The sequence below is a fragment of the Strix aluco genome, chromosome 3, assembly GCF_031877795.1.
Source record: "Strix aluco isolate bStrAlu1 chromosome 3, bStrAlu1.hap1, whole genome shotgun sequence".
Lineage (NCBI taxonomy): Eukaryota > Metazoa > Chordata > Aves > Strigiformes > Strigidae > Strix > Strix aluco.
Window position 1 is genome coordinate 121,233,814 of NC_133933.1, and position 72,089 is coordinate 121,305,902.

Sequence of the window (72,089 nt, forward strand, 5' to 3'; positions counted from 1 at the left end):
TATTGAACAGCGATTTGAAAAAGGGCAATGACTCTTTTTGCTGCCCATGAGGGACAGTCATGAATCATGACTTACACTATACCTTGTCTATGACTTACGGGAATTGATTTTCTTATAGTGAACTGGAGAAACATTTCATGGAAGAATTATTGACATATGCCAACATCTTTTATGGCAAGCAGTAGGTGAATAGCAGTTGTTGCCCAGCAGTAGGTGTGCCAAGTACTATATAAAGTATGTCCACTGTGAAACACTGTTTATTCCATCAGATAATACCAAGCTATGACTAGTGGTAAAGGGGATGTGTTACTTCAGGCAATTGAAGCTAACTACATTCTGGTTCAGGTCACTTTCCTTCTTTTCTTCCTGGAAATCATGAAGTCATCTCAATTTTTATTTGCTCCTGCAAGTTAATTTTCTTATAAAACTCAGTGTAGGCAAGAAAAGTGTGAGTTTGTCACAATAAAACCCCAGTATATTTTGTCATAGGAGCCTGTTCTTCCCAAAGCCTCTAATTTGAATATGCAGTATTTGTCTATAGTTCCTATATTGACCCTGAATTGGATTAGATCCTTTTCTGATCTAGCAGCAGTGTTGAAGTAGTTCTTGGTAAATTCTTTGTGGTAAGAAATATATTTAATTTATTTATCTTTTATTTTGATTATAGATGTTCCAATGACAGACTTTTAAGAAATATGTGTATTTTTCATCTGTAAAATAACTGTCAGTGTCTGGCTTTAGTTTTCAGTACTGAAAACTTAAATATTGAGTTAATGGAGGAAAGCTTCTATAGAGCTATTTTGATTTTGTAAACATACTGAAAGATCATGACTTACTGACTTACCTCATCTAATATTATGCCTCAGTGACAGCAGAAAAACACTTTTAAAGTCAATATATTCCTGGGATGAACCTCTGGAGTTGCCCAATCTCCCCATTGATTATAGAAGGGGATTAGAATAATTCTGTTTGTACCATTGTAAGTACTTAAATTTACTGGAATGAACGGGGACTAAAGTGTCTGAAACAAAATTTTATTTATACTGGAAATGCCTATGCTTACAGATATAGATATTTATAGACATACAAAACTACCACTTCAGAGAAGTGTCATCATCTTTTTAAATCACACCCAGATATTTCCATAATTTACCATGTCAGCTCATCAAAATAAAGCATTATGCTATATCGCAGGAGATGTTGTCTGGTTAGGAAACTCAGAGTCATACAAATAGTATGGTTTAGGTCTGCAAAGCATTCAGGAGTTTCTGGATAGAAATGTTCACTGTTTACCCAAAGGTTTTTTTTGCTTCATTTTGTTTTGTTGAGGGTTTTTTTTTTTCTTTTTATTTGCAGTGAAAATGCAAAAGACATTCATCAAAACTTTCTTCTGGGAATATTTTTTCCAACTATCTCTCTAAATAAATAAATAGGAGATTGGTGTTTTCCCATATTACACATTAAAATCTATCAAACATAATTAGCATGACATACCAGCACTAACTATGAACTGTAAGGTCTGTGAAGTATGAAGCCTCTTCTTACTGTGTCTGAATCACCAGTTCTCTTTGGGTAAACCTGGTTGCAACACAAAATACAATAAATTAAAATATTACAGTCGTGGCTCAATAGTCAGCTGCTGTGAGCCATTCAAGATTCAGCCATTTAAACACTCTCAGGAAAGAGACCTCATTTTAAAACCGCTTTCACTGTGACCCCTTATGACTCTGGTTGTTAAAATTCTGCAAAAATAATTACTCAGAACTTCACATTGTTCTTGTTCTTCTTTCTTTCTTTCTTTCTTTCTTTCTTTCTTTCTTTCTTTCTTTCTTTCTTTCTTTCTTTCATTGTTTTTATGTGAAGCTGGACCTCTTTACTATAGACACTATCCATTATATTCTGTCAGTGTTCAGCCTGGACACAGCCTTATGCAGCTCTGTTTCAGTTCAGAAGAGCAGAAATGCACAGCAGCCAGCTCGGTGTTCAGGCTTTCTATCTGGTCCTCATATTACATCTTTTTTTTCTGCGTCCATCTGGTAAGGTAGTTTTCTAAATTTGTCACTATTAGAGCAATGCAAACTATGAGAAAATCTCCAAAACACATGGAACTCACCTGCTTCCATGTTTCATTACAGGTCTGAAATTCAGCCCAGCTTCATCAAACATTTTACAAAGTTCACATGTCTTTCAAATACACCTGGCTGAGGTATAGTTCTGCATTTAAGTTATCTAAAGCCCAGGGTGCATATGAAGTCAAACGAACTTCTTTAGTTTTTAGGTTTTGTTTTTTAATTCAGTTTTGCTCTGTGCTAGCTCAGTCTGTTTGGACTCCAAATTCAAAATAAAACTTTTCCTTCTCCCCAAACTTTCACCCAGCTCTTTGTCTGCCAAAAATGTGATCAACAGGAATAGCTCTGAAGACCTCACCTCAGGCAAAGCTCCCATTTCTATTTTCCTCAAGGGAAGCTTGACCTGGCTAAGAGGACTGATAATGAACAAGAAATGGTAGGGGCAGCCTCAAGTATTTTTAATACCAGAATGCTACTCTTGTGTAGTTAGCAGCCTGCTGTGAAATGCATAGGCAACCTTGAAACAGTGAAAAAGATGTTCCCCAACAGAAAGTCAGTATTTGCCTGCAGTTGTTATTTACAGTTTGTTTAGCATGATGTGCTCAGCACAATATAAGGCACAAGTAAATGTAATCTCTACCCAGTAACACAGAACATGGATTAAAATAACAATATTTTTGTTTGAAAGTTTAGCATGTTCAGGTTGATCTGGCAAGGAACAGGCTTAACAAATTCAATTTTTCTGTGTCCTAAAGCACCACACTAAAATATAGACACTTTCTATTCCATTCAATTCTAGGAAGAATCTTATAATTCTTCATATCACAAAGCCTTTGTAAAGAGCATGATGTCAGTAACTAATATCTGTCATATGCAGTTTAAGTTTCTGCAGTATGAGCAGATACTCTATGCATACCATTGTATTTGGGTACCAGTTTTGGGGAGGGAGAGTGGGAGAGCTGAGTGATAAATGTGCTGCATATATCTAGCAGAAAAGTGGGTCAGAAGAAAGGCATGTGATAGACAGGACAACATCAGTTGTTGGTGGTTTTTTTTTTAATGTTTCTTTTCCTGTGAGAATTAATTCCAGAAACTTGGACCAACCTCTTGAAAAGAATGTTCTCTTCTCTGCATAGACAAGCATTACCTTCTGGGTAGAAAGGCTTGCTGTGCCTGGGGAGGGGATTTTGCATCCCAGGTTCCCACCCTGGTGCCAGAGAGATTCTTTGAAAGCCTGTCCACACTGCCAGCTGCAGACAGATTTGCTCCTCCTGCGTTAACCCCAGAACCAGAAGGGCGGTTCTGGATAAACTGCCAAATCAGGCCTGGAAGCAGAATAGTCACGTTCACACACAAAGGGCAGGGTATATTAGCTTGGGCATGGCGCCAAGTACATGCAGCTATACTGCTTCCAGATGCAAACTGGTGAGTCCACAAAGTCCTACTCTGCACTTGCATGGACTCACTAATTTGGATCTCTGGACCATGTTCTGTTTTGCTCTTAGCTATCTTGAGCCCAGGCCATCAATCATCTTGCAGGCAAGGGGAAAGACTTTAAACTTACTAAATTTTTTTTCTTCTTGGAGGAAACCAGTGGAGAGAGAGAACATTCTCAGATAGTTATATATCTTGTGTTGTTGGGTTACGCTACCACATTTAGTTGCAGATTCCTAGGAGAGATGGATTAGGGCCTAGATATATCACATTACTGAATTCCAGATGGGAGGTGAGAAAAACTTGTATAAACTCTGACCAAGATCATCATCTACTAGGAGAGGTGGGATCTCCTTGTCAGAAACCAGGAGCAGAAGAAAAGGGAAACCAGTCGTGCTGTCATCATTGCTGCATTGAACATCAGAAGTTTAGAGGATATTGGAAAAAGAAGAGAAGAGAAGAGAAGAGAAGAGAAGAGAAGAGAAGAGAAGAGAAGAGAAGAGAAGAGAAGAGAAGAGAAGAGAAGAGAAGAGAAGAGAAGAGAAGAGAAGAGAAGAGAAGAGAAGAGAAGAGAAGAGAAGAGAAGAGAAGAGAAGAGAAGAGAAGAGAAGAGAAGAGAAGAGAAGAGAAGAGAAGAGAAGAGAAGAGAAGAGAAGAGAAGAGAAGAGAAGAGAAGAGAAGAGAAGAGAAGAGAAGAGAAGAGAAGAGAAGAGAAGAGAAGAGAGAATAATGTCAGTTGGAAGGGACCTGCAACAATCATCACAGTTGATAACCCCTTCAGTGAAGACATTTTTCCTAATATCTAATGTAAACCTCCCCTGGTGCAACATGAGGCTGTTTCCTCTCATTCATTCCTTCCATTATGAAGTTGCTCAGGCCAGAGCAGTTGGGGTGCACACTGCTGAGAGCACTATATGTGCCAGTGCAACTTGGCAAGGAAGGAAAGGTAGCATAACACAAAAAAATATTAGCTATGCTATCTGGAAGAATTGATTACAGGAAGTCTTTGCTGAAAATTATTTTCAGCCAGACTAATTTCCCCAGACACAAAAAGGGGAAAATATCTTATCCAAGAGCAAGGAGTGAACAAACAGTCCTGGGTCTCATACTGGGGAAGTCTTAGAAGCTTCAGAGCAAACCACTGACTGTCTGAGCAGAATGGTTTCTTCATTCTGTCCCTTCATCCTAACATTGGGAGTTCAAGTTAATGAAAGTCAGTGTCATTTAATTCAAAACCATGTCTGTGTTCTTAATATCCAGGAAGAATCCTCGATGTCAAGGAGTAACTAAGACATGGTTTTGTAGAAACAATCAACTTTTTGTCCAAGAATGGAGCTCTCATAAGAAACTGATGAAAGACAAAACAACAGGCAAGAATTGTTTTCTATTAGAAATCTTCCAAGCTAAATAACCAAAACAAAATCTGAATCTTAAAATCTAACCACCTTTTAGAAACCAGTTTGAAAAGGGATACAACTAATCAGGAAACCACATCCCTGTCCTTCAGGCAAAATGAGATATTGAAAAGCTTTCCTTTGGAGAATTAGGGTGAAAAAGCATAACTGAAAACAATATTCAGAATGTCCCACCCCATCTGTAGAAAGAATTTATTGTTTCAATAATCTCCAAACAGTTCATTTTAATTATGTCCTAATAGTAGCTGAAATTATGAAACAAAAGTTATGCAAAACTGAGAAAGCTGATCTTTTCCATTTTGAAGTATTTAAATATAACAATTTTAAAAGTATTTTTAAAAATCTGATTTTTGTCCAGGTGTTAAAAAGTTATTGCAAGTGATCTTTCTCCATAGAAAGTTTCAAACTGAAAATGGTAACCACACCAGATTAAAATCTCTGTGAAATTCTGAATCATCTTCAGAAGGCAGTGGGAGCTAGAGATGCATAGATGAAGGTCATGATCATTTGCTTTCATCTGGAATAGGCATCATGGTAGCTACCTCCTACTAATCTTGTCTCGTCATTACAATCCCATCCATTTTCTCCTCAGGTCAATCAAATAACACCCATAAGCTTCAGTCCCCAACGATTGGCAACTCAGAAGATGGAGCTCAGGTTTCATGACACAAACATTTTTGGCTTTGTGTTGCAAATCCGCAGCTACTTTAAAGTAAATTAGAGATTAGAGGAAGGGGAAGCAGATGTGTAACAGGGCTCTACTCAGGAGAGGAAGGGGAAATCTCCTCTGCCCACAACATCCACCTGCTTATTATCCCCCTAAAGTAAAAACTCCTCCTGCTTTAATCTGCCATAACTATTAAACTATATGGTAGTTGAGGGCATTTGTCTCCACACAGGATTGGGATGTTAAAAAGTATTCATTTTGTCAACACTAAAGATAACAACAATCCTCCACTGTGTGTATTTTGTTCTTTACATTCTTGGAGTTTGCTTCTTGTTAAAGATATACCTGAATTCATATTTCTGGGATTAGAAGGAAGAAGACGGAAATTAATTAATTTCAGGTCAAGGTGACTGAAAGAAAGGAAACAGCACAAAATTAGTTTAGAAGGTAAATTGTGTAAATGACAAACTTGTATGTAATATTGTATTCCTTTTGAAAGGCACTGTTACTGAAAGCTATTGATGTTAAGAGTTTAATATGGTTCAGAAAAGGAGTACATAGTATATATATAGTTAATCATAAATATTGTCAAAGGAACTTCATTGTGTCTGAAGAAAGCAAACATACTTTTATTTGAGCGTCGTTAATTTTGTGAAATCAAAATAGGGGATAATTCTTGGGCAAAATATGGTGTCTCATCCTATAATGGTCACACACCCACTTTTCAGGTTCCATTTATTCAGTTTTCTTCTTTTTTTTTTTTTTCTCCAAACATGTAATACAGATCAAACGATACATCACTGTTTGAGACTTTACATTAAATCTGTCACATAAATTATTGATGTATAAACAGTATAGGATACTGCTTTTTCAGAAGAAAGTTTTGTCATAGAATTCAAGTAAGATTCGTCATAAAACCAGAAAATTTCTGTGGCATGCTCAGGATAACTAGGACCAAGTGGAATTTGAAGTGAATCATGATTATTTCATAAAAAGTCTGGTCCCACTCAAGGACTTGCCACAAGGACAGTATTTGTAGCACCAAGCAAAGCAGTTCTTTGTTCAGTTAGGATAGCATATTGTCAGCTTTTCACGGGAGAATGTGTTTCTTCATTGGAAAACTGAAGGGTAAGATTCTTATATATATTTGTAGGTACACAGTAATTGACATGGATTTTGGAAACAACTTTTCTGGTAAGAATTTATCTGTACTTTGGATTGAATAGTTGATTGAGAGTGAAAAACAAACAAAAAGTCCTCAAAAGCCCTTAAGATTTTCTTTTTTTCATTTTATGAAGAAAAATGTTAATCTTTTCAGGATTTTAAATTATAATGAAGCCTACTGTAATAACTTCAGTATTAACTAGTGACTTTTTTCATATTTTTCAAGGAGAAAGAAAAGATTTGGAGATAGGGGATTTTTGTTTGTTTCCTCTCTGCCCCTCAGGAGAAAGAGTAGGGGAGGTGTTTTTATGTTTTGTTTTGGTTTTTTTAAAAAAGCCCACAAACCCAAAACCCAAACAAACAAAAATACCAAAAAAAAACCCAAATTCATAGACATTTCCAAAACACTGTCCAGGAGAAACTCTGCTAATTACTTTGATTTGCTGAAGTATAGTGCACAGTATAACATCTCTGATTTGGACCTTTAATGTAGACTGACAATAATAGCAAACCAGCAAATCCTTAGAAATCATTGTGAGCACTAAAATTGTCAATGGAGGAGACTGTTGGCAGTGAGGTGTCAGCTGAAACTCGCTATGTAGCCTGCATTCATAGCTAACAAAGAGAAGTGTCTTTGAGGGAGAAATTCACCCCATCCTAAGACAGAAGCTTGAGATAGATGTGCTGAATCAGCCGGGGAGATGCCATCCCTCCACACTCCCTGAAGAGAGGTCTAGGTGTCACAGAATCACAGAATCACAGAATCATCTAGGTTGGAAAGGACCTTGAAGATCATCTAGTCCAACCATTAACGTAGCATTGGCAGTTTCCAACTACACCAGATCCCTCAGCGCCATGTCAACCCTACTCTTAAACACCTCCAGGGATGGGGACTCCACCACCTCCCTGGGCAGCCCATTCCAACATCTAACAACCCGTTCTGTAAAGAAATACTTCCTAATATCCAGTCTAAACCTTCTCTGGCGCAACTTGAGGCCTTTACCTCTTGTCTTATCACTCACTTAAAGAGGCTTATCCCCAGCTCTCTGCACCCTCCTTTCAGGTAGTTGTAGAGGGCGATGAGGTCTCCCCTCAGCCTCCTCTTCTCCAAACTAAACATCCCCAGTTCCCTCAGCCGCTCCTCGTACAACATGTGCTCCAGACCCTTCACCAGCTTCGTTGCCCTTCTCTGGACACGCTCGAGTCATTCAATGTCCTTTTTGTAGTGAGGGGCCCAAAACTGAACACAGTAATCGAGGTGCGGCCTCACCAGTGCCAAGTACAGGGGTAAGATCCCTTCCCTGTCCCTGCTGGCCACGCTATTTCTGATACAAGCCAGGATGCCGTTGGCCTTCTTGGCCACCTGGGCACACTGCTGGCTCATGTTCAGCCGGCTGTCAATCAACACCCCCAGGTCCCTCTCTGACAGGCAGCTCTCCAGCCACTCCTCCCCAAGCCTGTAGCGCTGCTGGGGGTTGTTGTGGCCCAAGTGCAACACCCGGCATTTGGCCTTATTGAAGCTCATACAGTTGGCCTTAGCCCATCGCTCCAGCCTGTCCAGATCTCTCTGCAGATCCTCCCTGCCCTCGAGCAGATCAACACTCCCACCCAACTTGGTGTCCTGTGCAAACTTACTGAGGGTGCACTCGATCCCCTCGTCTAGATCATCAATAAAGATGTTAAACAGGAGTGGCCCCAAAACCGAGCCCTGGGGGACACCACTCGTGACTGGCCGCCAGCTGGATTTAACTCCATTCACCACAACTCTCTGGGCCCGGCCATCCAGACAGTTTTTTACCCAGCAAAGCATGCGATCATCCAAGCCTCGAGCAGCCAGTTTTGCAGGAGAATGCTGTGGGAAACAGTGTCAAAGGTCTTACTGAAGTCAAGGTAAACAACATCCACAGTCTTTCCCTGACCCAATAAGCAGGTCACCCTGTCGTAGAAGGAGATCAGGTTTGTCAAGCAGGACCTGCCTTTCATAAACCCATGATGACTGGACCTCATCATCTGGTTGTCCCGCATGTGCTGTGTGATGGTACTCTGGATGAGCTGCTCCATCAGCTTCCCAGGCACCGACGTCAAGCTGACAGGCCTGTAATTTCCTGGATCATCCTTTTGACCCTTCTTATATATGGGCATCACACTGGCCAGTTTCCAATCTGTCGGGACCTCCCCGGTCTGCTGGGACTGCTGGTAAATGATGGAAAGTGGCTTGGCGAGCACCCCAGCCAGCTCCTTCAGCACCCTCGGGTGTATCCCATCAGGTCCCATAGACTTGTGTGTGTCTATGTGATGCAGTAGGTCACTGACCGTCTCCTGGATTGTGGGGGGGTCGTTCTCCCAGTCTCTGTCCTCTGGCTGAGGGGGCTGGATTCCCTCAATGCAACTAGTCTTGTTGTTAAAGACTGAGGCAAAGAAGGCATTAAGTACCTCAGCCTTCCCCTCATCACTTGTTACCATGTTTTCTCCCGCATCCAGCAGGGGATGGATACTCTCCCTGGTCTTTCTTTTGCTGTTGACATACTTATAGAAACATTTCTTGTTATCCTTGATTGCTGAAGCCAGGGTAATTTCCAGCTGGGCTTTGGACCTTCTGATTTCTGCCCTGCATAGCTTCACAGCCTCTTTGTAATCACTGTGAGTGGCTAGTCCCTTCTTCCAAAGGCTGTAAACTTTCCTTTTCTCCCTGAGTTGCAACCGAAGCTCCCTGTTCAGCCAGGGGGGTCTTCTCTGTTGCCGGCTTCTCTTACAGCACCTGGGGACTGCCTGTTCCTGAGCCATTAACACTTCCTTCTTAAAGAGTGCCCAGCATTCCTGGACCCCTATACCCTTCAAGGTCATCTCCCAAGGGATCCTGTCAAGCAGGTGCCTAAACAAGACAAAGTCAGCCCTCTGGAAGTCCAGGATGTCAGTTCTGCTGCCCCCTCTCCTGGCACCTCTAAGAATAGAGAACTCTATTATTTCATGATCGTTGTGCCCTAGTCGTCCTCCAACCGCCACATCATCCACCAGTCCTTCTCTGTTCACAAAGAGGAGATCCAGCAGGGCACCTTCTCTGGTTGGTTCTCTCACCAGTTGCGTCAGGAAGCTGTCTCCCACACATTCCAGGAGTCTCCGGTACTGGTCTCGCTCTGCTGTGCTGTATTTCCAGCAGATGTCTGGGAAGTTAAAGTCTCCCACAAGAACAAGGGCAAGCGATCGTGAAATTTCTCCTAAATACCTATAGAATATTTCATCCACCTCTCTGTCCTGGGTGGGTGGCCTATAGTAGACTCCTACTACAACATCTGCCCTCTTGGCCTTCCCCCTGATTCTAGCACAAAGACACTCCACCCTGTCTTCATTACACTTGTGCTCAAGGCAATCATAACAGTCCCTAACATACAGCGCCACCCCACCACCTCTCCTTCCTTGCTGTCCCTTCTAAAGAGCTTGTATCCATCAACAGGCGCACTCCAGTCATGGGAGACATCCCACCGTGTTTCTGTAATAGCCACAACATCATAATTTTCCTGTTTCATCATGGCTTCAAGCTCCTCCTGTTTGTTACCCATGATGTGTGCATTGGTATACATGCACTTCAGATAGGCTGATGTTTTGCCCCCTTCCCCCTTCAAATCTAGTTTAAAGCTCTGTCAATGAGCCCAGCTAACTCCTGCCCCAAGATCCTCTTCCCCTTCTGGGACAGGTGCATTCCATCTAATGCGAAAAGGTCTGGTGCCCTGTATACCAACCCATGATTGAAAGATCCAAAGCCCTGATGGTAACACCAGTCTTGGAGCCACAAGTTCATCTGTTGAGTTCTCCGGAAATCTTTTTCATCCATCCCCCCAACTGAAGGGACGGAGGAGAACACAATTTGTGCCCCCGACCCCTTAATCACTTTCCCCAAGGACCTGAAATCTCTCTTAATTGCTTTAGGACTTCTCCTGGTAATGTTATCACTACCTACCTGAAAAACCAGGAGAGGGTAGTAGTCCTTGGGTCTCTGAGGAGACAGACAGTGTCAAACTGATAGATGTGAAGCTTCTTAATGACTAATGTTAGAGTAGGATATACCACCTTCCACTATAATTATGTTCTGAACTGTGTTTTAAATTACGGCGATGACAAAGCTTGCAGATACCAGAGCTGTTGCTCAAGAAAACCAAACTAAAAACCTCAGTTTAATTTAGAAGTGTTCACATTTTAATCATTCCTAGAAAACTCTTATTTTCCCCACTTCTATTACACATTGTATAAATACATCACAAAAATATGTTTTCCATTAAGAGCTTCCATTGTAAGTAAACTATGCAAGCACAGTTTAATACCTACGACTTGTGATATTTCTGGGTGACACAGAAATTGCCTGAGCTGAAATTGTGAGAACACTTGTATGCTGAAACTGAGCTTCTCTTGAAGGGGTAAAAATGGTATGGTTTTCCATGTGTTGGTATTTAAATGGTTTTTCTTTACATACATTTTCATCTGAAACATTATGGACAAATCCACTGGCTGGGCCACACTGGTAACTTCTCGATTTGGGTGTAGATGGTAACCCCTGCATATACTTTTCTGATTCGTCCCTAATTGACACATTTCCCTACAGAGCACTCCGTGGGCTCTGCAAGAGACAGAGATGAAGATCACCCTCATGTTTTCTGCCATTACTTGTAGAGGAAGAACGATGACAACAGCTCTGGTGTTCTTATATGGCATGGCTCTCCTGTGGCCATAGCCTTGCCATGAAACACAAACGCTTCTCAAAGTGCCATCCTGAGACCCAGGAGTGGGGGTACATGCTGCACCCAAGAGTTTAGCCATGCCTTTCAATACAGAAGCACAGATGGAAAGCTGTGCTCCTCCATCTCCCATGCGTCTGGTCCCAGGGATGCTTTAAAGATCTCTGCCCTCAGCAGTTAGCAATTTCCAGGAGTTATGCCCCCTTTCTGGAACATTCATTATGGAAGAGCTATAACCTCTTCTGTCCCTGACTTCTGCTTTTATTCTAACTCTTGATTATACTGTTTATTATTCATAAAGGGAACACCATTATTTTGCTCTGTAATTTTGTAATATGGGCTGAATAGTCTGGAAAAGGATGGCAGAGAAGAGGGTGGATCTTGCTGAGAAATGAGGAAAGGCAGGCAAGGATGAGCAGAACCTAGGTCACTTATAGCAGCTAAGCAAAGAGGAGGAATGCTGCAGGAGGAAATTATTAGGATTACCAGTCTTCTGTCAGGGAAAATATATCCAATTGCCATCTCACCACCTCCATTTCACAATATTACTGAGAAGCTATTTTTTTTATGTCAAATAAAAAACAGAACAAGTGAAAGGTGCAAAAAAGAGAGCACATCCCAAGCAGATCTCGTTAAATAACTGAAAAAATGGACATACTAAAAATTAGAGCTGTATTCAAGTTTTTTAAAGTTGCAGTTTCAAGTGTTTTGACAAAATTTCAGAGAGGAACTTGGCTGATTTTCTTTAATGAAAGCCATTGTGACAAACATTGTCTAATAGTTTGGACCTCATAGAGTGTTGTTTAAAATATATTATTTCATTAATTGTTCCATAGCATCTTCTAACATCACACAGAAAAGTAACATTTAATGAAAACTACATGCTTTTTAACTATTTGTAGCTAACACATAGCACTTTAATCTTTGCATTTTGAATCTTAATCTTTGCATTTAATATGTACTGCACAGTCTGATATCAGCTTTAATTAGTACTGATTACTCTGTGACACTGGTAAAACTAACCACCAGAATATTCTGGTATTTTGCTCATAATTTGACAATCTGATCACCTAATGCAGAGGAGCTATGGTCCACTGAGAGCTAGCACAATGATAAAAGACAGAGATTTTCAAATATCAGACCAAATTTCAAATGGTGCACAGAAGTGTGAGACATTACTTTGATTCACATCGCTAGAGCTTTTGTCAGATATTAATGTGGAATATAAGCATAAGACACTGCAAAGTAATATAATTAATCAAAATTACGTTGGATTTCCATAATCATCAGACCTATACTTTACAACAATTTTTCTGACTATTACGAAACACCAAGGCAAAGGCAAAGAAATAATAAAAACATCATTGCTTGAATGTATTTGCCATGTAATTCATTATTTACCAGCTTTGGCAAAACACTGTTAATAGTGAGAATTACAGAGAGATCAAATTCCCATTGCTCCTACAGAAATGCCAGGAACACCATGTAATATGAAGTAGCTGATTATGAGGAATGGAGTGGGTGCAGGGCTCAAATGTAGGGTCAAAACTGAAAAATAAAAAAAAGAGCGAGGAGTATAGATCAAAAAAGTAAACAAGGTTTGGTATGTTCCAAAAGTTAGCTAATGATGTAATTCTCCATGTGCTCTTTTTTCCACAAGATGCTTGTTGCAGGGACACTGTGTCACATAAATGTCTGCTAAAGCATACTACGAAAAAGCCTATGTATCTTGCATAAAGATCTCAAGTTATAGATGCCAACAGCTGTTTATTTCTCAAATACCCACCTTATAATAAACCTACACTGTTTTCCAGCCCTGGAAAGATTAAAGTGTCTTGAAAAAGGCAGCATTTGGCAGCTCATAAAAGATGGAAGAAGCCTTTCATCCACTTGATCCATCCTGTGGACACTTGGCAGCCAAATCTTGCCGAGCAGCAGGCCAACTCCCTTCCTTGAGCACAGCGTACCTGGACACAGCTACACAGTGGTGCGGAGCATATGTAAACCAGATCGCAGCAAGTGGGGCAGCACAGAGTGCATGGGAGACGAGTTATGAGGGCTTTAGCAAAACTGTTTGATGCAACCATCCCTTCCATATCAGACAATCGTATAATGCAAGAACAAGACTCTCAATGAAAAGGCAGTAAATTTAGAACAATTTTTTTTCTTTTTTTGGGAGGGGTAAAATACAATAATGCCAATAGAATGCTGGAATTTACTGATAAAGAAGGCAGAGAGACAAGTGCTATGTTTAGACATAAGAATTAGGATAATTTGTTGACAGGCAATATTTGTAGATGCGCACAATGCTTAATCTTACCTTGAAATTTGTTCTTTAGGGCTTAACTGCATGCAGATGTTTGGACACACTTTTTCAAGTAATATTGTGTATGTGAGTGTCCTAAACAAGTGCAAACCCATACTGTTCCAGGAATTCAGAGGTGTTGTGACAGTTTACTACCTTTGTGGATCTGGATAAAGATTGTTATACTTACTTGTTCCTTTAATATATTTTCAAGAACAGGTTATGCAGTTATTCTATAGCAAACAAGAAATAAAGATTGGATCATTTTCAGCTTACGTAAATTTTTATAGCTTCATGATTTCAGTGTACCTTAGACAACTTGGCCAGCAAAGCTGTTAACATTCACTGAAACACCAAAAGGAAAATAAATTTTTATCAGTACCTGAAGGATGCTGCTGCTGCTCGCTCTAGTCATTCTTTCAGAGCACCAATAATAACCTGTTCCTCAAAATATTGCAGGTCTTGAGCAAAGAAGTATGACATACAACTGAAAAACCAAGGACCATGGTAGAAGGCAGACAACTCAGCTCAGTTTCAGTCCCCTTGTATTTTTCTAGTGATTCTAAAGTCCAACTGAGGATATGCTTGAGGGGGTCTTCAGTTGGTATAAAGCCAGCAAAGATGACTAAATGGCCAGCGAATGGGTGTGGGTAACTGCTATAGTGTTTCAGTGATTTCCAGCTGCCAGTGTTGCCCTTGAAGACTGATTACTACTGCTCATAATTTTTAGATTTTAGCACCTCTAGGATATGCTAAATTGTGCCAGGGCCAAGTTGGGAAGACAAAAGCATCAGTCTGTTAAGAACCCATCCTTTGTTGCACTCCTCCCACTGCATGGCTCAGCCAAACCTGAAATTTGAAAGCAGCAGTGAGTCCAAACCACAGCACATGGCAAGTTAGGATCTGGGGATGATTTGGCCCACTGTGCAGGACGGAAGGACCACCCACTCCAGTAGTGTGATTTATTCCCATAGAAGTCAGTGGGAAAACTTTAACTTGAGTGGAGTTGGATCAAGGCACTGTATTTGTTTCCAACATAACTTTTTTCTAATATTTTGAGTGAATTGTCAGAAACTTGATTTGACTCCTCTAAAGCAAAACAAAAATATTCTAGAGCTCTAGAAATCTCCATCTATATATGTGTGTGTATACATAGCAATAGTTATATTTCTCTATCAGGCTTATGAGAGCAGACTCCCTGTGAAACAGGTATATGCCAAAGAAACATATTGCTGAGGGGTTTTAATTTACTCATGCCTCCAGCAACCAGAAGGTAAGACCAGCTGTCCATTCCAACATTCATGGTGTCATGGTCTTTAACTGAAATGTCGTGACAGCAGTAAAGTTATAAGGAGTTCAGTGACATGTGTTAATCCACTGATCACTGCCAGAAGTGGATTTGACTGACCTTGCTGGGTAGGAGAATGTCCTTTTGCCTTATAGAATCAGCAAACTATAAATCTTTCAAGATTGGATAAGGCTGAAGATTAGGGGACAAAATGCTACATGTTGTAATATGAATACCAAGTCTTTTTCCTCCCTTAATAACCATTTTTGAGTATTTATTACAATGCTTTATTCAGGATGTTGCCATGTAAAGTTGTGTCATCACTTCCATTGAAAAAAAAAAAGTTTCCAGCAGTATAATGTGGTTTGAAATTTGTGTCTGCAAAGTCTATCTTTGAAAATTTATTTTTTTTTTAATTGGCACAGACACTTTTGCATTCTAAATTTAATTTACAATGAGCAATGTCTTCATTATTTTGGCTTGGCTATATTAGTCCATTTTCATAAAAATAAAAAACTAACAGTCAAGCTTAAATGAAAAAGAGAAATGAGCCTGAACCAAATCCTGTGAGAAAAGTCCAAGTAGGAAGTTTGCAATCAGGCCATCCATCTGCCTCTGAATCATGTAATAACATATAATCTTTAGAATGGGGTAAATCTATACTTCAGATCCAAATCTCTTAAATGAAGCTACTTCGGATTAAAACAATTTTGAATGCTTGAGAGGAAGTTGGGGTGAAAATGTTACATCCAAATTGTCATCACATTTTTCCTGTGTGGGCTGGATCTCCATGGATGGCAATTGAACATGACCTGCATAACACTCAACAAGCAGTCACGCAGCAAATAGGGAGCATCTCAGGTGGGGTGGCTCATGGTAGGGAGCAAAAGTCAAGAGCATTGAATTCAGTTTCTCCAGGTTGTAGTGGGGGCAGGTGCATGGTAATTGCTGGCTTCCAACTACTAAAGAAACAGTTGTTTTCTCTGTTGTAAGTGCAAGATGATCTCAACATAGTATCATTGTGAATATGGTGTCTTATCTTATAGAATATGACTTTCTGTTGACTTAGACTACCTTTTTTCTTACCTTCAAAGCAGGTATGGAAAGGGACTTGCAAGACCAACAGAGTTGTCTTGTCCTTTTCTTAAATTATGTTCAAGTTTTTTGCCTTTTATGCTCCACCTTCTTACACCACTTGGAAATAAAAGATACCAGCAACTCATCTGGCCTGTTGTTCTGCTGCGGGAGTCAAGAATGACTTCTCTGGAATGATACAAAGAATTAATTTCATCCTGTACATTTGTGGCATTATTTTCATCCCTCTCCCTGTTCTCTGTACATTGCTGCTCTGCAACTGTGAGCTGTCAGGGGTCAGGATTGCTATTTATACATTTTTTATATTTGGGAGAGCTCTTTGTACCCTCCCACACCTTCCAGGTTTTCTGGCCATCCAAAATAAAACATGTTGAAGTGCTTAAGAACTTTTATGAGGCAATTCTGGGCAGGTAATACCTACAACGGTTTCCCATAAGATCACTCCATTAACAGTTTTGAATGCGCTATTGTGGAGATTCTCAAGTACAAAAAGAACTTCAAGGTGTCCTTTATCATCACAAGGCCTTCCTTCTGTTGCATGCTCTTCCAATAAAATTTCTGGACCCCTTTAACAATACAGCTGTGATCATCCTCTTTCTTTAAATCAGATGAAATCAATCTTTTTGCTGAAAAATAAACTGGGAATAACAACTCACACTTTCTTTTTTTTTAACAAGAAAAATCCTGTTAAGTTGCTCTGTGACAAAACATGATTCAGTTGTATCTCCATTTTGCAGGAAATCTTGTTGTACCTCCACCCATCTTACACCAACTCCCTGAGTTTTTCCTCAAGGAAACAATGATCTGTAGAGACTACAAGAAAGTTGGCTAGTCATTCCACTAGATAGAGTTATGTTATGTTCAGTGTCTTGCAACTTTTTCATGATACTCCCCCATCACTGGGGTATGTAGCTGGTCCTCCCAAGATAAACTCTGGTGCCACAATTTCTTACAGATTTGATAGTTGAATGATCATCAAACTGTTGAGTTTAACTCAGTCCTTGGATCCTATCTTTCTCAAAGCCAACTTAATTTCAGGGTAGCCCTCTCATCTCTTTATCCAGTCTCAACAAGTCCTTGGCCTTTCCTTCATTTTTTGGAAGTATGGCTTCATGATGTTGTGACTGAGAGCAGAAAAATTATTAACTGGATTACAGCCAGAGTTTGTCGACAAGAAAAAAGATTGTTCCCAAAGCACACAAACCACAGACTGTGGTGCTCTAATGCTGCTTTTTGCTGCCACGTCTCCTACCACTATCTGAATATCTCAGCAACATATGCATAAGGTCTCCAGACTTCCATCATTAAGGTCACTTTACATTTTAACTCTCTGGACAGACCATTATTGCTAAAAAAAAGAGACCGTAGACTTTACAACTAACTTCTTAGACTCACCCGTTACTGATAGGAAAAGCAAGAGAATTACAAATTTACAGAACAAACACCACCATGTCAACTTTCTGCCACATCTAAAACTCTCTGGCCTTCTGTCATTTTCATTGTCCTTTCTTCCTCTGTTCAACCTTCCCATTTTTAGGATATATCCTTATTTGAATAAAGATCATGCCTATTTTTAACTATGAGTTTATAACTCTTTTTTTAGTATTTTATTATTCTGCTAGAGTTCTTCTATTTCATCAGAGAGTACCCTACTCTTATGGGGATCATCAGCTGTTGATGGTCCTTTCATTTCAGACCAGACATCAAGTTCAGTTTTCACAGAAGAGGCTATTTCTGTTAATATGGCCTTTGCACATAATCAGGGCGATAGTGCATTTTTCATTCATAAATTCAAGACTGAAGATGAAGAACAAATCAACACAGTGATTCTTATGCGTACTCTGGGTCAACATGTACTACAGGCAAAAGATAAAGTAGCAAAGAATTGCAGCAGCATGCTTCAGACCTCAGTTAGGCATGTTGCTACAGCTGAGTGAGGAGTGCATTGATATTGCAAAAGGTAAATAAACATAACAAAAATGTCCTAATGGGCTAGCTCTTCCAAATGCTTAGTGGAAGCCTGCATTGCTTTGGAGTGTTACAACTTATTTGGCTAAGGCACCATCCCCTGAAAGTTGGACTAGGATGCTCTTGTTGAACCACTGGAATTACTCACTTTGGAGTTGAGTAATGTTACATCTTATTCTTCTGGGGCCATTCATTCCAAAAGAAAAGGACCAAAAATATCTCCCTATTTCCTGCTCTTCATTAAAATCATTGACAGAGAATTACTGGTCTTGGCCCACAACAATCTGTATGAGGCCAGTATTAAAACCTGGAGGAGGGAAGAACCACCAATAATAACTCTGTTTTTTCCATACAAAGCACGCTACACCAATAATCATTAACAGAGAGAGTGGGAGGGTAAACATGCATTATAAAGTATAGCCTTTACTGTGACACTGTCAAGGCTACTTTTGTACTGATTTTCACTCATTGTCACCTCTTGGAATATCAACAGGGTGGCATTAATAGCAATCCTATGAAAAAATGTAGCTTCATGCTCGCTTTTTGCTACCTAAGGGTATAATGGACTTTACTTAAATGTGTTAGCTTTCATACACTGCCAGAAGTAAACCAGTTAAGTATGTCCCACCTCTCTCCGTTTTACCTTTTGAATGTAGTCTTTTTAAAGAGTTATCAACAGATCTCTTCTAAGACTAGAGTAACTGCTTAAAACATTATGGTTTTTTGTGACACAAGGGCCAGGACTCAACTCCCTGAACTTTCTACTTCAGTATTTACAGTGTGGATATTTCCTTAAACTCCCTTTAAAATCTGTGGGGAGAAACAGGAGCTATGAGAATGGCTATTCAGCTGGCTAGTTCTAGGTATCTAATTTAACCTGAGATAAATCAAAGCCTGAAAGTGTCCTCTTCTTGCCACTGACTACAGTGGGGGTTTATAGGGACCAGTTTAGATGTAAACATCTATATTTGGCCAGATGGAACGCATCTGGCTCTCTTTAATTATGTGTATTGTCCAGAAGGCATCTAATTTCAAATGTTAAGCAACTAACAATAGTAACAAATTCTTTACAGAGACCATAGCAGCAACAGGCTTTTGCTTGGACACAGTGATGTGTGCTGTCAGTAGTCTCTACACACAAAAAAATCCAGCCTGTATGATTTTCTGGAAAGTTAAACAAGGTTTTCCTCTTTGCATTTTCATTGATAAATAAAAACTTAGGCAGAAATAAAAATGGGGTTTTTTTCACCTACATACCACCATTTATCACATTTTTAATGGTTCAAAGAGAAAAGTTACAACTGCTCTGGCAATTAATTCCATGTAATGTGCTATTCAGGAAGAAACAGAGGATGATCACATTGGTACACAAGCTCCAAAAGCAGTCTGTGCCGACTGAGCAAAGAGTTATCCCCATTGTTTAGGACAGTATGATTTTGTTAACAAGGTCAAGGATGTAATCACAGCCCCAGTTCCATGCTTACACTGTGCAGCCAACACTGCACCTGTCACTCTCAAGTCACGCAAACTGCCCATATCTATCTTGACTCACTTGCCTGTTATGTGAATTCTTTCGAAATCTTTCTGAGACAAGTTAAATCTTTCAGCATCAAGATAGCTGCTCTTCAATGGACTGAGCCACAGTGCAACTTCTCTGGCAAAACTGATCTAACAATGGGGTTTTGTTCTGAGTGTCTTTGAGAGGTATTTATTACTTGAGGCTATACAGCCTTTTACAGGCCAGCATACACTCTCATTGTTTTATGTGAAGAAAAAAGATTACGCAATGCTGGGTTAGTGTAAGCTCCTCGGAAGCAAATAGAGAACTATTGTGTAATAACAGATGTTATTGTATAGCATTTTTCAACATTTACTATAGACCCGAAAATAAGGGCACACTTTGAATGGAGAGCATTGCATTAACTTGCCTACAAGTCAAGGCTGTGTATTCTTCAAGCTCTTCTTAATAAAAAGAAAAATGATATCAAATTTCTAACACGAAAAACCATGATAAATCCACTAAATGGTAAACTAAAATATGGGCAGTCACTGAGTGGCAATAAGGGGGGTAATATATAGCTGCTAATAATTTCTGAAATTTTCAGATAAAACAAAATAGCTTTCATTCCTTTGGCTGGTTTGGGTACTGGAATGCTATAGTTGCCTTGGGCATAGCTGTGAAGGATAATATTCCCAGGACAGGGAGACAGTGTCACTCATGAAGTGAAAGGTACAGATGCAGGAGGATATTTGAAAGGAGGTAATATATTTTTTAAAGAAATTAACAGCTAGATTATTTTCCTCCATTTACTGAACACTGGATTCAGATGCACACTCAGTTAAACTGGCTTTACAACAAGCTACAGAGAAAACCATGAGTGCTACCACTGAACTTACATTGAGACACAGGATGAACCTGTCTTCTGAGAACTGCGCTGCGTGCTTGGAACACACAGCGATGAAGGGAGGGTTGTTTAAATAAACTGAGACACAGTTTCAATGTTCATACTCTTATTAGTAACCCACACATCCTTCCCTTGTCCTGTTTCCATCTGCGTGAACTCAAATCTTAGGACATTTTTCAAAGCACCCAAAAAGAGCACAGTATAAGCTTAAATTTGATATGTCTAAAGCAGAAATCCCCACAAAACATGCCTAGTTTTGGCTTATTTTTAGTTTCTACAGAAATCATATTGGCACTATTTACTTACTGTGAAACAGCAGTCATAGCTGAGCTGGAATTTTTTCTGGACACAACATTTGTCCATGTTGAATATTTTTAAGCCTGTAGCTTCTGGTAGCACACCAATAACTCTAAATGTACTAATTAACACTGCTTCTCAGTTTACAAATAATCTGCTTCTGTCATGAATTTATTTACAGTTATTTCAGATAACTCTAAATTGTATTTCATTCTGTTCTGTAAGGTTTTTTCCCATAACCAATACACCAAGTCTGACAACTGTCAATATAAATTAGGATCTTCTAGTTTCCACTCCCTCATCATCTGTAGCTTTGATATAAATCTATCCTGTTTCACTTAAAATACTTTCAGAACAGTGTTTGCTTATTTCAGACACATCATCTTCCTCTTTTAAGCCTTCAAGTTATGGTCTTTCAGATGTTGATTCTGCTTTAGTTCTTTGTTTTTCCACACCAGCAAAATGTCATCTTCCACCTTCACCTTCATGGCAATCAGCTGACGGGGCTGAAACCTGTAACCAGTGTGGTTACCCACCCACTGTGGCCCATGCTCCAACATCAGCTGATGTGAAAGCGAAGCTGGCAATAGTGCTTTGTCCCCCAAAGAGTGCTCATTCTGTCCCAGATGATCTGCACCTAGACCATCCTTTAGTCCAATTTTACCAAAATCAAGCTGGCAATAGTGCTTTGTCCCCCAAAGAGTGCTCATTCTGTCCCAGATGATCTGCACCTAGACTATCCTTTAGTCCAATTTTACCAAAATCAGCTTGAGGTTTTATTCTTGCTACCCCTGTGTAGAAGAAGCATCCACAAAGCCATATCAGGGTCCTCCAAAAACTTCTCTTCCATAACATCTTCAAACAACATGACAGTGGTTGGCCTAACAACCAAAATTATTATTTTTATTCTGTCAGTAACAAACTCACTGCTTTCTGTGTTTGATATATTCTTCTACAGCCTCTAATACTATTCTCAAGTTTCAAGTTCTTCAGGTATGGGACTATCTTTCATTACATGTTTGTACAACACTTAACACAACTGGGCCATGTTACTGACTGCCAGCTGTGGGTAGCAGTTCAAGCAGAGCTTGAAGATCATCCAAGGAAAAAGAATATCATGTTACTCCTACAGTTACATATGCTCTGTGCAACAGTTTCTTATTTCAGCCACAACAGTATAAATCTGGAATAATTCCACTGGAAAGCTGCTCTTCTGCACCAGAACATGGTGTATTGTATCTACTGTTTGCTGTTAAACATGGGGGATGACTTTTCCATTTATACATCGTTTCTTTCAGCTTTAGCATTATTTCAGGCTTTGCATGCTAGGCTAGTGATGATTCAAAAGGCACCAAAATAAATCTCTTCCTCCTGCCTCTCTGCTTTTTTTCTCATTCAGCAGAGGAGAAGATGTGCTAATTAAGTCCCTTTTTTATTAAATACAGATGCACACTTTCAGCAGTTTACTAGAAGTGTCACTTTTTAAAAAATATGGGAAACTGGAAAAAAATCATCACTCCAAATAGGCCTGCAGGAAGCAGGGATACTTCTTATCTGCTATTCAGAAGTAATTCTGTAATACTAACAGGCAATTGCTATTGGTTTTAACCTACCCCCAGACGTACCCTATCCCCACAAGGCTCTGTCTCAATCTTACTTAAATTCATCCCAAGTCTAGGTGCATTCTTTCAAAACTTCCAGCAAACATTGGCAAGGGCTTGTGGCTGGCAGAAATAGATGCTGGTGGCCCATCCAAGTGTGAAGCACTCAGGAGGGTTGGCTTTCAGAGTGTGTGCAGCAGAAAGGAGAAGGGTGGATGTGGGTCACTACGATAAGTCTCAGCTGGCAGGGACCTGGGCAGAAAGGGCAAGGGAGGGGGCTGGAAGCAGTGCAGAGGCATCTGAGGGGGAGCTAGGAGGGTCCGTGGTAGATGTGTTGTTTTGGAGAAGGAAGGGTCACTGGGGGTTTGGGATGAGAAGGGGAAAAGTGGTGGGAGCTCAGGAACGGTAAGAAGCTTTGGTTTAGAGGCAGAGACATACAGAAACCTGCTCTCTTCTCTCTTCTTATTCCACAAGATTTGTCTTTGCTAGTAGGAAACTCCTACTGCTAATTAATTTACTAGTCAAGTAATGTCATCAGGTGGTGATAGTGCTTAGTCCTGACTGCAGCTTGAGCTGGGGCTTTTCAGAGCAGTATGTTCTTTTACAGAAAAATGTATGTGAAGTGTTGGGAGTCTTCAGGTTGTTCTGAAACTCTGAGAAGTCAGGTGCCAAAGGAGTTAATGTTAATTGAAAACCATAAAGTTCCCTAAAGTGTGCTTTATTTAATAAACTAAATTTGTCAACCATGTTAAAAGAATGAAAAATAATCAGGAATAAGACATAATGTCACTTTCTTTTTTAAGTTAATCAGATAGATAAATATCTCCTAAAATGTCACCAGTTAACTTAGATAACAAAACTAGCACCTTTTTTTGAGATTTCAAGGTACCCTGTCCAGTGGCCATCAGAGACAACAAAGAAAGGCACTTTGGTAATCCTATTTGTTTATTTCTGGTAACATCCATTTGGCAAGTCATTAAAAAAAATAACAACCAACCACAGTAATTCTTCTAAAAACAGAAGAGTAAACGATGTTTCATAGAAAACAAAATAATGCCAACAGTTTCAATGTCTAATTAGAAATTGTAACTCTTTTGATGATATTCTAACTAAGAGAGATTTTCAGAGGCAGAGAAAGCACTGAGGCTGCCAACAAAGCACTAGAAAGTGACTTCTGAAAACTTTAGGGATGTACTGGCACATGAACACATTTGTAAATGTGTCTTGAATTTCCTGGTGCCAGTTACCTTCGCTGATCTGTGCAACTTCCAGCATACAAACCACACTATACAAGCATTTTATACGTCCTATGTAACTATAAAAGTTAAAGTTTAAACCGTGTCCTCTCCAAAAAGCGTGTGGAAACCTACAGTCAGACAAAGTATTGGCTATGGTCGCATGATAGAAAGAAGCTCCTAAAATCTATAAATAAGCAAAAACTGACAGATTAGCTGAGAGGAGCAAATGCATGTCTTTGCTGACTCAAATATTCACTCCTGCTACTAAATACTGCTTTTATAAAGAAGCAATAAACTATATCCACTAACTGTCAATGTCTCTATTCTCAACTCCGTGTTATGAAGATCGCTATCTAGGAATAAACTTCCTCTAAGATAAAACAACAAGACTGCGAACTTTGGAGACAATAGCAAGATTGTCCCCCTAGATGAAGACACTAATCCTTAAGCATTTTAAAGAATATAGTGTATTCTTCAGATTGTACCTAACACAATTACACTTTGTTAAAAATTGGCTCCTGGTAATACAGGGGATGGAGGTATAGGAACAGTTCTAGCTTTTTTTCTTTTCTTTCAAAAGACCAAGTGGCCACATTTTATCCTTAGATTATGTTTGATTGTCTTTCCCAAAGCTACATGAATGTACATTAAGGGATATTTTTCCATATGGTTTTAGGAAGCTTGATACAGTTAAATGTATTTTCATTACATTAGTGACTCTGATGTAGATAGCTGGCATTAGATTATTGCAGCTTACGCAAATGAATGAAGACAATATAAATCTATGTTGTATATCAAAAATATAAAAAGAAAAAAGTTATGTTAGAATAACTACTTTTGCCAGTAATGCAGCTGGCAATACAGCTGTGACTTTCCAGAAAATAACTTTTATCTCCAGTCTTCTTATGTAGAGCAACAATTAAGTAAAATAGAACCATATGTTATTACTGATGGTAAGGGGTTCTTTGAAATACTTTTACATTAAAAAAAGAAAAAAGAAGAAATTATTTGAAAGTGTGGCTTTATATGCACTGGTTTCACTAGATCAATGTCAAAAAGTGAAGGGGACAATATAGCAGTCTGAGACTGATAAAACATAATTGGCTCTGCTCTGCCTGTGGCACGTGCAGAACTTATGCTGTTGCATAGTTTGAGCTACTTATATAATGCAACATGTCTAACTGCTTCCAGCTCCAGCTTTGTCATACCCACTGGTGCTTCCTGCTTGAGAGCTACACTCTGTACAGCACAGTGGGCACATCTATCTACTCCATAGCCACAAAGTCAAGCTGGGCTGCAGCTCTGTTGATGTTAAACTGCTTGTGGAAGGCAAGCACAGATGCTCTGGACAGAGTGACCTGCAGCTTTTGGAGGGCAGAGTGTATTCAGACTATCTGAGGCTCTCTCTGAAACCTCTTTGAAAAGGTGAATATGCTCTAAGTCAGATGCCCATGATCACTGTCAGGCAAGAGCTTTCAGCTCTTCAGGTATCTGAACACCATGGATGGTACCCCTGTGTTGCCTAAATACAGTTCTTCAGAGGGACCTTGACAGTCTTGAGAGGTGGGCCCATGCAAACCTTGTGAAATTCAATAAAGCCAAGTGCAAGGTCCTGCACATGGGTCAAGGCAATCCCATGCACAAATACAGGCTGGGTGATGAGTGGATTAAGAGCAGCCCTGCAGAGAAGGACTTGAGGGTATTAGAGGATGGAAAACTGAATATGAGCCAGCAATGTGTGCTCACAGCCCAGAAAGCCAACTGTATCCTGGGCTGCATCAAGAGAAGTGTGGCCAGCAAGTCGAGGGAGGGGATTCTCCCTCCTTCTCGTGAGACCCCATCGGCAGTGCTGTGTCCAGCTCTGGGGCCCCCAACATAAGAAGCACATGGATCTGTTGGAACAGGTCCAGAGAGGGGCCAAGAAGATGCTCAGGGAGCTGGAGCACCTCCTTTATGAGGACAGGCTGAGAGAGTTGAGGTTTTTCAGCCTAGAGAAAAGAAGGCTCCAGGGAGACCTTATAGCAGGCTTCTAGTACTTAAGCATGGCCCATGGGAAAGATGGGGAGGGACTCTTTATCGGGGATTGTAGTGATAGGATAAAAGGTAACAGTTTTAAACTGAAAAAGGGTAGATTTAGATTAGATATAAGGAAGAAATTCTTCACTGTGAGGGTGGTGATGCACTGGAACAGGTTGCCCAGAGAAGCTGTGGATGCCCCAACCCCTGAAGTGTTCAAGGTCAGGTTGGACAGGGCATTGAGCAACCTGGTCTAGTGGAAGGTGTCCCTGCCTATGGCAGGGGGGTTGGAACTGTATGATCTTTAAGGTCCTCTTCCAACACAAAACATTCTATAATTGTATGATTCTATGAAATGTGTTGGACTCCACCTTCACTCATGGCAGTCAAAAGCTGCCTGCATGACATCTGTATGTTGCATTTGTACCATGTACAGAACATCGGGTGACAGCTCACATCCACACAGCACAGACATACCTGTCGCATGAGAAAGATAGCATGGTGGAGTGTAATTTCTGAGGCATATCTAAGCCCATGGTGAAGTAAACATCTACAGCAACCCCAGTAGCCATATTCAGTGGTGAAGGGTGCTCCATTTTGGCAAACTCTTACAAAAAGTGGTTTGCATTAAAGGTAGCAGAATGCAGAAGGCAAGTGTGACTGAAAATAATGGCTGTCAGTATGAAGAAAATTTCTAAATTTTCTGAATTCTAAACTTTATAATTTATCATTCCCATATTAACAAAAATTTCAAAAAATAACTCTTCTCCATTTTTATCAAAGCCATGGTTACTTCTGCAATGGCAATTTGCGATGTTGCATATGTCAATCAATTCAACATTAGAGGACACTGATAGCAAATTTTGATGGCCTGTTCACATGCACAAGTGAGTTTGATGTAGGTCGGATACAGATATTAGCTTTCCAGGAGCAAGAGAAGCTTGTGTTGCAGTGAGAGTGTTTTGGCATAAGATGTGATTCATCCGTTTCTGCCCTCTGTAATGGTGTAACACAAATCAGCATGAAGAACAAGTAAGTGGAATAACTCTCCTCACAGCATCCATGTTGTGAAGTCGCTACAAAGCTGGCTGATGGGCTACAAGTATTTGCTCACGTAGCAGGTCTGTCAGATTTGAGAATATCATGTGGGTCTGAGACAATCATTTAAGGGCTTTGGTTCTTGTCAACTTGTGACTTACACAACCCTGTTCCCATATGTTTTGTATTATTTGAAAGAAAGCTGGATCCATTTTACTTCAGATGAATTCTAAAAAAGATAAACATGTATAAATCTGAGAAAGAAAAATAATTTGGTATTTTGTCTTGCAAGACTGGCCTCCTGGGATAGGGAGAAAGGCATCTCACCCAACAGGAGCAGTTCTGGCGTGGGCTAAACATTAAATTCTAAATGCCACCATGGTACATGAAATTGTGGTGATGCAAACCTACCCTCTCAGCGCAGTCTGGGAGTTAGGTTTTGTCTCATTTTCAATTAGGAGAAAACTCCTGGATCAGCTCTTATTTGCTGTCTTCTCTGTCTCATCCCCATCAAGGCCATTATAAGTTTTCAGCATATGGAAATATTCCCTCTTTCACCCTGACCAAAGTTTCGTGACAAATCAGGAAATGTGTAGGCCTCTTCAGAGCACAGAAAGCCAGCTTCCTGTAAAATATCCAATCTGATCTTAAATTAATGCGAAAAAATGTGTTTGCAGTGTTCTGTGAGGAAAAGCTAACCCCCAAAGTGCGTCAGAATTCAAAATTGCACTGGGATTTTTGTGGGGTTTTTTCTTTTCCAGAAGGTCTCTATAGCCAAGGAAACCAATAACATTTTGCTGGAATGAGTTTGTTTGTTTTGAACTGGGCTGACTCAAACAGTAAACTTCACAACTTTGTTTTTTCTTAATTGTGTTGCTCGTGTTTTGCCAAATGTTCTTGCTGATAATCAAAGCAGCGGTCACTCCCTGGAGTCTGCTGGGAAATGGATTTCAATTACAACTCTGTAGATTTTCAAGCAAAGTATATGATTGAGCATAAGAGAGCAAATCTGAAGCTGAAATCTTTGTCTATCAGAAGCAGGTGCCACTTCATTTCAAACAGTCTGCTTCTAACACCAATCCTCACATGTCTGGGGCCCTGCCATGAGGCAATGTGATGTAGATGAGGTCAATGGGAGCTACCCTCTCAGGATGGAAATGCAGGCATTTACCATCATATTTGAAAGATGGCTGAAACCCTTTTAGCTGCAATTGGACATTTTCTTTTTTGTTTGGTGGGAATGGAAGAGGCTGGGGAGTGATCTTGCTAGTTTGCTTTTAGTTTTACAATGAAAATTATTTCAGTATAGCTTGCTCAGACTGAAAAGGTGGAATTATTATCCGGGAACTCTTAACCATAGTGGGTCAAAAAGGAAAATTACAACAGGAAAAAAAAGGAGTCTGGTTCCAAAAAATATTTGAATATTTCACTGCTTGTTTCAGCCTGAATTCGGGATGAAAATTTGAAACACTGAAACTGTTCTCCAAGGAAAAGTCTCCAACTAGTTGTGAGTCACTAACTGATCAATATTATGCATTGATATACTTTTTTGAAAAATACATTGATATGTCTGAATCTCAATTCTTCTGTTTGGTTTATCGAACAGAGAGGTATGCCTGGTATTCAAAATCAGTTCCACATTAACTGTATCACTCCCAGAACCTTATTGAACCATGCAGCTTCATTACTTAAAAAAATCTGGTTTTTCCACATGGATCAGAATTCTTGGCCACAGTATGTTTCCTGCAATATATTACCATCTTTATCAAAGGGAAACCTTAAACATTTCATTTTAAATCTGAATGGTTTGTGTCAAGCCAACAAACCAGTAATGCCAAAATGCAGGAAAGTCTGAGTTGGGCTGATCTGAAGCAAAATTTTGAGCTTTGGTTTTCCCAATAGAAAATATTTTTTTCAGTAATGTTGAAATTTACTTATGGAAAAGTGAACAGTACACTGACAAAAATGGCTCATGAGTCTTATGTAAACCATGTGTATGAACTATCAAGGCACTAGATTTAGTGTATTAGACTGGTTATTTCCTCTGGATGTTGGGTGCATATATATATATATGTATTCATACTCATTTGTAACATATGTATATAGGAGCTCTTGTGATGCTCTTTCTAGTTATTTGAGGTTAAATCACATCAGAGATAAAAAGGCCATGTGTGTTCTTATAAGAATACAGGGGAATTAGAACCAAGACTTTCTCATTATTCTGAAATGAGAAAGTCCAACAAAATTTGGTGGATAATTTATCATGTTGACATTACCATTTCTGAAATGTTGTATTTTCATAAGAGACTTTTAAAACCAGTTTTTATCTCTCTCTTGGTAGTAAAAGACACTCTGAAACTAGTGAATGTATGTTAGAAGATGTTTACTTGAACTTTCTAAAACAAACTGTTCATCTTGGGTGTAACAGAAATGCTCTCCTTTTATATTACTGTTCCCATGTCACTCTCCAGCAACTGGCCAACCAAAACACCTACTTACAAAGATGAACTATACCATTTCAATCTCCTTGGCTACTCTACCATTGTATTTCAGTTGATAAATTTGCATTTAGCGCTTAATTTGTTCAGTATGCCTTACTAATTTGGCAATATTTATTTTGGCATGTAAAATAGAAGGCAGCTGCTTTAAATGTCCTGCTAAGTTCTTTGTTTTGTTTTGAGAGCTTTCTTTTTTTCTTTTTTTTTTTTTTTTTACCCTTTTCTTTTCCCTTCATAAAAAGATCTAAGATATGAAAAAGCTCCAGTGTCGTGGACAGGGCTGAGTTTCCTGTTTATGAGTCACCATAAATATGAAAGGTGCTGGTTGACATTTCTCAGCTGAGGGATTCAACACAACTCTGTGTTGAGAGCAAATGCCCAAGCAGGGTGGTCTTGCGTTGACTTGTCGACCTTGTACATTGTTGAACGGAATCACTTTTAAAGAACAGTAGTTAAAAGAAAAGTCAGCTTCTCTAGCAGCTCTTCTTGCTGTTACTTTATTTAGAAAAGTGTGTTATTTTATCTTTGCTGTGTAGGAGTGATTGTTGAATCGTGTTTTTTAAAGAGAGAGCAATTAGCTGCATACACTTGGATTTATTCCTCATTTGCAGAGCCCTTAATTTCCCTCATTTCCTAGTGTTTTTATGTTCTTTCTCAAAACTTAAGTAGCCAAATCATTGTGTAATTGTTGCTAAATGGGCAACCAAGTTAAACACAAGTGAAATTTTTAGTGTATTTTGTACACACATCTGTCTGGCATGTCTCTCAGCCACACCAGTGCTTTCATTACAGGGATATCTTTAGACAATTAATTGCAGGTGCAAAAATGAAAATGTCTGTATAGTTAATGTCTGTTGAAAACATGGAAGTTACATAGAGGAGGTGTATATGAAGTGTATACATGGAGGTTTGTGCTAAGATATGACTGAGTCATAAATAAGTGTAAGTAAATGAATGCATACCTGGCAAGAATGTCACTCAACCTGCCCACTCTCCAGGCTGTGTAAAATACAAATTACCTGTGAGTGTGAGTTAGTTTTCTACCCAAACTCTAGCATTCTTGAGTTTAGCCTTAAATAGCCCTGGGGCATCACGCTTTGTGGCAGCAGGATGCTGCAATTTATCAGTAATGAAATCAGCAGCAGGTATAAAACATACAAGAATATATATGGGAAGACACAAATTATGAGATACTTTCAGTAAGGTCTGAGCAATACACTGCTTCTTGTCTATTTTATTTAACACACGCACAAAAGAGAATGTTCATGTCAGTGCCCACAGCAATAAGAAAAAATACTTACAGAACTTTAACATTCCTTGGTTATATTCTACATGTTCAAGAAAAAAAAAAAAATGTAGTTTTGATCCATAATACTTTAAAGATGTGCACCTCTCAGTAAGAATATAGATTGGAGAATGGAAAATCAAGAAGGTGCAATAAGAAGGAGGAAAAGGTGGAAAGAAGTATTTCTGTAAAAGATGACAGAGATCAACAGCCAGGTGTGTGTGGAAAGCTAGATAGGAGTAATGCCTGGCAATGGCTAGCAACAGTCATAGCTAACTTTTCTAGTTTCTGAAGTCTAACTTCATTGCCTTCTTTAAAATCTGATGATGGTAAAATATACATAGATAAAAAATGTATGGCTACTGCCTGTCAGTAAAGGTGAAAGTTTTCTGCATTTAAGTATTAGTAGCTTTGGAGCAGCTACTTTTTATTTTCCTTTTCTTCTTTTTTTTCATAGATTATGTCAACTAGCATATGCAGGCAATATTCCAAAGGACCAAGGCTTTGCTTCTTAGCCAATGTCTGGCTGAACAGTTCAAGCACCAAAATGTTATAAGCTCCCTCCTGATCTTATCTTTCTTACTTGCATTTGTACTTTAGATAAACATGGTAAATTGACATTGCTGAGTACGAAACAGAAAAAAAAAATAATCTAAAATAATTTTGGGTGTTCATTCGATATGTATAGCTTTGTAAGTAAATGAATTAAGAACATGGAAATATCGAGATACTACCCGTGAAATCTGCACTGGTATCATAAATCCATTCTATTGGGTGATAACTGAATGGTTATCCAAACAGATTACAAGCTATAAGCATTCATAGGACCATTTTCTTGAAAGTAAAATTATCTTTCTGGATAAATATTCACAGCGTTGAGAGACACGATTTTAATGGTTTCTGCAGTGGGAGAAAGGAGAGAAAGTACATTGTTTTCCTCCTTTTTTTTCTTTCTTGTGTTCCTTAATATGTCAGTTCTCCTATTCACTGTTAAATATGTTTGTTTATATTGTCCTAAATTAAATGATTTTAAAAATACTGTATCAGGAATTCAGCAACATCAAGGATTCATTCCTCTTCTCATGTGACTGAAAATAAATACTCAGTGAAATGGTGCCAGGGTCAAATAGCTTGACTGCCAACATCTGCCCATGTCAAGACAAAACATCCCAAGATACTTTCATATTTTGAAAGCGGTAATCTGTTTTTCTTTCCCAGCTTTGGCACAAGTCTTTCTTTGATTTATAAGGCCTCAGTAAGTGGGTAACAGTTTTACACAAAACCCTGCAATATATTCACAGTGAAGGAGAAAACATGCTATTCAAACCAACAAAAGATTTCCAAAAGGGCATAGTTGGCCACACTCTATTTTGTGGATCTAAACTGCTGCTCACATTCTTGCTTTCCACCATAAGATACAGTATACGTAATATAGTGTAAATAAATAAGAGGAAAAAAGCTGAACCCCTTGGTTTATGAAAGCATATTATGCTGCAAAAAATATTTTATTTCTCATATTAGTTATTCTGTCTTTCATATATTCTTGGATTGTGTCCTTCTAGCTAAGGGATATAGTAAGGGATATTTTAAAGAGAAATTGTAATTAAATATTGCTGGCTTGTAACCTGAATCTAGCATTCTTCAATTTCAAGTGTCCGTTATCTAAAGATAACACATTTTGTTCCCCAGTCATTTTATACCTTATAATTAAACACTATATTAAATAATTCCACATAGGACAAAAGTCACATTCCAGTCAACCCTGAAATACCCCGTCAATAAAAATAACTCCGTATAATTTATTTACATTCTATGGTTTTTTGGCCAAATTGTGACTCTTGTGAAATAAAAGCAAAATTTCTCTTTACCTGTGGAATATTAAGAGATAAGTTCAAGTTTTTTACAATTGCTATCAACGGCTGAATTAAGCAGAAATGTATTAGGGATAGGATCCTGCAAATATCTCATGGAAATTATTCAAAATAATTACTGATAGCACAATTCTAAAGAAACAGAAAATACATTTCTTTTGATGGGCTGACAATGATAACATGTAGCTCTGAATCCCTGCATGCTCTATTGATATGACCCATAAAAGGCCCATGGTTTCATCTCTTGTTTGTATTCTTCATTTTATTATCATTCTCTCTCTAAGGTCAGCAGTACTGGTCTCACAGAGACCATTAGCATGCTTTTGCTTATTTAATTCACTAACTGCTGAAGTGCATGCTGCTTTTAGTGGCACTCATACAACTCCAAGCACTGAAAGGTTTGGTTTCATGTACTTGAACTCAAGTGACACAAATATTTCAGTGGTGAATCAATACTGGGAAAGGATGGTCAGTAAGGTAGGGAGTGTTTATAGAAGATGTTTCATCACTACTAGTAAAACATGTCTTATTGTTAGTTCAGGAGGTGATGGTATTTATCTCTTTGAAGGAGGCTTCTGACAAGCCAACAACTTTCAGCCTGCTAGTAAAATAAAATTTTAAAAGTTGCACAAGCTTAGAAATCTAGCTTTTTGAAAAATGCCTGTGGATTAACCATTTAGGAATTCTGGTTTTCATAAAAAGAGATTTCTTCTGTTCCCTCATGATAAGCAACATTGACTATATGGAAACATTGATCACAATGTACATTTGACCATTTCATTTGAACTGATTATAAATTAATATTTAATATTTCCCTACAAAAGCCATGTTGTAACATTTTTAGGAGCACCTGGAAGTTGACAGTTGTCTCACATGCTAATCCTAGCCTGTACAGGAACAACATTGCTGTTCACCTGCTCCAAAAATGGGCTCCTAATGCTACATTAACACTGAAATGCCAGTAGTTGTTAAGGCAGTTATGCTTCAGAAATGGAATTAGAGGGAATTTATTCTGCTCTACAATAGCCATTTCCCTACCACATAAAAAATTCATATAAATAATTCAAAAACAAAGACAAATCTGCTTTTTACAGCACTTCTTCAACATAAAATACCCTTTTTTATTTACTGAGAGTAGAGATAATAAGAAGGAAAACAATGCTACAAAATATTTCTGTACTTTAGTGTTGTACCTAGACTGAACGAATTAGGCTGAGAGGCAAATTAAAAGCTATTTTTGGTTTCCTGTTAACACCATGAGTGCTTCTGTGGAACTGAAGCCCTTGGAGCACACTTGTGGCTAATATTGGGTAATATAGCTGGCAGAGGGACCAGAAGAAGATTACAGTTATAAAAACACAAGGAGGTCTTTGCCAAGAAATGCAAACAAAAAGGAAATATTTTAAGAAAATAAACAAAGCTACTGAGTAAAACATACACAGAGAGGAAAAAGGAACAAAAGAACATTTGAGTCTTGATGTCTTACCATTTTGTGGCAACATATGTGATAGTCCAGCCAGAGTGTGTGAAAGAACGTTACAGCTGTGTAAGCTATGAGATATCCACACACGCCTTGAGATCAGCAAGCCATCAGGAAAGCCCACCTAGTTTGCCAGCTTTGCAGGTCTTCTCTGATTCTACTAAAAATAAAAAGTTCCATCCAATGCCATCCATGTGATTGTACAAGCTACACAGCGAGTGAAGGGGCTGTTTGCAAAGGCTGCTTTAAATAGAAACCCCTATTCTTTTTCCAAGGTGCAATGGTTTATAACAATTTCCTGAGGCTATAAAACACGTTTTTTAAAAGAAGACAATCTTCTTCTGTTCCATCTAGTCTACGCTATTCTTGTCTTATTGTGGCTATCTGCCAAGGACCAGCAAGTTGCTGTTAGAAACAGAAGGCTATCAGAAATATTCAGTCAATTGTATGGCAAGCCATGGCAGGTGAATAGTGTTATGTAGTGCACTAAGGGAAGAACGAGATCAGCAAATATTATGACCAAAAAAAATTACACTGAAGTGAGAATCCTCACATGCCAAATTCTCTATTCATCCCCATGGTTATGACTTCCAGGCCATGGCTATACCATCAGAGAGCTTGATCTGGAGCCCAGTCTCAGATCATACACATTGCCTAGACACCGCTTTATGCTGTGGCTTCTATTTAGAGCAAGCCATCTGCTCCCCTCTCCCAAACTCACTCCAATTCGTGCCCTGTGGATACAACTGCCTCCAGCTCATTGTCTTAGCCTTTGTTGGTGTAAGCTTGACCTCAGCTGCTCATGGAACTGTACAACATCCACATCACTGTCACGTAAACTTAAGGTTTGCACTTTTTTTCCAGAAACTTATAAAAAAGTCACCTGCTTTTAAAGCTGAATTAAGCTAATTAAAGATCCAGGATCAGTCTCTTAATCTTCCATTTCTCTAGGCTATATGCTGTAGGATGTCAAGACAGGATGGAAGATTGAATGAAAACAGTCTGTGGAATTAAAAGACAAAATATTCATGTAGCTGCTGTTTGCTTTAACTATATGAGTATAAGGAACATCCTAAAGGCTTCTTTTTAGTGTCTTATAAGAAGGTTTACTCTTTTTTTTTTATTATTGTTTTGTCATTTTTACAGTAATTTACAAAGAGATTCTGTTATATTCTACACAACTTCAGTTCACCATTTTTTTTAAAGTAACTCAAATATGGTTTAAGTTCCCACTTGTCCCAGACTTCAGATTTCTGAAAAATTATTTGCTGTTGCTATCCAGTGCAAAATATCTTATAGCTCTGGTGTAGTAGTGGTCCTCCAGAGTTATTAAAGGAACTTTGTTGTGGAAGCGTGTTACCAAAATCTTGGTAGTACAAACAAAGAAAATGAGACAGAGAGAAGAAAAGCAAAATTTTGCATATACAAATACTATCTTTTATTCTTTAACTCCTAAACTATAAATGAAGTTTTGTGACAAGAGTAGGAGAAAATTGGTGTCTGGAGAGGTGCTGTTGATACAGGAGTAGATCAGCACTAGTGTGTTCTTTAACTTTATGTGAACATGCCCTTAATACTCCATTTTTAAAATTTTTTCATATCAAATTTTAAATACTGAATACTCAAAACAAACCTGGCAAATAGCTAGATGAGCTAAGAATACAGAAGGGTGTAAACGATTTGGGACTTGGGAGACCTATTTCATTGTCATGCATTTCCTATATGACAGTCACAGACATCTTAAGCTATGTTAACTTTTTAGTTTGGATTTTTTTCACAAAAACATTCATTTTAGACTAACTTTATAATAAATTTACTATTATGCAAAGTTGAAGTGGGTTTTTTTGAAAAATAAAAGTTGAGGGTTTTTTTTTTTTCCTGAAAATGAGAGTAACAATCCTCCTCTGCCACACAAGGAGGATAAAAATATTGAAAGACTGTGAAACACTAAATTTAGATGACAACGAGAAGCTTAAAAATTCATATTTCAGTTTAATTTCTTCTTGTTTGTCTTTACTTTGAACTTATGCAGGAGTGAGATTCATCTGTCTAAACACAAGCAACTAGTTGCACTTAAGATGTCTGAGCTCTTTGTAGATACTCAACAAGACTTATAGATTATCTGTACCCTTCTGGAGTGGCAGCCTTGTAGGTTATCACAAGGCATCTCAAATGGTGTAAGATGCACCCACAAGCAATAACAGGCCCTTAAGCACTGAACTCATCTACAGACTCTTACATGGAGGCATCTTAGCCTCAAACTGAATCTTGTCCTGGGTAACTTTCTGAGCCCTGTGAAACTACTCCTATTCCTGACAACGGGGTCCATATGCTTAAGAATATGAAGGCCTGGAGTTTTAAAACTTCAACCTGCAGGAGAAAGGATGGTCATACCTATCCACATACATATGTACAAAATTTACACAAACTGACCTTGCTCTGTAGTTGGCATTGTAATAGAAAAGCAGTCAGTATTTTGGAAAAGAGGTTGAATTAATGCAACAGATATTAATTTATAAGTCTGTGTATTTTACAACCAAGAGGAACACTTATTAACATCTACTGCAGTGATTTCAGATTAATTTGTACTGTTGATGTGTGCAGCTACAGCAAACCTACAGAGGCCTACAAAGGTCAGTAGGTGTATTTCAAATTTCAATAAAGGCTGAGGACAAATATTTCAGCTGTGGATCTACTTAAGACTGGATGGTGTAATTTCATTTAACATTATGCATAACACAGGCCAAAAATTCAGTTCTTTTCCAGTCTGTAATTTCTATTTTAGACACAGTCCATCTTTTGAACAGATTTTTCTTAATTTGACAGATTTCAAATGAGAAGTCAATCCATCACATCTTTATGCAAATTGTACCAATTTAATGACTCTCACTGTCAAAAATGTGTGTTAGCTTTATAGTGTGAACTTAAGTTCAGCATATAAAATGTTCAAGTTGTTCATTATTAGAAAACAGAATCTTTGCAAACACTTCACACTCATAGCCCTCATTTTTCTCTACTTGTTTCAGCTGCTTCAGTGCCATCAAAAAACATGTTTTCCATACTTTGGATGTTTCTGACGTTATTTTTGCAGACTCTTTCCAGTTTGCTGACCAGCCTTTAAACTCCAGGCACTAGGAACTCAATTCATTTGCTTGTTTCTAGTACTTCTATAGAAGCTTTACCTACTACACCTGGTCTCCAGCTGCAATTCTGGAAGGAAAGAAGTCTCCTTAAATCTGGAGCTACCTCTGCTACTCCTGTATGGACATCTCAGATACACTAGGCATCAGTGGCTCAAAAGGTATTAGGTGCCTCTTTTTAGGCAACTGACCCAAGCAATATTAAAAGCTTTGCAAATACTACCTGCAGAATTAGCATAATATGCCACATCTTTATTATGTGTGTCATATGTCTGAAAACAGCCCTTGTTTCCCAGCTATAGCTGAACAAGGGCTTGACTGCCTACCTGTAATGACCACAAAGTTCTGCTTAGATAAGTACCTTCTGAAATAGACTCTCATTTTTTACAGCTAGGATTCCCATTCTGTTGTTTTGATTGCTCAACTTCAATAGGAAAATGATCTAAGATAAGACCCTTACTTGGAAGATATAAAAGATCTATCACTATTGTTTAATTACTTTTCTGCTAATATTTGTGGCACCCAAAGTTTTCAGTGTCAACAAATACAGGCTTTTTTCTCACTTATTTCTATCTTGCTTCATTTCAAGACCAATATTTCTTGCCCTGTCCAAGGCGAACAAATTATTGCCCAATTCTTTACAGCACAATTGTACATACTTGAACACTGTTATCATGTGTCCCCATAGTCTTCTCTAGACTAAACAAACCCTCTTCTCTCAATCTCTCCTCAAAGGTCATATTTCTAGACCTCTGATCTCTGTGCTGGACACTCTTTAATGGCTAAATGTTCTTGAAGTATGGATTCCCAAAGCCCATGAAAGCTTTAGAAAAGGCTTAACAGCATTGAGTAAAGGGATTACAAGTCTTACGGTGAATTTATGTGTACTCTTTATATATGATTTTTGCTTTTTTTCAGAAGACTATGACATCATCTTCCCAACATCTCCTACTGGCGACGGCCAAAAACAGACTGTAAAAGTATTTTAAGATGAAGTAAAATGCCAGCTGAGAATTTTTATTAGTATTTGGCACTAGTATACAGTTGAATCATGTACAAGGCCATGAGCATTTCTAGAACTGGAGCTGTATTTTCATGACATTCTGGTTTTTTGTCAAAAGAAAATCATCTTTAAGAAAAAAATTAAAAGCAGAAGTAGTGACAGGGTTCAGTAAGACTGAAAAAGTATTTCACATCACAACAATAATTATTCTAAGTGAAATGTCCTAAATATCAAATAAAGAGTTTTATGTTTTTTCCTGAAAGTAATTTAATAAAATAATTTCCCCATGCCAGAGGTAAGTATATTTGCATATCTCATATTGAATGTCAACAGGATTTTTGCTTTAATATAGTACTAAAACCTTGCATGTGGAAAAAGAATATGTTATTTTTATATGATATTATTTTAAAATACACTCTATCTCTGTTTGAACACATTTAGGTGATTGCAATAACTTTCATTTTGAATGAAATTAAGAAGTAAATTTATTTCTTAAATCTCAATTTTTTTCTAAAAAAAGGAAATTTTCCCATGAAGAAAGGGAAATTTCCTGTGAAATGAAAGCTGATTCATTCACCTACTCTATGTGTGTTCACAGTTATTTAGATCATTGTGCAGAAACGAAATATGGCAACATTTCTACTGGCATGTTTGTTGTAAACTTTTGTTTCTGACATGTATACTATATCATTCTCTATTCTTATGTAACTGCAGATTACTTTAGCCTTTATCTATTCACATCAAATAAATACAATAGAATTTGACTCAATACATCTTTCCACAACTATTTTAATGTGAAATGGCAAGCTTAGCCCAGCACCCCTCATCCTTGGCCTTCAGACACTGATATGTATGGCTAACTATGTCCATATGAGTGGTCACACTAACTTCAGACAGGACTTTCAGACGCTCTGAAGTCACTTAACTCAATCCTTCCCATCACTGGGAAGTATTATGAATCTGACAGGGAGGACTGAAGGCTGAACCTGCTACGAGCTGAACACTTTCTGGCCAAGCAGAAAGTAAAGGCAGGTTGTGTTTCTTGATGTGCCAGCTGAGTCTCAAACACTCAGTCAGGGGTCACTGTTCTGGGTGTAGGAATTCCAGCACCCAGCAGTCTGTATTAAAGCACAAATAAGTAACAAGAATAATATGAGCATGTGTTTTGCTTTAGCTTTTAGACACTTAATGCAAACTGTGCCATTAATAAGCAATGATTTCTTCTTTCTTAAAATCATAGCATTCATAAAATGTGTTGCTTCTTCTGAAATTACAGAAATGATGTTACATCTTGTCTCAGTTCAACACCAGGTGAACCTAAATTAAGGCATCTCTTAACACATTAAAGAGACAGTTGCAACAGCAGATAAGATACAGTCTCTGGAGCAGAAAAGACATTGGACTTTTGAGGTTCAGTCCACTTATTAGTAATTATACTTGCAAGTATGAATGGATTACAAACCACCATTCCTTTAAGTAAATTTAAACAGTACCCTTGATCTCTATCAGTAAGTCTTTTTCTGTTAACTAATAACACATTGCAGCTAAACCTTTCACTGCCATCTGTTCAAATGGAAACATGTGGTATTAGAGTTCTAATACTGTGCCCTTGGTAAAGATATACCTTAGAGAATTCTTTTGGAAAACTTCATAGTTAGCAAACAATTTGCGGGCAGTTAATTTGCTCCCTTGCTGGGGTTTGCATTCCCACGTGTGAAATGTGCTATTCTGATGGTAATGTTAAATTAAACGAATGTACACAGGATCATATTTACATAATATGGATTGTATTTACTCTGTGGGAAACTTGACTGTCCTGCAAAATACCATTATTGAACAGAACAGAGAGTATTTGAATTTATTTTTGTTGTTCTTGAGCTCTTCCTGTAGTATAAAGTTGTAGAACGAAACGTCCTCTTCTTGCATCAGTTCAAGCCTTATTACATCGTAGAAATGAAAAACACCTTTAATACATGCAAACACATGGAGCCACACACACTCATCTTGCAGTACAAATTCTCAGGGGGCTATGCTGATTGAAAAAGCATAATGTATTCACACTATAAACACATTTCCTTTTGTTTTTTCTTTTCCCTTTTTTTCCCCCTAACAATCACAAAACAAAGTCTTTTGAGAACATCTTCAAAAAGTAATGGCAGATTGTGAGACATTTATGGTGAACAGCATGTTTCCTCTTGCAGTAAAGTTCTTCTGTGAGTATGGCCATCATAATTTCATTAATTATCTTAGGAGTTGAATACATAGAGCAATACATATCTTTTGGAATCAAAGGTTATCGGGAAATCTATTCATTTTGAAATCGTACAATTTAGTGAATGTGTTTGACAAAAGAAAATGAAGATCAACTGATGAACACAAGCACTTTGCAAACACTGCTAAGTGCTTGTTTTAGCAGCAAGGAAAAATGTTGTTCTTCAAGCCTTGAGATTTATAAAATAATTCAGCAGATCACCTGACTATTGTCAAACTGGTAGTTCAAGAAATGAAGAAAATACTAAAAAGTAATTTAAAAATTTGTGGGTTAAAGCCCACAAAGTAAGTGTCACAACTACAGTTAGATTTCTAAAGTTCTTGCCTTCCAGACCTACTTCAGGTATATAAAGCTATGCAATCCTTTCTTTTATGTCAAATGTTTGGGCCAAGCCCTGCACCTACCAAAACCTGTGGTCATTCATGCTGGTCAGGTCAAGGGATACTCAAAGCAGCATCCTGCCTGCACCCCTGGGTGAAGATTATTGCTAGCAGAGAAAACTGAGGGAAGGAATATAAGAGGACCAACTTGCAGCATTATTTCTTCTATTACATCTTAATTGCATTTTCCAACACACAACTTAGAGGCTTCCAGAGATTAAGGTCTGTAACTGCATTTCCAAATCTAATTCTTCCATGATATTTAAATATTGTTTAAACCCATCTATACTTTTTATTTATCTGTACTTTTTAAATGCAGCAATGAGTTCCATGGCTTAAATACATGTTACAAGGCAAAGTGTTTGTTTGGCAGCCTTTATACTAAGTTCATTATATGAAAGCAGGACATATTCTTACTTGCCATCACTTTAACTTTCTGATAGAAAACTCCCATACATTGTGTTTTCAGAATAATATTAACAGTTTGACAAAGTCTCTCATAGCCTTCCTTTTATAATACTGCAACTCTGTGGGGTAACAGGATTTCTACCCACACAGATTAGATGGGAGTCCCTTCTCTAACAAGGCACCACTCATTACCTTGTCACTTCCTTGCAGGCTGGTTCCTGACCCCTGCTACGTTTGCCCATACAGTTGTGCTTCCTTCATGCTTTGCAGCTACACTTTCATCCATCTCCATGGAAATACTTCTTGTTTTATGTAAATTAGAAAGTGAAGAAGAAGTATAGCACCATTGGGGTGCAACCTTACATCTTAAAGATAGTGTAATGTTCACTGAAATGAAAATGTTACTGGGAACACATTTTTCTTAATATAAAGGGTGTGGTTTGGGGAATTTATATGAGAATAGACAGAGTCTTTTTATGACCTTAAGGATTCTTCATTAAAGAAATATCCTGATAAATGCATGAAACGCAAATTCTTATGAAGAATTTAACCAAAAGCTGCCTTTAGCAAATCCTGTTTCTGCAACTTTTCCACATAAGGTTTTCTTGTTTTGCTTTTAAGTGATATCATTGACATTTACAAACAGAACTTTCCATCAAAAGTAACAGTTGAAAAAGCCACATATTTCTCAAAGCCAAGCTGACCTAACACAATGTTAGATTGAAGTTACATTTACATGACATGCTGTTTTGTTTGTTTTCAGTGGGGTTACCATCTTATAACAACATTTGGAAATGATAAAAGGATAAAGTGAGGACCCCCTGTCTGTTTATACTAACACTGTATATTCATAAACAGGAACGAATCAGTGAGTACAAATCCCCTTAACTGTTTTATGGTTTTATTTATTTTTACTATATTTTATGTATCCCAATGAGGAGCACTAAGTTATTAATCATGTAGTAAGCCATATTATGTATTAACAGAACTGTATGTAAAAAAACTCTTTCCAGTTTGCTTGGCTGCCAAAGAGATTACACTAAATCATCTAAAAATACCATTACCCATAGTATTTCTTGTAAATGGACTAATATCACAAGTGTATTAATATTTATGGTATTTTCTAAAATTATTTGTCATCATATGGAATATATAACAAATAATGAAGATCAGAAATATTTCTGAGATCTGAAAACCCTGCAGTTCTGACACTATTCTTAGAACAATTTCTTAGCTGAAAACTTAAATCAGCCTCCGGGCCTTTCAAGAATTATACTGGTATATAACCTTTTTCAGGAGACTGTGGGAAGGGGATAATAATGTATGTTAGAGACTTTACACTGTCTTCGTGAGAAATATTCACTTAGGTGAAGAATCCAAACAGGCTAGGAATAAAATTTAGCCTGAGATAGAATACACTGACAATCCTCTGTGCATGAGATGCAGATAGAGTGATGATAATTACACGTGTTCTAGAAAGTCAGTGAATATAGGTGAACCTAAAGACATGACAATAACAGTTTTTTGTTCATTAAGCTCAATATCCTGACATTGCCCATATAAGAATTTACACTGTTTTATTTGAAGCAATTAAATATAATGTAATAAATCACGAACTGCTTCATACATGAATAATATCTGTTCAGCTTTACAGACTGAAGTTTATTGATATGTCAGAATAAAGCATTTATTCTTAAAGGATGGTTTGCCATTAATCTATCAGCCTAGAGCATCACTCTTTGAGGTGCACAGCATCAACTTTTTAACAGTGAACAAGAAAAACATGTAACAGCTTTCGTATAAAGTAGAGGAGGAGTAATACTGAAACCAGATGAAAACTCGGGGTTGATTTTAGAAAATATGAATGTAATCTCCCAGAATACTAAAACTGTTGGGATAAACAACCTTTCCCAAACGAAAAACACTGTTGAATCTTTACCAACAAGGGAACTGGATCTCATTTCTATGAAACACTGTCCAATTTTCACCAGCTGTTGGAATTCTTACTTAAAAAGGAAGATGCTTTTTTTATTTCTTTCAGAGTAACATTTTGGTCAGTTGAAAGAAGTCAAACATCACAAAGTGATTTGATTTGGGAAGAAAAAAATTCTGTATTTGGGTGTACAGTGGGAAGTCACATTTTTATAGCTCTCACTGATTGTGATGCCTAATCATTCAAATAGAGTGAAGGATCACTTACTGCATGACAGAGCCAGTTTTTACCTCACCTTTTTCTTGTGTGCCTGGGTAATCTAGGGACCTGTGATGTCCTTGTCTCTGTAACACTGGCAGTAGCGTTTGCTGCCTTTGTAGGGTTTTTTCCTAAAACTAATTAACTACAAAGTCATTCTTACTTTGTCCTCTAATCATGCGTTTCCAGTCTATCTTCAAATCATTCAATTTTTGTAGCATCAGTGATTAAGTTAAGTTAACATTCATGAAAATTTAATTTTAAAATGTCATGGATGAATCTCTGAATAGAAATATTTAAGGAATAAAACCAGATAAGATTTTTCCAACCAATTATAGCTTATCAATGCAAGAAAATGTGAATTTATATATCAAAACTTCATAACAAATAATTTAAGGACAGACAAATCTGTTTACTGATGTTCCTGGAGCAAAAAAAGAAACTAAAATAATTTGAAAACTTTCATTGTAAATCATTTACTTAGTTTCAAAATAAACCGTAAAGAACCTAGAGCCATCTCTGACACTTATGTGGCTTCATATGTAAGAGAGAGATCCTTATTAATTACTACACACAATCTTCAGTTATATAAATACCTTTTTTTTGGTGAGGATTTTTGGCCCATTTGTTGCACAAAGGAGGTCAACTACAGGTAACCTTCATCACCTGATACTTCACAACTTGTGACTATGCCACCACACTATCATTTCTTGTTCAGTTGACTGTATTACTGAAGCAATATACCCCTAGTCAAAAGGGAAATTTAGAAGTCCTGGCAAAAAAATATAATTTATGTTCTGAAATCCATTCCTTCATTACTCCATGCTGGGAAAGCACTGCATGCATGCCTGGGATTCTGCACAGTATCAGCATGAACCACTACTTGCACCCCCGTGGTAGCAATTGTAGTGAGCTGAGCTAAGAAGTTTTTCAAAGACCGATAAAAGCATCACTGAGAACTGCTTTCCGATGTCAGTGAATAAGTGCATCTTATTTTATTAGCGTATGCCCATTTAAGTTTGTTATTGGCCCTTTGCACTCTATTGGACTAATATTTTTGGCACTGAAGATATAGCCTCAGGAAACAGTGGGGTACAATGCAGAGATTCCCAAAGAAACACTAGCTTGAGCAAAATAAAGTTTCCCTGAGGGACCTATGATTCAGGAGCTGGAAGCAGAGCCCATTCATTCAGGCACAGCCAAGTGCCACCCGGACAGCATTATCTGCTACCTGCCCACCTGCACTGGCTTACGCCGAACTGAGGCATGTGACCTGCTGCTGTCATCCTTCTACAGGATGTGGATGTCGCCTCCGCTGGCTTGACACCACCCAGGTGCAAAGGAGAACTTTAAAAGGGTGTGACTACATAATTTAGACAAGCTTTTAGATTATTTCACAGTGCCAGAGTTACATAAAGTGTCTTTACTTTAGCAAATTCAAGCCAGGATCACAGAAATGTTAAATTTATTTAAAGAAACTAGTGCTGTGATTCTGATCTTTTGGTTTCCTAATAGTTACATTCCATTGAAAATGCTTCTGATTTACAAGGGTATAATAACAAAAGGAATCAGACTATAGCCGTGCTTCCCAATCTCTCTCACACATCTTTGTACCTTTAAAAATGTTTGTATTTTTTAAAAAGAAATTCCACTTGATGTTGGAGGAAATAAAAAGTTTCCAAAACACATTATTCCCCTAGACTTATTTTGTTTCTGACACATGTAGAACAATGCTCAGAACTGAACTGGAATAGCAAGCGTTTCTTATTTGAAAAATTGTTATATCCAGTGTTGAGTCTGCATAATAGGAAATCATGAATTTTGCATCCCAGTTCAGTAAAGCACTCCAGTTTTTGCTTAAAATTAAACTTAGACATGTGCTTAAGTAAGTGCTTTTCTGAATCCTAACGTAAATAAAGATACCACCTGAGTAGGTAGCCAAAAATATCTGTCAGATTTTTAAGTTTTTAATCAGGGGGTTTAGGTGGTTTATATCAGTGCAAGGTTGCAGCTGCCTGGTAAAAGTTTGTTTAGTGATCTTTGATACTTATAATGACCCTACAAAGCTGTAGACTTTTATCCATTGTATTAATTTCCTCAGTTTTCCTATCATGAATTTCTTGTGTGCGCTCAAGATAGTCAAGAGGGTCAACTATCAAAGACATCTAATGAGATTTATAAAAATTCCTTAGCAAGCTGAACATCCTTAAACATACTTTTAGTATTATTTATACACTTTGAAAATCTTGCCCAGCATGTCTGACTCCACCTCCTGCACTAGAAATGATTATGATTCTTATAAATATACCTAAGTAATACTCACCCATTGATAATTTTGACCTAGTATCATTAACGTCATTAACCTCTACAAAATTTTCATGAGGTTGGACACAAGAATATTAAAAGTAAGATAGAAATAGATGTGGCATAACTATCTAAAATGTCTTTCTGTTAGCACTGTTACAGTTATAGAGTCCAATATTTAGAATAATTGAATATTTTAGTTTGGAAGGGATTTGAGGAGGTCAGTGACACCTCAAAGAACAGCTAATTTCAACATAAGAATAGTTTTCAAGTTATTTTGAGGACCTGTTTGTTCTTGCTTCACTGTGAGCTGTGTATAATTACAGTAGATATCTATTCCCCAGTGTCTAGTAGGTAGACATAAGGGTGACTGTATCATTGTTTATGCATATTGTTCTTCTGTAAACTAGCCCTTAGGTCCCTTGTTACTCTTCCCAGTAAAATTGCACAATGTCTAGCCTTAGCACAAGAAAATGGTACCTCTCTTTTGCAGCATAGAAACCTCAGATTGTATTCATATTATTTTCCTTGCTCTAATGTATTACAAACTCACTTATAATGCTGCTTTCCATGTTTCCGTCTCAATTTGATTATTAGGTCTAGGATAATTTTTCACTTGATGCCTTTTTATATTTTCCAAGATTAATCTCATTTTGTCATCATTCCTGCCCATCATTCTAATATCTCTGCTGATCTGCTCCAGAGCTTACTGAAGTTGATGGGAATCTTGGAGCCATTTCCAGGTTCTTTTGTACTACTTGTCTTTCACCACCTTTTGCAAATCTACCCTCTTATTCATCATAGAGGACTTTCATTAATGAGTGGCTTACTTCTTCTAGATCATTAGTGAAAATGTTAAATAAAACCATACTGAATAAAGATCCCTGAAGTACCTAACTAGGAAAAGACCTTCCCACAAATCTACATTTTAATGTTTTGTCTTCTGCTTTTGTTTATAGTCCTTCAGACACTTTTCATTCCATAAGATAGTGCTCATACCCCAGGCAATTTAAATTAGTTCAGCATTTTCTATCAGATAGTTTCCATATCCTGGGCCAAACTCTTCTACAGTTATTCAAGCACACACTTACTGATGTCAGTGGGATTACATACAAGCAATACATGAAAGAATAAGCTGGAATTTAAAAATCAGTATATTTGTTCTCTACATTGTCTGTGAGCATAATGCAAACTGTTATCCAACTAAATAGAATAATCTGATTATGCCAACAGAAAATATTTTCTTCATCTCTAAAGCTGGGCTTAATTTATGACAAAAAACATGATGGAAGTTTTACTCCCTTTTTTACATGCATACACAATTATATATATATATATACACATTTATTAAAAAGATAATTTTTCTCCTACTAGAATCTAACTAATTTTGTGGCAGTAATCTTTGTTGAAGCTGAATTGATCTTTTGGGAGAATTATGGCTATATTCAATTTAATTGAAATTTGGAACTTTCTGAAGTACTGGAATGCTGTTGGATTTTTTTCCCAAACTTCTTGTATGAGTTGGAACAACTTCATTGCCATTATATGGATCTGACATACTGCAGAAGATGCATCTTGAAATATTTTAAATGGCAATCTGAGGAATGGAATGTGAGTCAGAAATTATAAAAATTGCCATAAGATCAGCCAACAAAATGCCTTTTTAATTAACGTCCTATCTGGATACTTAAATTGTATCCCTAATTAATATTAATAAAACCTGTTTAAAACCAGATCTAGCTGGAATAGCTGAGGACCCTGTTGGTAAAGTTCCTAGGTCACTGATTAAATCCAGTACAGATTAGTAATGACTGAAATTTATGTTTGAAAACAAACATGGAACATTTTGATTGGTTCAGCCTAGTATCCAGTACAAAGGTGGCAATATATATTAAAAGAAAGACATATTTGGAACTGTTGTTTACCCTTGGGAAGATATCAACAGAACACAGAGTATGCACGGGACTTTCTTGTGATCACAACAGAGGAGTTGCAAGTTACAAGATGAAAAATATTAGCAAAGAATCTTGCCCAGCTGTATTCTGCTCTTTCCTTGTTATGCTCATCAATGCCTATCAATTGTATTCGGTAAACAAAATCATCATCCGTGGGTCTTCAAAGGCTCCTGCCTCTCTTCCTTAACTACATAGGGAAATTAGTCATTTATTTCATGTGAACTACTTCATTAGGAACCTTAAATTTGAGTGCAAATTGTGTGCCTAAATTGGGGGAACTGAGTCTAAGCTGTGAAATAAGTTTTAGATGTGTATTCAGATGAGCAACACTAATCCCTTTGTTTACATGCTTAGGTGTTATGCTGAAAGTTTCAGTCATGTCCTCTGGATGGGACTAGCTTAGAGGAACACGTACATGTGCAATGCCCTTTAGGCTGCAGAGACTGACTCTGACTCAGCCCCATAAAGAGGCTGGTTTGCTAAGTCTGGCAGAAGCTATTTGACGTAACACTGACAACACCTGGCTCCTACCAAGGAAGGGTGTAACCCAGTACAGACCAGTCCAGACAAAGAGGAGGATCTGGGATCTACACCCATGTCAGACAAAAGTGGTGGGAGCCCACCAGTCCCATGCTCTAGCAGAGGTCATTGACCAGCACCTGCAAAGTATTCTGGATAAGAGACTGCCTCACCTCCCTCTCCACTTTGCACCCACGCATGAAAGATTCATGGGGCTAGGGAGAGGGAAGACAAGCAGACCTCTGCACCCTCATGAGTTTAGTATTCACTCATTCAGCATGGAAAAAGTGTAGAAATGATAGAAATGAAAAAATGACAGAAAGCCGTTCAACAAGTAGCAGAAAAAAATCAGACAGAAGAAAAGCTTTCCTCTTTCCTAGATGTTCTACCCATAAGGATCCTCTTGTGCAAAATCAACATCTCTCCCACCATCACCTCAATGTCATTCTTCAGTTTTTAGAGGTGCTCACACATCTGATGGGATGGCACATCTAATTTTCACTAGAACTTAAATACAGGCTTGCTTTACAACTTCCCAGACTACAGCACTTGCAGACTAACCAGTAAATCATGATGTGTCAAATGAATCCCTCCAGCCAGAAGTTGGAATCAAGGGTTAGGTAGAGGGAAATGTGTGCTTAGACCTTTACTCTTTCAGGGCTTTGCTCTGGGCATCATACTCCCTGGAACAACAAAATGAATCATGCTTTGTTTGGAGTGACTAATCTACTAGTGTCACAGGGCCTCAGAGGAAAAGACTTTGGCATCAAATGCATTCGTCACCTGAAATATGCACTCTGGAGGGGACAAAACAAAGAACAATATATGAAAATATATCTGTTCTGGTTTTGACCTTCAAGTTAAGATTTCAGATGGTATACAAAGCAAAGAGTAATAGAGGCAAAGTATATATATGTATCTATCACAATTAGAGTATATCCAATTCCTATGACATCACTGAATGCCATATTGCCTTTTGTTAGCCACAACTAATGGATTACTTTTACTTTCTTGAACATGAAGTCATTAGTGCTAAAGTCAGGGATCTAAAGGAAGGCCAGGTAAAGTGTTAAAGGTCTGGTGGATGGAGATGTCCTAGAAAGATAACAGAGGCCAGCACATTATTGCTATATCAGACTCCTCATCAGTATCAGACGATTTCTTCTCTTGGAGCTATTGGAGGTTGCCTATCCATGTCTCCCATGTAGCACTTACAGGTCCAATCTCAATGGTAAGCTGAAAGACTTCTGGAAGAGCAATAGCTGCCAGAAAGAGGTAGAGCATGCCGCATGATATCAGCAGTTACCAGCTGCAAGAAAACTACATGCAAGGATATATTCCTCCTGTTTTATTAGACCTCAATTCATTCTTAGGGGCAAGCTAATAACATGAACTGGCATTGAGATGTCTAGCCAGGATATCCATTTAAGTCAATGAGAAGAGGTAGGTGCTTTTTATGCTTTCAGAGGTGGATTGAGCCCACAGAACTGAAACACTTAAATTTGGAACTCCCTTGAGCCTCTTGCATTAAAGACTTGGGTAATGAGAAGAGGGAATTTATATGCAGAATCGGTGAGAGTGGCACATAGACTGAATCCCACCTATTTTAATACTGGCTTTAAATTCTTCTCCTAGACCCACCTTCACTAGTAGATTAGCTCTGTCATTCTTGTAGTTGACTGGGTTTTTTGTGTTTGTGCCTCAAGGCACTGATTTATCTAATCTTCCCAAAGATGCCACTTTTTATCCTAATTCAACATCTGGACTTTTAAGGACAAGACAAAAGAAGTGTGTGTTTGGGGAAGGAGGAGGGAGAGAGAGAGAGAGAGAGGGAGAGAGAGAGAGAGAGAGAGAGAAACAGCTCCTGGAGCAGGTATAAGATAAATATATGAAAATTATAGACATGAAACAGACATTGATCAGGTACACAGCAGAGTGCCTGTTTAATGTCCACTTTGTACCTATTGCTTGTACAAATAGAAAGCAGTGGCTTCAGACACAGCCTTCAGTTTACCTGCTCCGATACTGAACAGACCTACTTTCCTACAGGAGACAAGAAGCAGTGGAAGTACAGGTGCTGAGTAATAACAGCCACAGAAAGAATCTGAACACACAAATTCAAAACAGTGAAAGTTGCCTCTGCTCATCCCACAGCTAGGAAAAAAAAAAAAAACCCAATCCTTCATGGTTTATGTCAGATGCAAGAATTCATTTATATGCACATATACACATATGAGTTTATATATGTATGTATGTATGGAAAGAAGAGAAAAAGAACGAATGCAGGTTACAGCTTATGTCATTTTACTAATCTTGCTGGATTTCAGTGCCAGCTCGATTGTTTATTGCCTCTTTCTTTTCTTCAGACATCTTCTTCTTGATACCAGTACTGTATGTTACCTTTATAACTGATGGTTTGAAATGAATTTTCAAAAACTGCCTACATTATATCCATTAATTGTCCGGTGACTGTGGAGAAAAGAAACCAGAACTATGTATTTCAAGTAATGCCCAACACATGGCAAACATCAAGTGAGGAATGTAAGGCCTATGCTGGCAAAGAATGTAATAAATATAGGCCAGATCATAAACACTGCTATAATAAGACAATTGAGTAAGAAGATTTGAAAAAATAAAATTGATTTCTGTACCTTTGCTTGTGCAGCTTCTCCAGGAAATAATTGAACAAATAAGCTCAAACCAATCACCTCCATGTCTAGTTCAACCATAAGCTTTTGAGCTCAGTATTCTTGACTTTGGAAAATAGAGAATTATTCTGTCCACAGCATGAATTAATCTGCAGAATACTCTGGCTTGTGTTATGCAGGAAATAAATTAGATGATTGTAATGTTACTTCTCATCTTAAAAATCTGTTAACTTTGAAATAACCTGTCCTTCACATCATTTAAACATAGTGGTCCACATCTTATCTTGTTTCAGCCAACAACCATATTCAGTAAGTATATTGTATTGAGCTAAATTAAGATATCAACCTCATCCACAGTTTTATATTTCTCTGTCCAAGGATAATAATTAAACAATAATAGTCAAGGCAATTGGCGCTGTGCCAGAATAAACATTATATAATTTCAACCTTGGACTGTAAGATCTTCATGGTAAGGTTGTCTTATCCTTTATTTCATCATAGTGCCAGTTTTCTTGCATACCAATATCAAAGTGTGAATAAGACAGATCCAAATCACTTTTCACTGACCATACGGAATGGTGCACCAACACAACTGTTCACCCTGTGTGCAGTTTTGCTGATGGATAGAGGAATTTGAGGGGAACACAGAGTGGATTTAAGCTAGCTAAACATGTACTACATGACTATGTATCAAATTACAGCTTTGCTTAGAGGGTCTTGTGATGGTTTTAAGACATGCTAAAACAAAGTTTCATATTAAAAAGGTCACTGGATCTGTCAGGCTTATAACAAGGGTTGTCTTACCAATGTGGCAACATGAACAATCCAGTTCAGCTCCAATGTTCCTCTACATTTTTACAGAAACAAAAATGTTATTAGTGATCTCCATTAATGGTTCTGCAGTATAGTAGCTGCTGACAAGCACTGAGCTTTTTCAGTGAAGGATCTGATACATTTAACTCTATCAACAAGAATTGCTTGTATATTAACTAGAGATTTCTAGTGAGAAGATTAGGAGACTGGATAACTGGAGTCCGCTTCATCTTTCCACCTCGTAACTGACTGTATGTGCTAAATGACAGTATTGTAAACTGTCTGTAATAAAACTTACATAGCATGTGCATATAGAGTTAGGGTTAAATTTAATCTTTCTAAAATGCTTGGAGATTCTCAGATGAAGAGCAGTCACAATGCCTGGAAAATATCAAACATTTACTATTGCTAAAAACAATCAAAGAAATAGACAAGATATGCTGCACACAGAAAACATTTCCATATTTATTTGTGTTCTTACATATGCAACATTTTTCTTCCAAGGACAAAATGACCAGTATAGGTAACACCAGGAAAGCTCCACTGGCCTGGTTGATTAGAGGGCAGATGTAAAAGTACACCATTCAGTCTGATGACATGTGTAACCAGCACTCACAGAAAGAGTGAAATAACTGTGCAGCCAGGTAGCAATGCTTTCATATTATGTCTAATTAAATACATAAAGCAAGTCAAAATACACGTTCAGTGTGACATCTCCTGGCCCACTTCAGATCAGGTGTATACTATTTTCCAACCCATTCTATTGATCCACGAAGAGGTTTTTTGGGCATGCAGTATTTCTTGCTCTATAAGGTGTTAAGCTCCTCCGCTGACATCAAGGTAAAGCTCTTCTGACTTCTGAGCTGCAGATTCAGCCCCTCCCATGTCTGTGGGAAGCACGGACAGACAACAGAAACCTGTGCTCCCAAGTCTTAGGGTTCTCACTAAAACTCAAGGATAAAAATGTTTGGGTAAGCGATCATGTCAGTGGAGACTGGCACTTCAAGAGGGGACATGAGTCATCCCTTGGTCTTAAGCTAGGATGAAGAGATGGGTGGAAGTGTCTGTCTCTTCCCTTTGAGAATGAATGACTGAACAGAGTAAGGGCAGAATTCAGCAAGAGATTTAGACACCCTAATTTAATTCTCTATTATGTGGGCCGGGTGACTAAGCTCCATAAGTGGTCAATGAATCATAGAATCATAGAATGGGTTGAGTTGGAAGGGACCTTATAGATCATCTAGTTGCAACCTCCCTGTCATGGGCAGGGACACCTTCCACTAGACCAAGTTGCTCAAAGCCTCATCTAAACCTGGCCTTGAACACTTCCAGGGAGGGGGCATTAACAACTTCTCTCGGCAATCTGTGCCAGTGCCTTACCACCCTCACAGTGAAGAATTTCTTCCTTATATCTTTTTTCAATCTAATCTCTTTCAGTTTAAAATCACTACCCCTCATCCTACCACTACAGTCACTGATAAAGAGTCCCTCCCCATCTTTTCTGTAGGCCCCCTTCAAGTACTGGAAAGCTGCTATCAGGTCTCCCTGGAGCCTTCTTTTCTCCAGGATGAACAAGCCCAACTCTCTCAGTCTGTTCTCATAGGGGAGGTGCTCCAGTCTCCTGATCATCCTCGTGGCCCTCCTCTGGACTTGCTCCAACAGGTCCATGTCCTTCTTATGTTGGGGGCCCAAGAGCTGAACACAGGACTCCAGATGGGGTCTCACAAAAGCAGAGTAGAGGAGGAGAATCACCTCCGTCAACCTGCTGGCCACATTTCTCTTGATGCAACCCAGGATATGGCTGGCTTTCTGGGCTGAGAGAACCCATTGCCAGCTCATAGTAAGTTTTCCACCCACTAATACACCCAAATCCTTCTCCTCAGGGCTGCTCTCAATCCACTCATTGCCCAGCCTGTATTTGTGCTTGGGATTGCCTCAACCCATGTGCAGGTCCTTGCACTTGGCCTTGTTGAACTTCATGAGGTTTGCATGGACCCACCTCTCCAGTCTGTCAAGGTCCCTCTAGATGACATCCCTTCCCTCAGCGTGTCCTGCCTGACAAACCTGATCGCCTGCTATGACATGATGACCTGACTATTGGACGAGGGAAAAGCTGTGGATATTGTCTACCTGGATTTCTGAAAAGCATTCGACACAGTTCCCCACAGAATTCTCATAGGAAAGCTGGCTGCCCATGGCCTGGATGGACAGTCCCAGAGAGTGGTGGTCAATGGAGCTAAATCCAGCTGGCGGCCGGTCACAAGTGGTGTTCCTCAGGGCTCAGTGTTGGGACCATTTCTGTTCAACATCTTTATTGATGATCTTGATAAGGACATAGAGTGTATCATCAATAAGTTCACAAATTACACCAAGTTAAGCAGGAGTGTCAATCTGCATGAGGATAGGGAGGATCTACAGAGAGACTTGGATAGATTGGATTAGTGGGCCAACGTTAACGGGATGAGCTTCAACAAGGCCAAGTGCCAGGTCCTGCACTTGGGCCACAACAACCCCATGCATCGCTACAGGCCTGGGGAGGTGTGGCTGGAGAGCTGTCTGGAAGAAAAGGATCTGGGGGTTCTAATTGACAAGCAGCTGAACATGAGCCGGCAGTGTGCCCAGGTGGCCAAGAAAGCCAACGGTATCCTGGCTTGTATTAGAAATAGTGTGACCAGCAGAAGTAGGGAGGTGATAGTCCCCCTGTACTCTGCACTGGTGAGGCCACACCTGGAGTATTGTGTCCAATTTTGGGCACCTCAATACGAGAGGGATATCGAGGTGCTGGAGCGAGTGCAGAGGAGGGCAACGAAGCTGGTGAAGGGCCTGGAGAACAAATCCTATGAGGAGCGATTGAAGGAGCTGGGACTGTTTAGTTTGAGGAAGAGAAGGCTGAGGGAAGACCTCATCACTCTCTACAACTACCTGAAAGGACATTGTAGAGCGATTGGTGCTGGTCTCTTCTCACAGGTAATTAGCGATAGAACAAGAGGGAATGGCTTTAAATTGCAATGGGGGAGGTTTAGACTGGACGTTGGGAAAAAATTTTTCAAAGAAAGAGTGGTCAGACAATGGAATAAGCTGCCCAGGGAGGTGGTGGAGTCACCATCCCTGGATGGTTTAAGGGTCGTTTGGATGAGATGTTGGAGGATATGGTGTAGGGGAGAACTTTGCAGAGTAGGTCTGATGGTTGGACTCGATGATCCCAAGGGTCTTTTCCAACCTGAATGATTCTGTGATCCTGTGACTGCACCACACAACATTGTGTCATCAGCAAACTTGCTGAGGGTGCGCTCAACCCCACCGTCCATGTCACCAACAAAGATGTTAAACAGTGCTGGTCCCAGTACCAGGAATGTCACTCATCACTGCTCTCCATTTGGACATCAAGCTGTTGACTGCAACTCTTTGAGTGCAACCATTGAGCCAATTTCTTATCCACTGAGGGGTCCATCCATCAAATCCATGTCTCTCCAATTTATAGACAAAAATGCCGTGCTTTGCATAAATCCAGAAAAGTGCAGTTAATACATTCAAAGGAACACAGAAAGTGATTAGGCTAACTATGGCTAGAGGCAGACTCAGCTGCCTAAACACAAGTTTCTGGTGCCTTTTGAGATGCTGTATGGTACCTGACATACCTGCTCCCACATCATGTGAGACCTTACCCATCTGGACTGTCAGCTGGGTGGCAGGAAGTAAGGTATCCACAGAACCATGCATGCTTTGGTATGTACCTGGCTAGATACACGGCTGATTGTGAAATCAGTCACAACTTTTATCTCAACTCTTAATAGTTGAAAGAAACTGTTTAGAATATGTTGCTAAACATTTTTAATGGTATAAAATGTATATGAAATTTTAAATGGCACTCAGTGAAAATTGCACCCATTCAACTCTTGTGGCTGCTGTGCCTTCTGGTACAGATGTTTTTCAGTTCCATTATGCCAAATAAATCCTGACTATTATGCCATTGAATATTTAAGGGGCGAGATTCAACAGCAGTCAATTCCTGTTACAAACAATAACTGACTCAGCGAGGGGAAGTTTGAGATGGATTTGCAGAAAAAATAAAGAAATGAGTATGGGCTGTCAGAAAGCAGAGTTTCTAGAAAGCCATTCCAGTTGTCTTACAGCTTTGACACATGGATTTTGGAAATATGTTTCCTGTTCTAGTTATATAAAAATGTCATTTGCACATAAGCAGTCCACAGTTTGGCATTAAAAGAAAACTTGTGCAGACAACTAACAATACCATCCTACTCAAGACTGTATAGAGGTACCTTCCTGAATGCAGAATGGCTAAATAATTTCTGGTAATACATATATAATATGTAATTAAAACTGTTTTTTCAGGAGCACGATCCCTATTGAAAAGAAATTGAGCACAAGATGCTTAGTTTCTCAGAAATGCTATATTCTTCCAATCTTTTTTCCACCATTCACTAACACATGTAGAACATGTGAGTTTATAGTCTCCCTATCAAAAAGTTGCCCTATGGTCTTGTTAGCCATAAGCATGTTTAATCTTGGTTTTGAAACCTACTGAGATCCTGACCTCCATTATATTAACTTTTCCCCAGATTCTGAATACCACTGGCATCAAAGTACAGGGTAAATATACTCTGACACAAATACATTAGTGCACTGTATGACAATTGTGGAGCCAGATTGAAATCTGGGCAGAAAATAATAAATGGTAGAGCAAAGTCACTCAAAAGCTGCAATTATGGCAATTGCAGAAGAACATATACATCAACACCAATGTTTATTTTTAGAAAGATAGGGAAGCTTCATACTCTGACTCAGTCAGCAAGTTGTTTAGTAGAGGCTCAAAGTTCAGCTGCTCAGTTAAATTTTCTTGGTCCTATGGGTTATCCTTATTCCATGGACACCTCATGAGTTCTACCCACCAAATACATGGCACCTCACTGAAGTCCCAAAATATGCATATTTTTAGAGCTTTTGAATTTGCAGTATTTTCTCTCAAGACATGAGTGACAAAATCTTATGGTTGTTGGACAAATTCTGATGTGAGCTAGGTTTGACTAAAAAAGCTGAGGAATATGTTGTTCTGAAACTCAGAATCAGATGTTCTGTGAGGATGTCAGTAACTTTGCAGGTTGACCTCTGCTGAGGGAGAAAACATCCAGTTAAGACAAATTCATCTCCTATAGGTTTATTTGGGAAAAGCTACTTTTTCACTTGCTTTGGTTCTAAAGACACTGTTTTCAGACCAGGAGGTTTTAATGCAAGTTGTAACTATGGGAACATGCAAGGAGCGCAAAAAAATATGTTTAATCTCCAGATGAGGGAATATATCCTAATTAGTTATGTCTGCTCTGGTGTCTGGCTACCAGCTGACAGACTCGACAGCTGATCTCTCTGAACCAATCCAAATTGGAAAAATATTTGGGTTAGGGTCACTTTCTGAGTGGGCAAAGGTTGGAGCTGGTTGCTATTTAGACTGAACTAGTTCATTCATCTCTAGTTACCCATATGTCAATACAATAGATTCCCTTAACATAATGTGCCATGGGCTAGAAACTTTCTGTTTTGTTTCTACCTGCACATTTTCATGGGCTGCTGCCAGAAGAGGAAAGCAATATGTCCTGGGACAAAGAGGAAGTTCTGGACGCTTCTGGAAAAGCTCCAGAATGCACTATGAGAACAGACACTTTGGATGTAAAACCTTCAAGCTTTGTGCACTTCAGGTCAGAGCTCAGGTCAGGCTCAGAGTCAATCAGAAGCTTATTTGTACACCTGTGAACAAAACAGTATACAGGAGGATTTAGCTTTTTTATACTTTAGACACTCTGTCACTATCTCTGTGCTAATTAACTTTTAGTGTGTTCTGGAAAGACTCATAATAGAGACTGATATAAAATGCAACCAAGTCAGTGGAAAACCTCCCATCAATTTCAAAAGAAACTGGCTTAAGTGTTCATCACATAGGTCCAGGACAACAAAACCTTAGATGACTGCACAGTTAGCAACCATTATTTAATGAAAACAGTCAGTTTTGCTTATTTTATCTTGATCTCTAAAATTCAGATTCTAAAAAATTCAACACTGTAACTTTATTATTAGTTTTGCATAGTGAATTATGAACAAATCTCAATTTGTAAATGCAAAGAAACACCATGTTAGAGAGTCAACATAGCCAAATCATTAGAGAAAATTCTGCACTGGGTATAGAGCTCCTGAGTTCCCAAATCTTCACCTAAAGGCACAGAAGCAATGCTGAGAGTGAGAACTAATAATCTTCTTTAAGTTAGTATTCTGTTGTCAAGACAGAGCAGGACTTGATTTTCAGAATAACCATGTTACCATCATCATAATCTCACTAACATTAACAAGAACAAGTAGTTTCTCTAAATAATAGACTTTTTTCACTACTTTTCCTTCCTGCTTGGAGGACTGAGTGTGTGAATATTTGCAGGACCAGTATGAATGATGCTTAGAGCGAAACAGAGTACATTTATTAAGCAAGTAAATTAAACACTGTCTGCCATTGGCCCTTTTGTAAACAGTTCCTGGGCACTGTTTGACGGTATGCATGAGCCAGAGACAATTCCCCAGAGGCAGGGTGGTTGCAGTCCTCTGAAGACTCTGAAGCCTCTGAAGGCTGAAGGACTCTAACAGCTCTTTGTGCCACTGACCTCGGAATCAGAGAACAGACTGTGGTCTTACTCATATGGGTATAGCCAGAGAGTCCTGGGTAGTTCCTTCAAGAGCTGTAAATGCTCTGCAGTCCTATTAGGAATAAAATAAAAGGCAGAAGAAATTAATATTTCAGGATTCGTATCACATGATAAGAGGAGACAATTTCCCAGCAAAGCTTTTCCACTTTTACATTGCCTGACTCACTCTCCTGAGCTCATAAAATAGACAAAACGTAAACAGGAAGTACAAAGCAGTGTATTATATATGGCATACTTAAAAGCCTAGAAAGGATCCTCCATTTAAGATTTTCCCCTTTTCACAGACGGATAACTGGGTGGTATTGTTTTGCTACCTTCCCTTAGCTCTTCACATCTGTCTTTTGACATGCTTTCCAGCCCTTCTCTTCACTCCCCTGACCCACTCCCTTTGCTGTATCCCACAGCACATGTGTAGGATGAGCATAAAGCTAGCCATTAATTATAAAATCTTGTCCACACACTTTAATAGAAGTATGTCCCATTACACTGCTGACTACTTACTTTCCAATACATAATCTTACTATCTTCTTCCTTCTTGTGTTGTTGAAGAAGATAACAGGGGTCACCAATCTAAATTCTGAGCATGTAGACCTTCTGGATTTTCATCTGGCAAACATTACAAACTTCTCTCTTCATGATTATTTTCTATCTGTTTTATGGTCTTAGAGCACTGCACACTAGTTCCACTGATTGTAAATTACAGGATGGGGAGAGATCTGATGAAAATATTCACCTTTAAGTGGCCCAGAATTTTATGTCTGTGAGAAAACACATATTTTTCATTGCTAACAGATGCAACTCAGACCACAGTCAAACAACCACACATAGAATACAGATACATACCTATGTTACACACATTTCACATGCACATGAATACCTATCCTGTATTATTACAAATTCAGCTTTCACTTTATCACCATAAAAAATCAACTGATGAACAGTCCAGAAGTTGCAACACTTTGCTGTGCAGCTGTCTGGCATACTCATGTGGCAAAGAGCAAGCACCATGACAGCAAAATGGGTCACAATAATGAATGACATTTGCAGATTTCTTTTTCTTTCTGCCAGAACTCCTAAATGCACCACCACTAGCACACTGGTACTCCTTAAGACCCACTTCAGTTGCTGGAAATGTTACTGAAAAGAATATCAACTTCTGTTTTTAACTGGAAACTAATATTCAGGTTCTATATTTGGATTCCACTTCACAGCTAAATGCTTCAATTTCCACATATGAAAAATGGGAAATAATGATATTGACCTTTGTAGAGCACTTTGAAATCCAAGGAAAAAAGAGTTACAAGAAAAGCTGGCATTATTATTATTTTTCTTTTACCATCTGTGGAGGAAAAAAGAATGAAAGTTGATATAACAGAAACAAAGAAGTAGATGTGTTTTGACAACTTCATATAGGCTAGAATTATTTGGGTGGAGGGTGGTATTTGCATGAGATACTTTGCCAGTTTTCAAGAACAAAGACAATAAAATCTGAAAAACAAGAGTTTGTACTTCACACCACTGGCATGTTTAAGGTCTGGATTGAAAGAGATATTGTAAACCAGTCAACATTCTATTTTTGTTTGGTAGTTTTATCCAGCTGTTGCATACATGTAGATAGATTTTGGCTTCTGGAGTTCTCCTACATGCATGTCAATATTTGAGACCTGATTTTCCTATTTTAAATTGGGTAGCCATCCTGGAAACCATAATAAGATGCAGTACTGTTGACAGATTTTCTCATGGAAAGTCCAACAAAATGCTATAGAAGTTGCTATAAGCAGAGATGTGGCAAAAGCTTTCAGTGTCTCCCAAAAGCCCCTGGATGTTGCCTTTTTCTACCTTTCTGTGTTCTTTTTAGTTCTTTAACATTACTTTATAAGCTTGGTTTCATCTTACTAGTTGTTCCCATCACAATGTTAGCAATTTGTTCAAGTTAGCTCCAGACTCCCTTTATCATAAAGAATCAGTAATAAGCACATCTAGAGGACTGAGTGCATCTAACTGTCTTATACATATCTCTTTGGATGGGTAGAACTGCCCTCTGAAAAAAACCTTTTTTCTGTCCTTTGGATAGTGAGAATGCCAATAAGGCAAGCTCAGACTACAGCCTAGGTGTTTGGAGGGAGTTTGTTTAGGTGAGAAAAATCCCACTCCCAGTTGCACATAATAACATCATGATCTCCACAGAAAACATGGAGAAACAAGGTCTTGGCCCCCAATCTGGAAGCTCAAATCAAAGTGATGGACATACCAGAGAAGTGAGGGTATACCAGGAAGGGCAATAGTTATGGAAATATCAGTACACAATTACTCATTTTAGGAATCCATCTGGTTAGGTGTGTTGTTTCATTTAAATGATGTGTAAACGCACTCACTTAATGGCCCTCATTTATACATTTATACATGTCATGTGAGCACTACAACACACACGGTTTTAATTTTAAAACCTAAAGCACAAGTAGCAGACCTCACCTTTGCTGGATGCTGTCGGGTGTCAAAATCGAAAAGTTCAGCTTGTGCCCCTTCCAAGGAAATATAATACATACGCATCTGTGCACCCTGAGGTCTGCACACAGCTGCACAATGTTTTATGAGATGTTGCAGTGGCTTCTGCTAGACTTCCTGACGTAAAACTACAAACAATCAAACCCTCCTTCCCCCACATCCCATTCTCTCAACCAAATGCCTGAGAAAACAGATTTTTTTAAGCCAACTATGTCCTTTAAACACTTTTGCTCTCAAGAGCAGAAGTTGAGAAGTTATCTCGGTATTTACAGAAAGAGATCATGATCTTCGGTATTTCAGCTTTGAGTAGAAGGAAGCCAAACTTCTTAGCTTTGGTTCAAAACAATAGTTTCTCTCAATAAAGTCTAAATCAACCTTAGAGGGTAGAAATAAGCATGCTCCACCAAGCAGAAAAACATGAGCTGACATTTAAAATCTGCACACTTCTATCTCAACCACCCAAGAGAGAAATGATTCTTCATTAACAGAAGAAAAATGCAACCCTGAAAATTGATATCTTTGCGTTTACACCAGAACAACTGCAACACAATACAATGCCCCACCACTCTCTCTTCTTATATTCTAGTTTTTTCACTCAGCTTGTATCTTTTTCTAACTAGATCCAGGTCAATAAAATAAAATAGAATACAACTTTTGTTTTTCTTTTTGCCAAGAAAATGTAAATTTGATAAACCAAAATATTTTTAAATTGGTGTTGATTCTGGAAAATGGTTTGTTTTGAGTTTTAAATCTAAAGACTTCATTTTGACATTTTCAGAACAAAAGGTTTTGATTCAAAATGATGTTTCATTTTGATAAGTGGTTTTAGTTTCAGTAGAAAAAGAACAAAGGCATGAGAAAACATGAAATTAAATTAAATATTCGTAACTTTGCAGTTCACTAAAAAACTGGAAGAGAAATCTCTCTAATCAAGTCAATAAAAAGTGACTTCAAATTCCTTATCCTTTTTAAAACTACTAAAAACCTGAAAAAAGATCAGGTAGTCTCTCAACTACCTCAAACCTGACCCCAGATAAAAAGCATGCTATAACTTGAGTGCATAAGTTATTTTAGCATTTATTTGCCTGTTTTCAGAAAATGGACATGAAGCTGTCAGTGCAATATTTTCCACATCTTAGAGCGGGATGCATTAGAAATTAAACTAGTCACCATCAGGACTTCTCTGAGCCCATCTTCAGATTGACTTGTCCACATTTTTCAAAACCTATGTAGTAATACATTGTTTATTGTACCTGTTATCACACAGGGAATCAATAAGGAACTCCTTTTATCATAGGAGAGCTTCAGCAATTAGCCATCAGATGCACCAAATGATGAGGCTTTCAGCCATTTCACAGTGCCATGGGCTGTTAGTCTGGGATTTCCAATAAAGCTTGTACAGAAGGCATGCAAATTTTACTGCAATTCAGTGAGAACTGACTACCTAATTCCATCAGCCATCCCTGAAAATTCAAGCTTTAGTGCTCTTTTATAGTCATTTGCACTTTCAACCAGCAGTATCTACAGCAATACACTTCTACGTGGATACCCTTTGCTGGTGGGCCTTCTCTTGGAAAATGGCAGGAAAAAAAAAGTGCTGTGAATGACATTCCCCCCAGTACAACCTCACTTAGCACAGTTGCTGAGTAAAACTTGATGCACACACAAAGTCATGGTGGCGTCCTGCTATACAAATGTTCAACAGCCTGACTCTAAGGGATATATGATCACTCTTTTCAAGTGTTACCCTGGAAACAATTTGTCTCTTGGCAGACGTTGCATACTTATACAGGAAACTAAATTTAAATCCTTAGGCATAACATCTTGGTCATGCCTGCCCTTTTGTTTGAACTCCTTTAATAAAACTCTTGCCCTCACACTTGGCTGTACTAAATCCAAGTATGATCTTTGCTTCCTCCTCATTATTAGTTCAGAGGGAACACTCTAGTAGTTGTATGCAGGGTTATCCATTACCTAAAAGGAAAACGTGCCAACTTGGAGCTCTGTTCATTGACTTACATGATGTTTACCCAAGGATTTTCATGCAACTGGCTTATAATGGCCATGTAATTTGCCTCTTCTGAACAGCTTTACAGAACTGGTATTCATCATCAACTCAGACTTTTCAGCATACAACAGGTGAGTCAGTTCATAGGTGGCTTGGGAATAAACAACGGAACAAGGTGGAGCATTTAAAAAAAGAGAACTAGGCAAATAGAACTGGTGCAATCAATCAAAAATATGATTCTTAAATGAGTAGTTTCAGAGGGGTGACGACAAATGAATGGAAATGTTATGTACACAAGTTAGCCTCATACCTGGCTGAAGGCATATAGCGCAACTGGAAATTTTGGAAAGAAATATCTGCCCACCTGCCTGTTTTCTTGGCCAGCAAAAGCAGCACTTTCTAAACAGATGAGAGACCAAGGCAGTTCTCCACTTTTGCACACAAACATAGGCATACCCAAACAGGACAGGGGAGAGGAAATCATCCTGTTATTCCACAGTACACATAAGCTTGAACTCACACTCCCTATTCTAACAACCATCACTTCTCAAACACCTACAGAGTGGCAGAGGTGGCACACAGCTCAGGAGCCCACATTGTCCTTTAGTGATGGCAAACTGCCAAAATTTGTCTATAAATGAGCATGCTCAACACCTCACAGGCCTTCTGGGGGAGCTGAGACCTCCCACATTAATAAGGGAGTTTGGGGATATTTTTTCTCCCCTCTTGCCATTTTTTTAATTTTTTTAACATGCTGAAGCAATCCCAGTGGACCTGGAAGCACATGTAAAGGGAGACAAGATTGGAAACAAGTCTCAGAAGGATGGCATAAGGATTTAACAATACCTCTCGTGCTTAACTCCACTGATGAGGTAGATGCTGGCAAGGCACTGTGAGGAATTATTCAGAGTGTTCCCTCCCTCCTCCTTTTCTTCATAAAATAGCCTGTTAGGCAGAGAGTGCCTGAGACATGAGCAATGTTTTTGTTGGGAATGGATGAGTTTTAGCAGTGGGGGGAAAAACAGTTTTCAAAATTTACTTTTCATCACCGTGCAACACCTTGAAAATATTTTGGCAAAAGAGCCAGCTGTTGTGCAGTTCCAGGATTCTATCAGAGGTTCAGTTTCTTTGGCGAGTAGAATAGAAAATGCTACCAGCATACTGGAGGAAATATGAATAGCTCTAGTCAAACTGTTTAACGCTGTAACCACGAAAAAGACAGAGTGCATGTGAACTTTTCTGTCTCATCTAAAGAATCATTAAGCATGAATTAAGGAAAATTAACCTTTTTTAAAAAAAAATTCATCACAAATTAGGGCTCTGTTGTGCTGTGTGCTTTTCAAAGACATGTCAGGAAGCAGTTGCTATATCTCAATTTTTAATGTAAGTAAATGGGACATATGAAGGATGAAAGAAAAAAAATTCCACCTTCATTTTACATGTCATGAGCAGGAAAATGATGTCTTGCAGAAGCTCTCACAAAAAGGTTGTGATAATGAGGAACTGCTCTTAAATCCCATTCTAATGCTACAAATACAAACATTTTCTTTTTAGAAGTATGGTCTAGCTTCCTCATGCACATACCAGCTACTACTCCACTGATGTCAAAGGAATTATTTTTGCTGAATTATATAGATAAAAATAAAAGTCAAACCTGACCAAAAACATACTCTCAGAACCAGATTCACCAGTATGCTCCTGTGGCTTTATGTTACCCCAGTAATACAAGACAGCCATAAAACTAGATTAACTAATGTAAGGCTGCTGTGTGTCACCAGAGAAGTACAGAGCAGCTGGAACATCTATGGGAAATCTATATTGCAGTGTTTTACCATGTCTACCTTCTCACCTTCCTGACTTTCTCATCAAAGATTAGTACCAATTCCAGATGCAGAGAAAAGAGATGGAAAGTAAGTACTGGAAGAAAGAAAAACTAAGCATTTAACAGCAGTAACACAAACAGGTTGTAACTTCTGTTTCTTAAGTTAGTATACAAGAAAATCTCCACAGTTGTGGTTTTTAAACTCACTACAACCAGATTTCTTTGTAGGAAGAGATAGCAATATTGAGTTAGTTCTTATTAACACCACACCATGCTCCTCAACTCTGAAACCAAGAGTTTCTGAGATGCAATACATGAAATCTAAAGTAGGCTGAGAACTCCCTAACTGATCATAGATATTGACATCCAAAGATTTCAGATCCACCATTTCTCTCATGTGTCCCAGATTCAGGCAACTTCATTGTGCACAATCGTCATTGTTTGAAATTCATATAGATCTATAAAACACACTTGGAAAACAGTTTCTTACTGTCTAGGTATGGTCTAAATGATTTACAGTGGAATGGATCTAAAATTATTTTTTAAATGTAAAATTTCAAAAATTGCAAATAAAATGGGAAAACATATGTAACTTTTTCACAAATTCTTTTCCCATCTTCAGAGCATCAATTTCAAAAATATAGGGAAAAAAATCTTAAAATTCTATGCCTGAGGTTGCTTTCCCATACCAATTCATGTAATACTGTAGTAAGGCTTTAGACTGAAATCTGAAACAGTTGGAAAAGGGCAGAAAGAATTTCCTTAAACAAACTTAAACAAGATAGAATTTCCTAGCAGTGAAAATGATTAAATACTGGAATGACTTACTCACACTGGCCTATCTGTAAGAAAAGACAGGAGGTGGCTCACAGCCTGTGTGCAAAGATCTGGCTGAGCATAGTGTTATGTATCTTTCTGGCATGGGAATCTCTGAATGTGAAGTCCTCTGTTCATCCCTTACCTTTTGTGCTATGAACATAGTTGCAAAGTTTGCTACTCCATAATAAGATAATGAGGCAGAACATACCTTCAGAGAGTTCGAGAACTGTAATAAATTAGGTAAAGTCGATGACAAACTGACTAGCAGAGATTCAATCCAGAGGGAACTTGATAAACTTGAGGACAGAGGCAACAGAAAACTTATGAAGTACAATGAAGAGAAGTGCAAAGTCCTGCACCTGGGACAGAACAACCCCATGAATTAGCACAGGCTGGGAACTGTCTCAATAGTAGCCCTGGTGGGAAGGTGGGAACCAGGTTGAATATGAGCCCACAGAGTACTCTCATCGTGAATAATGCATGCTTGGCTCTATTAGGAGGAAAGTGCTTAAGGGATCAATGGAGATTGCGATCCCCTTCCATTCGGCATTGGTGAGGCCCCATCTGTGTCCAGATTTGAGCCCCCCAGTACCTTTTGAGGTTAGAGGATGGAGTTGGGAGTTAAATATTACATGAAACAATTCTTAGGGGAATAGCTGTTTGGATTAGGGATACAGATATTTAATGTTTTGGGATAAACAGGAGGTCCAGATGAAACAGTTTTTTTCACTTGTCTATTCTGTCCTTAATTTCAATGAAATCTAAAATAACCAGCTCTATGAAGTCACTTCGTTTCACTGATGGTTTTGGCAGAGTTTCTCTCCCACCATGTTGCCAAGAAACATGGCAGAGTAAAATGACTGTTGGACTGTCACAGCTTTAGGCCTTATGACTCTGAGGGATGAATGCCAAGGCAATCAGCATGCCGGGGAAGTTGCACACTTTGCAAGCTCTGCGGCATTACGTGACCCTGTAAAAAGGAAGACTCATGAGGTTAGAGGAGAAAAAAAGACACAGAAGGAAGGAGCTACAGAGCAATTAATCCCACCATTTATTCTGTACTGAACTACTACTGCCTGTATTTCATTTGGGTAGATGCTACCTGAGCAGATAATCTGAAGATAGCAGTACAAACAGAGAAATTAAATGATGGTAGCACAATAATCCCTCACTTTCCTGGTAGGGAAACCACCCCACTCCACTTAACTTTGTACCTTGACTTGTCTTGTCTTGCCTTATCTTGTTTTATATTGTTTTATTTTGTCTTGCCCTGTCTTGTCTTATCAAGACACTCCTGTATGAGCTAGCTGAGAATGGTCCAATCCTAATTTTTCCACCAGATTTTCCAGTCTGTATTAAATTTACACTCATGGATGAATAATCAGTTATCCTTCTGCAACAAATTAATTGCAGGCTGTTACAGAATGAGTGATGTGGGTACAAATTCTGTGAGTCTCTGCTATATAAAATTCAATATAGCCTTTACTGTTGGGATAATCCTGTGCCAATATACTTGGCAAAAAGTACAGAATGTGTGCACACAATGCGGGAATCTTTCAGGTCAGTATTGACAGTTACATATTTATGTATTTTTCAAACCACTTGAAAAGATATAGAAAGGATTGTTCTGAAGTATTCCTGCTACCTTGTGTATTTTATAAACTGCCTTGGGTTCTACATATGGTGCATTTTTCTAAAGTAAATGTAAATAACTGCTTCTGAATGCTTTCAGAGCTGCACCCAGCTCATCACTGTAATTCTATCATAAAATATATGTCAGTTATTAAAAAATGAACTAAAAATCCACAGGCATGTGAATGTCATGTTCTGTCAACCTGGCTTTGCCATCTGCACATATGGTGGATGGAGTGGAACAACTATGATTCAGTCCTACAAATAACTGCATAAGCTTAACGATCGCTGTTTTGGGGGATGGTTATACTGAGAACTGTACTATAACAGCAATTCATACCAGTTGTTGAGGATGATTTGTCTTTAAACTAGCTCGATAGGTAGTGCTAGGAGAGCACTTATCTCAGTGCAGAAGACAGTATGGATAAATTCCATTAATCTTACCCAGCGTCCTTGGAGGCTTTGCATCCTGCACTGAATCCCTTCCTACATTTCTAGCTACATTTCTAGTAGTGTACAGAGTAGTTTATTTAGAAATGGCTTGTGCCTACATGCATAATTTGTAGACACAGTACAGAAAAATCCTCAGGCAGTGAGAACTATTTAATCCAATTAGTCTTTTGCAATACTGTACCCATAAAAATGTGTTTACACATGGATATGGACCTCTCCTGGGGACAGATTCCAGCAGCTGGTATAGCTGAGGCTCTGAAGAACATGACTTCTTGTACTGGAGGGAGCTCTATTCTGAGATGTTTCAGAAACTGTGGTTAGTCTCTACTTAGCATAAATCTGTGTATTGTGAATCTGCAGGCTTGGTTGAAGTCAGCAGGAGCTGCATGTGTGTAAGGGAAGAATTTGGCCCATTAGGACCTAATATGGCACATCAAAAGAAGATAGAGCTGGCATCTTTCGGAGAACTTTCTGATATTCATATGCAACTGCGCACTGTGGGTGGCATTGAGCTGGGTATGAATTGATTGGAGCATAGACAGGAACCAGAGCAACTGCAGCTAAGAGGAGGTCTGCAGACCACCCCCAAGACCACCGGTTTCCTTCAGAAAAGGGAAGGAGGCTAGGATAAATGGAGACTACAGACATTACAGGCTCTTGCAACAGAAAGCAATTTACTGTTACCAATGGGAACTGTGGCTAGGGAGAGGCACTGAGTGTAATTTTTTGTTTGTAGTTGGAACTAGCTCCTGAGACCTTACCGAGAAAAAAATCAGTTGAGCAAACTCAGTAAAGTGGTGAAAATGTGTAGCTTGGGCAGGATGGGTTTTCAGATTCTAGTCTATTCAATCCAGTAGAGTTTTTGTCCAATCATTTGAAGATCGTATCTTCTTGTTGCGATGAAATGCACATAGTGCAGTCTGATGTTATAGTTTAGTCCTGTTTTATAATGCACAGGTGTATGTACACATGCATGCTAGGCTATCTGATGGTCTGTATTTATTTTGGGACTGGTTGCTCTCCTTATGGTCACAGCTAGCAGATTAAAGTTATGCATCTGTACCTAATATGCTGTGTTTAAAACCTTTTGATACACTGCTTTCTACACTCTAAGGCTGTGTTCTGGTTTCTCCTTTCCTAATGTGTGTGGGCTATTCCATGCCCCTCATTACTCCTCAGATTCATCGTGCCAGACCCCTCTCATGCTGGCAGCAGCAGCATGTGCACTTCAGTGATTTATAATACCAGGCTCCTTGGGGAAGAATGTGTTTCACTGGCAGTAAAAGGGGTTGTTGTGCAGGTGGAAACTTGTTTAAACAAATCTGAACTGAAGTTGTGATATAATGGAGGTTGGTAGCTTAACATAAGCTCTGAGTGTCCAGAAAACGTATGTTATTTTACACATCAGAAACCTGCCTGAGCTCTTCATTTCAGAGATTTCTATCAACTGAAAGGGAAAAGAAAGACTATTGGGGTAAATCTAAAATTAAAATCAAATGTTGTTGTATATCAGACTGCAAGTGAGGTGCATGGGGACAAAAACAAGGAGTTATTGTCAGCAAATTCACTAATGTTCACTAAAGTCTTTGTTTTTGCTTCCAGCTTTCTGAAAACAAATTTCAGATATGAAAATGTCTCCCAAATCCCGTCATTCTGCAAAATACTGAGGTTGTAAGGGGGAAAAAAAATATTGTACTGGTAGATAAATCTCAGAAGTTGCTGAGCAAATATTCTTTCTTGAGTAATATACTCCCCAGATAATGCCATTATCTATAAACTATAAATGTGATTTTCTATTCAGACAGTTGAATGGAAAGGTTCAGAGTGCAAGTTTGGTTCAGACAATCATCCAGAAGTCTGAATGTTTATTGAAATTATCTGAACCTATCAAATCGCCAGTTTAAACTGGCAGTCTCCTGAAAACCAGCATTTCATGTGAGATTTCTGGCACTTACCTTTCAGGTGCTGGCCAGAAACATCATTTTTGTGGTGTTACAGTTTCAGACCTTGATGGCAATTACAATTGTCAAAATAAAAACTCTCTCTCTACTTGTTCCAGGACTTCAAAAATATTTGGTTGCAGTTTGGTTCTGAAAGTGTGAAAAGGTTGAGGAGAAGGTTTTTAATTTCCTTTTTCTTTTCTTTTCCATTTTTTCTCCCTGATTCCTTTTGTCTTTTTTGAATCATTCTTCATTATCTCAGTTGAAATGTCTCAGTAGTAAAATGATTCTAAATTTCATTAGATCTGGTAGTTTGTGTGCCTCTTTAGAACATCAGACCTATAAAGCAACTGTTACAGTAGTTTATTTCTTTGTCATCAGCTCTGTCTGTTGAAAATTAAAACATTTTCCTCATCTTGATGTGTGGCATATCTGACTGTGAAAGGCCCCACCATCTGTTTTAGGGCCTGTGGAACTTAGCAGGGAATGTGAACACCATTGTAAGAAACGTCCAGTGTTTGTTTTATTTAATTTCAGATACAAACTAACTTCATATAATCTCAATACAGATCATTTTATATATTTTTTAAAAATATAAACTGCTTTAGATTGAAAAGCAGATTTCACATCCTATCTTCTTAGGCTCCAGGAAAAATTTGACTAAGGAATTTTTTTTTTTAACAGTACACAGGCAAAAGTCTGTGCTGTAAAACAAGGCTGAGGTTTCTGTCATCCAACTTCAGCTGTTTAAAGCAGATATTTAGCTGAAGCTAGCCATGTATGTTCCCTCTGCTGACTATGGACAGATCCCACTCAGCCCTTAGCCTGTTGAAAGTCTGGCACTCTGAATCCTAAAGTTTCATCCATTTGGGTGGAGGAAAGAAGTAGTTGCATTGTGCTGCCACAAAGCTTCCTCTGCTTTCAGTAGTGGATTATACCATTTGGAGCTCGGAACAGTTTAGTCTTTAATGTTGAATCTGTGCAGTCAAAAAGGTCTCTAGAAATAAACCCACTTAATCGATACAAGCTTGGTTAGTTGACAAGTTTTTATTTATTGGTACAGGAAGATGTTTATTACAGTGGACCTGCTTTTTCACCCAAACAGGAGACTGCCAAGATAACTTCTGAGCTTATTCATAGTTAATTACATCTTAGGTGTGCTATTTGAGAAAGGAGAACCTTCTGGGTCTTCCTAAATGGACAAAGTCATGTTTCCTTTTTAAAAAGCCATTTCAACATTAACAAATTAAAGCCTACAGAAAAACTCCTGAGTGCATAGGTGCAGTATCTTCAAGCGTATATGTTGTCATGTAAAATCTTGGGTTTACTTCAAGCTTTCTTTCTAGTATGTATTTGTCTTTCCTGGTTTATCACCGTTTGCATCTGTTCTTATTTCTAATCTTACTGGGAAAATGCCTGTACCAACACAGGCAGGAAGAAATTTGTGTCTCAGTTTAGGTATCTATCTTTCCTATAGAGCCTGCACGTTTCTTCACTAGTTAAACTGTCACAGGTAAAACTTTGCATCCTGCTTAAAAATCTTCACTGCCAGTCCCATGACTTTAATTTAATATTTTTTAAAGTGTGTTCTGACAGAGTGTTCTGTTAACTTTCACAACTCAGCCACAAACCTGGCTGCTGACTATTCTGGCTTATGAAACCAACTGTGAAACTTAAATCTTTAAACAATTATTGAAGTCTTGGGGTTATAGTGATTCCACATCAGTTAAACTAATTACTTATAAGATGTATCACCAGGCTTGGCTGCTAGTAAGAATTTCTGCAGTAATGTACAATTTTTCATATACAGAACAGAAGAGAACTATTCATCCTTTATCTCTCACTGCAAGTTTGCTTGCAATCTTCTGCAAAGCTACTTACCTTTAGTCTAACCACTGAAGGTTATTTGGCACTCCTGAAAACCCCAAAATCTCTTTTCTGCCTCTGGTACACTATCGCCTTGAAGCTAAACCTCATTCCTTAAAGCACCATTCAGATTTGAAAGCACTGACTCCCAAAAGAAGCTGCATAAATATCTCAAAGAATAGGACTCATTTGTAAAATAAAGTGAAAATAAGCAGGTCATAAACAATATACCTACAACGGTTTCAGTGTTGCTTTTAGCTTAACAGTTCATCATCTACTGATTATATAGGATAAAAAAAAGGACAAATAGTCCAAACTTCACATGTTAGGGGCTATTTTCTGAGAATATTGACAGCAATGGTGACTGTCCCCAAAATCAACAGGACATTAATGAGTTCGGTCTTACCCTCAGTGCACAGAATGCAAATATGAAACCATTTGTCAAACGTTCCAAAATATTAATAAATCTGGGAGCAAGATATGGTGGCAGATGACACCTAGTAAGATAGTAAGACATATAGCACAGTCCTTGGCATAGCTACATTTTCTAGAGGTCTCACGGTCCTGCTGAGCTACACTCATCGAAAAGCAGAAAATCCAACAATCCTGAACTACTGTTTCTTCCTGAAATTCCTCAGAAATCCACAGTCTTCAAAAGTATTCAGATGTCATGATATCAAGATAATTAAGGCTTTTCTCAAAATTTTGGAAAACTGGCATTATGGACACAAGCCCATTGACCTGTCATTTCTTTCCTGACTTGTTAAACCTACAATTTATGGAATACACAGTGTAAAAAAGCTATTATTTTAAGCTGTGAGATATGTGGAAAATAATTTCCCCATATTG